Source organism: Ascaphus truei, chromosome 4, assembly GCF_040206685.1.
Source record: "Ascaphus truei isolate aAscTru1 chromosome 4, aAscTru1.hap1, whole genome shotgun sequence".
NCBI classification, from domain to species: Eukaryota; Metazoa; Chordata; class Amphibia; order Anura; family Ascaphidae; genus Ascaphus; species Ascaphus truei.
This window is the reverse complement of record NC_134486.1, coordinates 182,232,392-182,304,480: the sequence shown is the minus strand read 5'-3', so window position 1 is coordinate 182,304,480 and position 72,089 is coordinate 182,232,392.

Here is a 72,089-nt window from a genome sequence, read left to right as displayed (position 1 = left end):
CGCACGATCATTTTCAGAGCTCCTAGACCTTCCTATAAGAAGTTAGCCAAAAAGTAGCTTCGAAAAACGCTTAGGTTAAGTTTCAGAGTTGCTTCTAATGTACCAAAGCTGGACTGAGACATAATTTCACTCTCACAACATTATGGCTGGTTGGAGACAGTCCGAACCACAAGTACCGGGTCCATGGTTCTGGCCGTATACTGGGGGGACGGGGACGACTCCCATTAACCCCTGACTATACCGGGGATACGCTTATCACAATGCCTTTCTGGTCTGTGCTGAAGCAGGGCATTCTGGCAGCCAAGTGGCTTGACCTTTATTAGTGAGCCTGGTTACCCCCTCTCGGAACCACAGACTTAGAAATCGCCAGCTCAGATACAGTGCATAAAATATATTTATATATATACCCTTATACACCATTTTAATAAAAAATATCACAAAATTCTTCTAAGTCCCTCGGGAAGAGTGAAAGACGCGCACGTTCATTTTCAGAGCTCCTAGACCTTCCTATAAGAAATTAGCCAAAAAGTAGCTTCGAAAAACGCTTAGGTTAAGTTTCAGAGTTGCTTCTAATGTACCAAAGCTGGACTGAGACATAATTTCACTCTCACAACATTATGGCTGGTTGGAGACAGTCCGAACCTCAAGTACCGGGTCCATGGTTCTGGCCGTATACTGGGGGGACGTGGACGACTCCCATTAACCCCTGACTATACCGGGGATACGCTTATCACAATGCCTTTCTGGTCTGTGCTGAAGCAGGGCATTCTGGCAGCCAAGTGGCTTGACCTTTATTAGTGAGCCTGGTTACCCCCTCTCGGAACCACAGACTTAGAAATCGCCAGCTCAAACTGTATACAGTGCATAAAATATATTTATATATATACCCTTATACACCATTTTAATAAAAAAATATCACACAATTCTTCTAAGTCCCTCGGGAAGAGTGAAAGACGCGCACGTTCATTTTCAGAGCTCCTAGACCTTCCTATAAGAAGTTAGCCAAAAAGTAGCTTCGAAAAACGCTTAGGTTAAGTTTCAGAGTTGCTTCTAATGTACCAAAGCTGGACTTAGACATAATTTCACTCTCACACCATTATGGCTGGTTGGAGACAGTCCGAACAACAAGTACCGGGTCCATGGTTCTGGGCGTATACTGGGGGGACGGGGACGACTCCCATTAACCCCTGACTATACCGGGTATACGCTTATCACAATGACTTTCTGGTCTGTGCTGAAGCAGGGCATTCTGGCAACCAAGTGGCTTGAACTTTATTAGTGAGCCTGGTTACCCCCTCTCGGAACCACAGACTTAGAAATCGCCAGCTCATATACAGTGCATAAAATATATTTATATACTGTATATACCCTTATACACCATTTTAATAAAAAATATCACAAAATTCTTCTTAGTCCCTCGGGAAGAGTGAAAGACGCGCACGTTCATTTTTAGAGCTCCTAGACCTTCCTATAAGAAGTTAGCCAAAAAGTAGCTTCGAAAAACGCTTAGGTTAAGTTTCAGAGTTGCTTCTAATGTACCAAAGCTGGACTTAGACATAATTTTACTCTCACAACATTATGGCTGGTTGGAGACAGTCCGAACCACAAGTACAGGGTCCATGGTTCTGGCCGTATACTGGGGGGACGGGGACGACTCCCATTAACCCCTGACTATACCGGGGATACGCTTATCACAATGCCTTTCTGGTCTGTGCTGAAGCAGGGCATTCTGGCAGCCAAGTGGCTTGACCTTTATTAGTGAGCCTGGTTACCCCCTCTCGGAACCACAGACTTAGAAATCGCCAGCTCATACTGTATACAGTGCATAAAATATATTTATATATATACCCTTATACACCATTTTAATAAAAAATATCACAAAATTCTTCTAAGTCCCTCGGGAAGAGTGAAAGACGCGCACGTTCATTTTCAGAGCTCCTAGACCTTCCTACAGTATAAGAAGTTAGCCAAAAAGTAGCTTCGAAAAATGCTTAGGTTAAGTTTCAGAGTTGCTTCTAATGTACCAAAGCTGGACTTAGACATAATTTTACTCTCACAACATTATGGCTGGTTGGAGACAGTCCGAACCACAAGTACAGGGTCCATGGTTCTGGCCGTATACTGGGGGGACGGGGACGACTCCCATTAACCCCTGACTATACCGGGGATACGCTTATCACAATGCCTTTCTGGTCTGTGCTGAAGCAGGGCATTCTGGCAGCCAAGTGGCTTGACCTTTATTAGTGAGCCTGGTTACCCCCTCTCGGAACCACAGACTTAGAAATCGCCAGCTCATATACAGTGCATAAAATATATTTTTATATATACCCTTATACACCATTTTAATAAAAAATATCACAAAATTCTTCTAAGTCCCTCGGGAAGAGTGAAAGACGCGCACGATCATTTTCAGAGCTCCTAGACCTTCCTATAAGAAGTTAGCCAAAAAGTAGCTTCGAAAAACGCTTAGGTTAAGTTTCAGAGTTGCTTCTAATGTACCAAAGCTGGACTGAGACATAATTTCACTCTCACAACATTATGGCTGGTTGGAGACAGTCCGAACCACAAGTACCGGGTCCATGGTTCTGGCCGTATACTGGGGGGACGGGGACGACTCCCATTAACCCCTGACTATACCGGGGATACGCTTATCACAATGCCTTTCTGGTCTGTGCTGAAGCAGGGCATTCTGGCAGCCAAGTGACTTGACCTTTATTAGTGAGCCTGGTTACCCCCTCTCGGAACCACAGACTTAGAAATCGCCAGCTCATATACAGTGCATAAAATATATTTATATATATACCCTAATACACCATTTTAATAAAAAATATCACCAAATTCTTCTAAGTCCCTCGGGAAGAGTGAAAGACGCGCACGTTCATTTTTAGAGCTCCTAGACCTTCCTATAAGAAGTTAGCCAAAAAGTAGCTTCGAAAAACGCTTAGGTTAAGTTTCAGAGTTGCTTCTAATGTACCAAAGCTGGACTTAGACATAATTTCACTCTCACAACATTATGGCTGGTTGGAGACAGTCCGAACCACAAGTACCGGGTCCATGGTTCTGGGCGTATACTGGGGGGATGGGGACGACTCCCAATAACCCCTGACTATACCAGGGATACGCTTATCACAATGCCTTTCTGGTCTGTGCTGAAGCAGGGCATTCTGGCAGCCAAGTGGCTTGACCTTTATTAGTGAGCCTGGTTACCCCCTCTCGGAACCACAGACTTAGAAATCGCCAGCTCAGATACAGTGCATAAAATATATTTATATATATACCCTTATACACCATTTTAATAAAAAATATCACAAAATTCTTCTAAGTCCCTCGGGAAGAGTGAAAGAAGCGCACGTTCATTTTAAGAGCTCCTAGACCTTCCTATAAGAAGTTATCCAAAAAATAGCTTCGAAAAACGCTTAGGTTAAGTTTCAGAGTTGCTTCTAATGTACCAAAGCTGGACTGAGACATAATTTCACTCTCACAACATTATGGCTGGTTAGAGACAGTCCGAACCTCAAGTACCGGGTCCATGGTTCTGGCCGTATACTGGGGGGACGGGGACGACTCCCATTAACCCCTAACTATACCGGGGATACGCTTATCACAATGCCTTTCTGGTCTGTGCTGAAGCAGGGCATTCTGGCAGCCAAGTGGCTTGACCTTTATTAGTGAGCCTGGTTACCCCCTCTCGGAACCACAGACTTAGAAATCGCCAGCTCATACTGTATACAGTGCATAAAATATATTTATATATATACCCTTATACACCATTTTAATAAAAAATATCACAAAATTCTTCTAAGTCCCTCGGGAAGAGTGAAAGACGCGCACGTTCATTTTCAGAGCTCCTAGACCTTCCTACAGTATAAGAAGTTAGCCAAAAAGTAGCTTCGAAAAATGCTTAGGTTAAGTTTCAGAGTTGCTTCTAATGTACCAAAGCTGGACTTAGACATAATTTTACTCTCACAACATTATGGCTGGTTGGAGACAGTCCGAACCACAAGTACAGGGTCCATGGTTCTGGCCGTATACTGGGGGGACGGGGACGACTCCCATTAACCCCTGACTATACCGGGGATACGCTTATCACAATGCCTTTCTGGTCTGTGCTGAAGCAGGGCATTCTGGCAGCCAAGTGGCTTGACCTTTATTAGTGAGCCTGGTTACCCCCTCTCGGAACCACAGACTTAGAAATCGCCAGCTCATATACAGTGCATAAAATATATTTTTATATATACCCTTATACACCATTTTAATAAAAAATATCACAAAATTCTTCTAAGTCCCTCGGGAAGAGTGAAAGACGCGCACGATCATTTTCAGAGCTCCTAGACCTTCCTATAAGAAGTTAGCCAAAAAGTAGCTTCGAAAAACGCTTAGGTTAAGTTTCAGAGTTGCTTCTAATGTACCAAAGCTGGACTGAGACATAATTTCACTCACAACATTATGGCTGGTTGGAGACAGTCAGAACCACAAGTACCGGGTCCATGGTTCTGGCCGTATACTGGGGGGACGGGGACGACTCCCATTAACCCCTGACTATACCGGGGATACGCTTATCACAATGCCTTTCTGGTCTGTGCTGAAGCAGGGCATTCTGGCAGCCAAGTGGCTTGACCTTTATTAGTGAGCCTGGTTACCCCCTCTCGGAACAACAGACTTAGAAATCGCCAGCTCATATACAGTGCATAAAATATATTTATATATATACCCTAATACACCATTTTAATAAAAAATATCACCAAATTCTTCTAAGTCCCTCGGGAAGAGTGAAAGACGCGCACGTTCATTTTCAGAGCTCCTAGACCTTCCTATAAGAAGTTAGCCAAAAAGTAGCTTCGAAAAACGCTTAGGTTAAGTTTCAGAGTTGCTTCTAATGTACCAAAGCTGGACTGAGACATAATTTCACTCTCACAACATTATGGCTGGTTAGAGACAGTCCGAACCTCAAGTACCGGGTCCATGGTTCTGGCCGTATACTGGGGGGACGGGGACGACTCCCATTAACCCCTGACTATACCGGGGATACGCTTATCACAATGCCTTTCTGGTCTGTGCTGAAGCAGGGCATTCTGGCAGCCAAGTGGCTTGACCTTTATTAGTGAGCCTGGTTACCCCCTCTCGGAACCACAGACTTAGAAATCGCCAGCTCATACTGTATACAGTGCATAAAATATATTTATATATATACCCTTATACACCATTTTAATAAAAAATATCACAAAATTCTTCTAAGTCCCTCGGGAAGAGTGAAAGACGCGCACGTTCATTTTCAGAGCTCCTAGACCTTCCTACAGTATAAGAAGTTAGCCAAAAAGTAGCTTCGAAAAATGCTTAGGTTAAGTTTCAGAGTTGCTTCTAATGTACCAAAGCTGGACTTAGACATAATTTTACTCTCACAACATTATGGCTGGTTGGAGACAGTCCGAACCACAAGTACAGGGTCCATGGTTCTGGCCGTATACTGGGGGGACGGGGACGACTCCCATTAACCCCTGACTATACCGGGGATACGCTTATCACAATGCCTTTCTGGTCTGTGCTGAAGCAGGGCATTCTGGCAGCCAAGTGGCTTGACCTTTATTAGTGAGCCTGGTTACCCCCTCTCGGAACCACAGACTTAGAAATCGCCAGCTCATATACAGTGCATAAAATATATTTTTATATATACCCTTATACACCATTTTAATAAAAAATATCACAAAATTCTTCTAAGTCCCTCGGGAAGAGTGAAAGACGCGCACGATCATTTTCAGAGCTCCTAGACCTTCCTATAAGAAGTTAGCCAAAAAGTAGCTTCGAAAAACGCTTAGGTTAAGTTTCAGAGTTGTTTCTAATGTACCAAAGCTGGACTGAGACATAATTTCACTCTCACAACATTATGGCTGGTTGGAGACAGTCCGAACCACAAGTACCGGGTCCATGGTTCTGGCCGTATACTGGGGGGACGGGGACGACTCCCATTAACCCCTGACTATACCGGGGATACGCTTATCACAATGCCTTTCTGGTCTGTGCTGAAGCAGGGCATTCTGGCAGCCAAGTGGCTTGACCTTTATTAGTGAGCCTGGTTACCCCCTCTCGGAACCACAGACTTAGAAATCGCCAGCTCATATACAGTGCATAAAATATATTTATATATATACCCTAATACACCATTTTAATAAAAAATATCACCAAATTCTTCTAAGTCCCTCGGGAAGAGTGAAAGACGCGCACGTTCATTTTTAGAGCTCCTAGACCTTCCTATAAGAAGTTAGCCAAAAAGTAGCTTCGAAAAACGCTTAGGTTAAGTTTCAGAGTTGCTTCTAATGTACCAAAGCTGGACTTAGACAGAATTTCACTCTCACAACATTATGGCTGGTTGGAGACAGTCCGAACCACAAGTACCGGGTCCATGGTTCTGGGCGTATACTGGGGGGATGGGGACGACTCCCATTAACCCCTGACTATACCGGGGATACGCTTATCACAATGCCTTTCTGGTCTGTGCTGAAGCAGGGCATTCTGGCAGCCAAGTGGCTTGACCTTTATTAGTGAGCCTGGTTACCCCCTCTCGGAACCACAGACTTAGAAATCGCCAGCTCAGATACAGTGCATAAAATATATTTATATATATACCCTTATACACCATTTTAATAAAAAATATCACAAAATTCTTCTAAGTCCCTCGGGAAGAGTGAAAGACGCGCACGTTCATTTTCAGAGCTCCTAGACCTTCCTATAAGAAGTAAGCCAAAAAGTAGCTTCGAAAAACGCTTAGGTTAAGTTTCAGAGTTGCTTCTAATGTACCAAAGATGGACTTAGACATAATTTCACTCTCACAACATTATGGCTGGTTGGAGAGAGTCCGAACCACAAGTACCGGGTCCATGGTTCTGGGCGTATACTGGGGGGACGGGGACGACTCCCATTAACCCCTGACTATACCGGGGATACGCTTATCACAATGCCTTTCTGGTCTGTGCTGAAGCAGGGCATTCTGGCAGCCAAGTGGCTTGACCTTTATTAGTGAGCCTGGTTACCCCCTCTCGGAACCACAGACTTAGAAATCGCCAGCTCAGATACAGTGCATAAAATATATTTATATACTGTATATACCCTTATACACCATTTTAATAAAAAATATCACAAAATTCTTCTAAGTCCCTCGGGAAGAGTGAAAGAAGCGCACGTTCATTTTCAGAGCTCCTAGACCTTCCTATAAGAAGTTATCCAAAAAATAGCTTCGAAAAACGCTTAGGTTAAGTTTCAGAGTTGCTTCTAATGTACCAAAGCTGGACTGAGACATAATTTCACTCTCACAACATTATGGCTGGTTAGAGACAGTCCGAACCTCAAGTACCGGGTCCATGGTTCTGGCCGTATACTGGGGGGACGGGGACGACTCCCATTAACCCCTAACTATACCGGGGATACGCTTATCACAATGCCTTTCTGGTCTGTGCTGAAGCAGGGCATTCTGGCAGCCAAGTGGCTTGACCTTTATTAGTGAGCCTGGTTACCCCCTCTCGGAACCACAGACTTAGAAATCGCCAGCTCATACTGTATACAGTGCATAAAATATATTTATATATATACCCTTATACACCATTTTAATAAAAAATATCACAAAATTCTTCTAAGTCCCTCGGGAAGAGTGAAAGACGCGCACGTTCATTTTCAGAGCTCCTAGACCTTCCTACAGTATAAGAAGTTAGCCAAAAAGTAGCTTCGAAAAATGCTTAGGTTAAGTTTCAGAGTTGCTTCTAATGTACCAAAGCTGGACTTAGACATAATTTTACTCTCACAACATTATGGCTGGTTGGAGACAGTCCGAACCACAAGTACAGGGTCCATGGTTCTGGCCGTATACTGGGGGGACGGGGACGACTCCCATTAACCCCTGACTATACCGGGGATACGCTTATCACAATGCCTTTCTGGTCTGTGCTGAAGCAGGGCATTCTGGCAGCCAAGTGGCTTGACCTTTATTAGTGAGCCTGGTTACCCCCTCTCGGAACCACAGACTTAGAAATCGCCAGCTCATACTGTATACAGTGCATAAAATATATTTATATATATACCCTTATACACCATTTTAATAAAAAATATCACAAAATTCTTCTAAGTCCCTCGGGAAGAGTGAAAGACGCGCACGTTCATTTTCAGAGCTCCTAGACCTTCCTACAGTATAAGAAGTTAGCCAAAAAGTAGCTTCGAAAAATGCTTAGGTTAAGTTTCAGAGTTGCTTCTAATGTACCAAAGCTGGACTTAGACATAATTTTACTCTCACAACATTATGGCTGGTTGGAGACAGTCCGAACCACAAGTACAGGGTCCATGGTTCTGGCCGTATACTGGGGGGACGGGGACGACTCCCATTAACCCCTGACTATACCGGGGATACGCTTATCACAATGCCTTTCTGGTCTGTGCTGAAGCAGGGCATTCTGGCAGCCAAGTGGCTTGACCTTTATTAGTGAGCCTGGTTACCCCCTCTCGGAACCACAGACTTAGAAATCGCCAGCTCATATACAGTGCATAAAATATATTTTTATATATACCCTTATACACCATTTTAATAAAAAATATCACAAAATTCTTCTAAGTCCCTCGGGAAGAGTGAAAGACGCGCACGATCGTTTTCAGAGCTCCTAGACCTTCCTATAAGAAGTTAGCCAAAAAGTAGCTTCGAAAAACGCTTAGGTTAAGTTTCAGAGTTGCTTCTAATGTACCAAAGCTGGACTGAGACATAATTTCACTCTCACAACATTATGGCTGGTTGGAGACAGTCCGAACCACAAGTACCGGGTCCATGGTTCTGGCCGTATACTGGGGGGACGGGGACGACTCCCATTAACCCCTGACTATACCGGGGATACGCTTATCACAATGCCTTTCTGGTCTGTGCTGAAGCTGGGCATTCTGGCAGCCAAGTGGCTTGACCTTTATTAGTGAGCCTGGTTACCCCCTCTCGGAACCACAGACTTAGAAATCGCCAGCTCATATACAGTGCATAAAATATATTTATATATATACCCTAATACACCATTTTAATAAAAAATATCACCAAATTCTTCTAAGTCCCTCGGGAAGAGTGAAAGACGCGCACGTTCATTTTCAGAGCTCCTAGACCTTCCTATAAGAAGTTAGCCAAAAAGTAGCTTCGAAAAACGCTTAGGTTAAGTTTCAGAGTTGCTTCTAATGTACCAAAGCTGGACTGAGACATAATTTCACTCTCACAACATTATGGCTGGTTAGAGACAGTCCGAACCTCAAGTACCGGGTCCATGGTTCTGGCCGTATACTGGGGGGACGGGGACGACTCCCATTAACCCCTGACTATACCGGGGATACGCTTATCACAATGCCTTTCTGGTCTGTGCTGAAGCAGGGCATTCTGGCAGCCAAGTGGCTTGACCTTTATTAGTGAGCCTGGTTACCCCCTCTCGGAACCACAGACTTAGAAATCGCCAGCTCATACTGTATACAGTGCATAAAATATATTTATATATATACCCTTATACACCATTTTAATAAAAAATATCACAAAATTCTTCTAAGTCCCTCGGGAAGAGTGAAAGACGCGCACGTTCATTTTCAGAGCTCCTAGACCTTCCTACAGTATAAGAAGTTAGCCAAAAAGTAGCTTCGAAAAATGCTTAGGTTAAGTTTCAGAGTTGCTTCTAATGTACCAAAGCTGGACTTAGACATAATTTTACTCTCACAACATTATGGCTGGTTGGAGACAGTCCGAACCACAAGTACAGGGTCCATGGTTCTGGCCGTATACTGGGGGGACGGGGACGACTCCCATTAACCCCTGACTATACCGGGGATACGCTTATCACAATGCCTTTCTGGTCTGTGCTGAAGCAGGGCATTCTGGCAGCCAAGTGGCTTGACCTTTATTAGTGAGCCTGGTTACCCCCTCTCGGAACCACAGACTTAGAAATCGCCAGCTCATATACAGTGCATAAAATATATTTTTATATATACCCTTATACACCATTTTAATAAAAAATATCACAAAATTCTTCTAAGTCCCTCGGGAAGAGTGAAAGACGCGCACGATCATTTTCAGAGCTCCTAGACCTTTCTATAAGAAGTTAGCCAAAAAGTAGCTTCGAAAAACGCTTAGGTTAAGTTTCAGAGTTGCTTCTAATGTACCAAAGCTGGACTGAGACATAATTTCACTCTCACAACATTATGGCTGGTTGGAGACAGTCCGAACCACAAGTACCGGGTCCATGGTTCTGGCCGTATACTGGGGGGACGGGGACGACTCCCATTAACCCCTGACTATACCGGGGATACGCTTATCACAATGCCTTTCTGGTCTGTGCTGAAGCAGGGCATTCTGGCAGCCAAGTGGCTTGACCTTTATTAGTGAGCCTGGTTACCCCCTCTCGGAACCACAGACTTAGAAATCGCCAGCTCATATACAGTGCATAAAATATATTTATATATATACCCTAATACACCATTTTAATAAAAAATATCACCAAATTCTTCTAAGTCCCTCGGGAAGAGTGAAAGACGCGCACGTTCATTTTTAGAGCTCCTAGACCTTCCTATAAGAAGTTAGCCAAAAAGTAGCTTCGAAAAACGATTAGGTTAAGTTTCAGAGTTGCTTCTAATGTACCAAAGCTGGACTTAGACATAATTTCACTCTCACAACATTATGGCTGGTTGGAGACAGTCCGAACCACAAGTACCGGGTCCATGGTTCTGGGCGTATACTGGGGGGATGGGGACGACTCCCATTAACCCCTGACTATACCGGGGATACGCTTATCACAATGCCTTTCTGGTCTGTGCTGAAGCAGGGCATTCTGGCAGCCAAGTGGCTTGACCTTTATTAGTGAGCCTGGTTACCCCCTCTCGGAACCACAGACTTAGAAATCGCCAGCTCAGATACAGTGCATAAAATATATTTATATACTGTATATACCCTTATACACCATTTTAATAAAAAATATCACAAAATTCTTCTAAGTCCCTCGGGAAGAGTGAAAGAAGCGCACGTTCATTTTCAGAGCTCCTAGACCTTCCTATAAGAAGTTATCCAAAAAATAGCTTCGAAAAACGCTTAGGTTAAGTTTCAGAGTTGCTTCTAATGTACCAAAGCTGGACTGAGACATAATTTCACTCTCACAACATTATGGCTGGTTAGAGACAGTCCGAACCTCAAGTACCGGGTCCATGGTTCTGGCCGTATACTGGGGGGACGGGGACGACTCCCATTAACCCCTAACTATACCGGGGATACGCTTATCACAATGCCTTTCTGGTCTGTGCTGAAGCAGGGCATTCTGGCAGCCAAGTGGCTTGACCTTTATTAGTGAGCCTGGTTACCCCCTCTCGGAACCACAGACTTAGAAATCGCCAGCTCATACTGTATACAGTGCATAAAATATATTTATATATATACCCTTATACACCATTTTAATAAAAAATATCACAAAATTCTTCTAAGTCCCTCGGGAAGAGTGAAAGACGCGCACGTTCATTTTCAGAGCTCCTAGACCTTCCTACAGTATAAGAAGTTAGCCAAAAAGTAGCTTCGAAAAATGCTTAGGTTAAGTTTCAGAGTTGCTTCTAATGTACCAAAGCTGGACTTAGACATAATTTTACTCTCACAACATTATGGCTGGTTGGAGACAGTCCGAACCACAAGTACAGGGTCCATGGTTCTGGCCGTATACTGGGGGGACGGGGACGACTCCCATTAACCCCTGACTATACCGGGGATACGCTTATCACAATGCCTTTCTGGTCTGTGCTGAAGCAGGGCATTCTGGCAGCCAAGTGGCTTGACCTTTATTAGTGAGCCTGGTTACCCCCTCTCGGAACCACAGACTTAGAAATCGCCAGCTCATATACAGTGCATAAAATATATTTTTATATATACCCTTATACACCATTTTAATAAAAAATATCACAAAATTCTTCTAAGTCCCTCGGGAAGAGTGAAAGACGCGCACGATCATTTTCAGAGCTCCTAGACCTTCCTATAAGAAGTTAGCCAAAAAGTAGCTTCGAAAAACGCTTAGGTTAAGTTTCAGAGTTGCTTCTAATGTACCAAAGCTGGACTGAGACATAATTTCACTCTCACAACATTATGGCTGGTTGGAGACAGTCCGAACCACAAGTACCGGGTCCATGGTTCTGGCCGTATACTGGGGGGACGGGGACGACTCCCATTAACCCCTGACTATACCGGGGATACGCTTATCACAATGCCTTTCTGGTCTGTGCTGAAGCAGGGCATTCTAGCAGCCAAGTGGCTTGACCTTTATTAGTGAGCCTGGTTACCCCCTCTCGGAACCACAGACTTAGAAATCGCCAGCTCATATACAGTGCATAAAATATATTTATATATATACCCTAATACACCATTTTAATAAAAAATATCACCAAATTCTTCTAAGTCCCTCGGGAAGAGTGAAAGACGCGCACGATCATTTTCAGAGCTCCTAGACCTTCCTATAAGAAGTTAGCCAAAAAGTAGCTTCGAAAAACGCTTAGGTTAAGTTTCAGAGTTGCTTCTAATGTAACAAAGCTGGACTGAGACATAATTTCACTCTCACAACATTATGGCTGGTTGGAGACAGTCCGAACCACAAGTACAGGGTCCATGGTTCTGGCCGTATACTGGGGGGACGGGGACGACTCCCATTAACCCCTGACTATACCGGGGATACGCTTATCACAATGCCTTTCTGGTCTGTGCTGAAGAAGGGCATTCTGGCAGCCAAGTGGCTTGACCTTTATTAGTGAGCCTGGTTACCCCCTCTCGGAACCACAGACTTAGAAATCGCCAGCTCATATACAGTGCATAAAATATATTTATATATATACCCTTATACACCATTTTAATAAAAAATATCACAAAATTCTTCTAAGTCCCTCGGGAAGAGTGAAAGAAGCGCACGTTCATTTTCAGAGCTCCTAGACCTTCCTATAAGAAGTTATCCAAAAAATAGCTTCGAAAAACGCTTAGGTTAAGTTTCAGAGTTGCTTCTAATGTACCAAAGCTGGACTGAGACATAATTTCACTCTCACAACATTATGGCTGGTTAGAGACAGTCCGAACCTCAAGTACCGGGTCCATGGTTCTGGCCGTATACTGGGGGGACGGGGACGACTCCCATTAACCCCTAACTATACCGGGGATACGCTTATCACAATGCCTTTCTGGTCTGTGCTGAAGCAGGGCATTCTGGCAGCCAAGTGGCTTGACCTTTATTAGTGAGCCTGGTTACCCCCTCTCGGAACCACAGACTTAGAAATCGCCAGCTCATACTGTATACAGTGCATAAAATATATTTATATATATACCCTTATACACCATTTTAATAAAAAATATCACAAAATTCTTCTAAGTCCCTCGGGAAGAGTGAAAGACGCGCACGTTCATTTTCAGAGCTCCTAGACCTTCCTACAGTATAAGAAGTTAGCCAAAAAGTAGCTTCGAAAAATGCTTAGGTTAAGTTTCAGAGTTGCTTCTAATGTACCAAAGCTGGACTTAGACATAATTTTACTCTCACAACATTATGGCTGGTTGGAGACAGTCCGAACCACAAGTACAGGGTCCATGGTTCTGGCCGTATACTGGGGGGACGGGGACGACTCCCATTAACCCCTGACTATACCGGGGATACGCTTATCACAATGCCTTTCTGGTCTGTGCTGAAGCAGGGCATTCTGGCAGCCAAGTGGCTTGACCTTTATTAGTGAGCCTGGTTACCCCCTCTCGGAACCACAGACTTAGAAATCGCCAGCTCATATACAGTGCATAAAATATATTTTTATATATACCCTTATACACCATTTTAATAAAAAATATCACAAAATTCTTCTAAGTCCCTCGGGAAGAGTGAAAGACGCGCACGATCATTTTCAGAGCTCCTAGACCTTCCTATAAGAAGTTAGCCAAAAAGTAGCTTCGAAAAACGCTTAGGTTAAGTTTCAGAGTTGCTTCTAATGTACCAAAGCTGGACTGAGACATAATTTCACTCTCACAACATTATGGCTGGTTGGAGACAGTCCGAACCACAAGTACCGGGTCCATGGTTCTGGCCGTATACTGGGGGGACGGGGACGACTCCCATTAACCCCTGACTATACCGGGGATACGCTTATCACAATGCCTTTCTGGTCTGTGCTGAAGCAGGGCATTCTAGCAGCCAAGTGGCTTGACCTTTATTAGTGAGCCTGGTTACCCCCTCTCGGAACCACAGACTTAGAAATCGCCAGCTCATATACAGTGCATAAAATATATTTATATATATACCCTAATACACCATTTTAATAAAAAATATCACCAAATTCTTCTAAGTCCCTCGGGAAGAGTGAAAGACGCGCACGATCATTTTCAGAGCTCCTAGACCTTCCTATAAGAAGTTAGCCAAAAAGTAGCTTCGAAAAACGCTTAGGTTAAGTTTCAGAGTTGCTTCTAATGTAACAAAGCTGGACTGAGACATAATTTCACTCTCACAACATTATGGCTGGTTGGAGACAGTCCGAACCACAAGTACAGGGTCCATGGTTCTGGCCGTATACTGGGGGGACGGGGACGACTCCCATTAACCCCTGACTATACCGGGGATACGCTTATCACAATGCCTTTCTGGTCTGTGCTGAAGAAGGGCATTCTGGCAGCCAAGTGGCTTGACCTTTATTAGTGAGCCTGGTTACCCCCTCTCGGAACCACAGACTTAGAAATCGCCAGCTCAAACTGTATACAGTGCATAAAATATATTTATATATATACCCTTATACACCATTTTAATAAAAAAATATCACACAATTCTTCTAAGTCCCTCGGGAAGAGTGAAAGACGCGCACGTTCATTTTCAGAGCTCCTAGACCTTCCTATAAGAAGTTAGCCAAAAAGTAGCTTCGAAAAACGCTTAGGTTAAGTTTCAGAGTTGCTTCTAATGTACCAAAGCTGGACTTAGACATAATTTCACTCTCACAACATTATGGCTGGTTGGAGACAGTCCGAACCACAAGTACCGGGTCCATGGTTCTGGGCGTATACTGGGGGGACGGGGACGACTCCCATTAACCCCTGACTATACCGGGGATACGCTTATCACAATGACTTTCTGGTCTGTGCTGAAGCAGGGCATTCTGGCAACCAAGTGGCTTGAACTTTATTAGTGAGCCTGGTTACCCCCTCTCGGAACCACAGACTTAGAAATCGCCAGCTCATATACAGTGCATAAAATATATTTATATATATACCCTTATACACCATTTTAATAAAAAATATCACAAAATTCTTCTTAGTCCCTCGGGAAGAGTGAAAGACGCGCACGTTCATTTTCAGAGCTCCTAGACCTTCCTATAAGAAGTTAGCCAAAAAGTAGCTTCGAAAAACGCTTAGGTTACGTTTCAGAGTTGCTTCTAATGTACCAAAGCTGGACTGAGACATAATTTCACTCTCACAACATTATGGCTGGTTGGAGACAGTCTGAACCACTAGTACCGGGTCCATGGTTCTGGCCGTATACTGGGGGGACGGGGACGACTCCCATTAACCCCTGACTATACCGGGGATACGCTTATCACAATGCCTTTCTGGTCTGTGCTGAAGCAGGGCATTCTGGCAGCCAAGTGGCTTGACCTTTATTAGTGAGCCTGGTTACCCCCTCTCGGAACCACAGACTTAGAAATCGCCAGCTCAAACTGTATACAGTGCATAAAATATATTTATATATATACCCTTATACACCATTTTAATAAAAAAATATCACACAATTCTTCTAAGTCCCTCGGGAATAGTGAAAGACGCGCACGTTCATTTTCAGAGCTCCTAGACCTTCCTATAAGAAGTTAGCCAAAAAGTAGCTTCGAAAAACGCTTAGGTTAAGTTTCAGAGTTGCTTCTAATGTACCAAAGCTGGACTGAGACATAATTTCACTCTCACAACATTATGGCTGGTTAGAGACAGTCCGAACCTCAAGTACCGGGTCCATGGTTCTGGCCGTATACTGGGGGGACGGGGACGACTCCCATTAACCCCTGACTATACCGGGGATACGCTTATCACAATGCCTTTCTGGTCTGTGCTGAAGCAGGGCATTCTGGCAGCCAAGTGGCTTGACCTTTATTAGTGAGCCTGGTTACCCCCTCTCGGAACCACAGACTTAGAAATCGCAAGCTCATACTGTATACAGTGCATAAAATATATTTATATATATACCCTTATACACCATTTTAATAAAAAATATCACAAAATTCTTCTAAGTCCCTCGGGAAGAGTGAAAGACGCGCACGTTCATTTTCAGAGCTCCTAGACCTTCCTACAGTATAAGAAGTTAGCCAAAAAGTAGCTTCGAAAAATGCTTAGGTTAAGTTTCAGAGTTGCTTCTAATGTACCAAAGCTGGACTTAGACATAATTTTACTCTCACAACATTATGGCTGGTTGGAGACAGTCCGAACCACAAGTACAGGGTCCATGGTTCTGGCCGTATACTGGGGGGACGGGGACGACTCCCATTAACCCCTGACTATACCGGGGATACGCTTATCACAATGCCTTTCTGGTCTGTGCTGAAGCAGGGCATTCTGGCAGCCAAGTGGCTTGACCTTTATTAGTGAGCCTGGTTACCCCCTCTCGGAACCACAGACTTAGAAATCGCCAGCTCATATACAGTGCATAAAATATATTTTTATATATACCCTTATACACCATTTTAATAAAAAATATCACAAAATTCTTCTAAGTCCCTCGGGAAGAGTGAAAGACGCGCACGATCATTTTCAGAGCTCCTAGACCTTCCTATAAGAAGTTAGCCAAAAAGTAGCTTCGAAAAACGCTTAGGTTAAGTTTCAGAGTTGCTTCTAATGTACCAAAGCTGGACTGAGACATAATTTCACTCTCACAACATTATGGCTGGTTGGAGACAGTCCGAACCACAAGTACAGGGTCCATTGTTCTTTCCGTATACTGGGGGGACGGGGACGACTCCCATTAACCCCTGACTATACCGGGGATACGCTTATCACAATGCCTTTCTGGTCTGTGCTGAAGAAGGGCATTCTGGCAGCCAAGTGGCTTGACCTTTATTAGTGAGCCTGGTTACCCCCTCTCGGAACCACAGACTTAGAAATCGCCAGCTCAAACTGTATACAGTGCATAAAATATATTTATATATATACCCTTATACACCATTTTAATAAAAAAATATCACACAATTCTTCTTAGTCCCTCGGGAAGAGTGAAAGACGCGCACGTTCATTTTCAGAGCTCCTAGACCTTCCTATAAGAAGTTAGCCAAAAAGTAGCTTCGAAAAACGCTTAGGTTAAGTTTCAGAGTTGCTTCTAATGTACCAAAGCTGGACTGAGACATAATTTCACTCTCACAACATTATGGCTGGTTGGAGACAGTCCGAACCACAAGTACAGGGTCCATGGTTCTGGCCGTATACTGGGGGGACGGGGACGACTCCCATTAACCCCTGACTATACCGGGGATACGCTTATCACAATGCCTTTCTGGTCTGTGCTGAAGCAGGGCATTCTGGCAGCCAAGTGGCTTGACCTTTATTAGTGAGCCTGGTTACCCCCTCTCGGAACCACAGACTTAGAAATCGCCAGCTCATATACAGTGCATAAAATATATTTATATATATACCCTTATACACCATTTTAATAAAAAATATCACAACATTCTTCTAAGTCCCTCGGGAAGAGTGAAAGACGCGCACGATCATTTTCAGAGCTCCTAGACCTTCCTATAAGAAGTTAGCCAAAAAGTAGCTTCGAAAAACGCTTAGGTTAAGTTTCAGAGTTGCTTCTAATGTACCAAAGCTGGACTGAGACATAATTTCACTCTCACAACATTATGGCTGGTTGGAGACAGTCCGAACCACAAGTACCGGGTCCATGGTTCTGGCCGTATACTGGGGGGACGGGGACGACTCCCATTAACCCCTGACTATACCGGGGATACGCTTATCACAATGCCTTTCTGGTCTGTGCTGAAGCAGGGCATTCTGGCAGCCAAGTGGCTTGACCTTTATTAGTGAGCCTGGTTACCCCCTCTCGGAACCACAGACTTAGAAATCGCCAGCTCAAACTGTATACAGTGCATAAAATATATTTATATATATACCCTTATACACCATTTTAATAAAAAAATATCACACAATTCTTCTAAGTCCCTCGGGAAGAGTGAAAGACGCGCACGTTCATTTTCAGAGCTCCTAGACCTTCCTATAAGAAGTTAGCCAAAAAGTAGCTTCGAAAAACGCTTAGGTTAAGTTTCAGAGTTGCTTCTAATGTACCAAAGCTGGACTTAGACATAATTTCACTCTCACACCATTATGGCTGGTTGGAGACAGTCCGAACCACAAGTACCGGGTCCATGGTTCTGGGCGTATACTGGGGGGACGGGGACGACTCCCATTAACCCCTGACTATACCGGGGATACGCTTATCACAATGACTTTCTGGTCTGTGCTGAAGCAGGGCATTCTGGCAACCAAGTGGCTTGAACTTTATTAGTGAGCCTGGTTACCCCCTCTCGGAACCACAGACTTAGAAATCGCCAGCTCATATACAGTGCATAAAATATATTTATATATATACCCTTATACACCATTTTAATAAAAAATATCACAAAATTCTTCTTAGTCCCTCGGGAAGAGTGAAAGACGCGCACGTTCATTTTTAGAGCTCCTAGACCTTCCTATAAGAAGTTAGCCAAAAAGTAGCTTCGAAAAACGCTTAGGTTAAGTTTCAGAGTTTCTTCTAATGTACCAAAGCTGGACTTAGACATAATTTCACTCTCACAACATTATGGCTGGTTGGAGACAGTCCGAACCACAAGTACCGGGTCCATGGTTCTGGGCGTATACTGGGGGGACGGGGACGACTCCCATTAACCCCTGACTATACCGGGGATACGCTTATCACAATGCCTTTCTGGTCTGTGCTGAAGCAGGGCATTCTGGCAGCCAAGTGGCTTGACCTTTATTAGTGAGCCTGGTTACCCCCTCTCGGAACCACAGACTTAGAAATCGCCAGCTCAGATACAGTGCATAAAATATATTTATACTGTATATATACCCTTATACACCATTTTAATAAAAAATATCACAAAATTCTTCTAAGTCCCTCGGGAAGAGTGAAAGAAGCGCACGTTCATTTTCAGAGCTCCTAGACCTTCCTATAAGAAGTTAGCCAAAAAGTAGCTTCGAAAAACGCTTAGGTTAAGTTTCAGAGTTGCTTCTAATGTACCAAAGCTGGACTGAGACATAATTTCACTCTCACAACATTATGGCTGGTTAGAGACAGTCCGAACCTCAAGTACCGGGTCCATGGTTCTGGGCGTATACTGGGGGGATGGGGACGACTCCCATTAACCCCTGACTATACCGGGGATACGCTTATCACAATGCCTTTCTGGTCTGTGCTGAAGCAGGGCATTCTGGCAGCCAAGTGGCTTGACCTTTATTAGTGAGCCTGGTTACCCCCTCTCGGAACCACAGACTTAGAAATCGCCAGCTCATATACAGTGCATAAAATATATTTATATATATACCCTTATACACCATTTTAATAAAAAATATCACAAAATTCTTCTTATTCCCTCGGGAAGAGTGAAAGACGCGCACGTTCATTTTTAGAGCTCCTAGACCTTCCTATAAGAAGTTAGCCAAAAAGTAGCTTCGAAAAACGCTTAGGTTAAGTTTCAGAGTTGCTTCTAATGTACCAAAGCTGGACTTAGACATAATTTCCCTCTCACAACATTATGGCTGGTTGGAGACAGTCCGAACCACAAGTAACGGGTCCATGGTTCTGGCCGTATACTGGGGGGACGGGGACGACTCCCATTAACCCCTGACTATACCTGTGATACGCTTATCACAATGCCTTTCTGGTCTGTGCTGAAGCAGGGCATTCTGGCAGCCAAGTGGCTTGACCTTTATTAGTGAGCCTGGTTACCCCCTCTCGGAACCACAGACTTAGAAATCGCCAGCTCATATACAGTGCATAAAATATATTTATATATATACCCTTATACACCATTTTAATAAAAAAATATCACACAATTCTTCTAAGTCCCTCGGGTAGAGTGAAAGACGCGCACGTACATTTTCAGAGCTCCTAGACCTTCCTATAAGAAGTTAGCCAAAAAGTAGCTTCGAAAAATGCTTAGGTTAAGTTTCAGAGTTGCTTCTAATGTACCAAAGATGGACTTAGACATAATTTCACTCTCACAACATTATGGCTGGTTGGAGAGAGTCCGAACCACAAGTACCGGGTCCATGGTTCTGGGCGTATACTGGGGGGACGGGGACGACTCCCATTAACCCCTGACTATACCGGGGATACGCTCATCACAATGCCTTTCTGGTCTGTGCTGAAGCAGGGCATTCTGGCAGCCAAGTGGCTTGACCTTTATTAGTGAGCCTGGTTACCCCCTCTCGGATCCACAGACTTAGAAATCGCCAGCTCAGATACAGTGCATAAAATATATTTATATATATACCCTTATACACCATTTTAATAAAAAATATCACAAAATTCTTCTAAGTCCCTCGGGAAGAGTGAAAGACGCGCACGTTCATTTTCAGAGCTCCTAGACCTTCCTATAAGAAGTTAGCCAAAAAGTAGCTTCGAAAAACGCTTAGGTTAAGTTTCAGAGTTGCTTCTAATGTACCAAAGATGGACTTAGACATAATTTCACTCTCACAACATTATGGCTGGTTGGAGAGAGTCCGAACCACAAGTACCGGGTCCATGGTTCTGGGCGTATACTGGGGGGACGGGGATGACTCCCATTAACCCCTGACTATACCGGGGATACGCTTATCACAATGCCTTTCTGGTCTGCGCTGAAGCAGGGCATTCTGGCAGCCAAGTGGCTTGACCTTTATTAGTGAGCCTGGTTACCCCCTCTCGGAACCACAGACTTAGAAATCGCAAGCTCATATACAGTGCATAAAATATATTTATATATATACCCTTATACACCATTTTAATAAAAAAATATCACACAATTCTTCTACAGTAAGTCCCTCGGGAAGAGTGAAAGACGCGCACGTTCATTTTCAGAGCTCCTAGACCTTCCTATAAGAAGTTAGCCAAAAAGTAGCTTCGAAAAACGCTTAGGTTAAGTTTCAGAGTTGCTTCTAATGTACCAAAGCTGGACTGAGACATAATTTCACTCTCACAACATTATGGCTGGTTGGAGACAGTCCGAACCTCAAGTACCGGGTCCATGGTTCTGGGCGTATACTGGGGGGATGGGGACGACTCCCATTAACCCCTGACTATACCGGGGATACGCTTATCACAATGCCTTTCTGGTCTGTGCTGAAGCAGGGCATTCTGGCAGCCAAGTGGCTTGACCTTTATTAGTGAGCCTGGTTACCCCCTCTCGGAACCACAGACTTAGAAATCGCCAGCTCAGATACAGTGCATAAAATATATTTATATATATATACCCTTATACACCATTTTAATAAAAAATATCACAAAATTCTTCTAAGTCCCTCTGGAAGAGTGAAAGACGCGCACGTACATTTTCAGAGCTCCTAGACCTTCCTATAAGAAGTTAGCCAAAAAGTAGCTTCGAAAAATGCTTAGGTTAAGTTTCAGAGTTGCTTCTAATGTACCAAAGATGGACTTAGACATAATTTCACTCTCACAACATTATGGCTGGTTGGAGAGAGTCCGAACCACAAGTACCGGGTCCATGGTTCTGGGCGTATACTGGGGGGACGGGGACGACTCCCATTAACCCCTGACTATACCGGGGATACGCTTATCACAATGCCTTTCTGGTCTGTGCTGAAGCAGGGCATTCTGGCAGCCAAGTGGCTTGACCTTTATTAGTGAGCCTGGTTACCCCCTCTCGGATCCACAGACTTAGAAATCGCCAGCTCAGATACAGTGCATAAAATATATTTATATATATACCCTTATACACCATTTTAATAAAAAATATCACAAAATTCTTCTAAGTCCCTCGGGAAGAGTGAAAGACGCGCACGTTCATTTTCAGAGCTCCTAGACCTTCCTATAAGAAGTTAGCCAAAAAGTAGCTTCGAAAAACGCTTAGGTTAAGTTTCAGAGTTGCTTCTAATGTACCAAAGATGGACTTAGACATAATTTCACTCTCACAACATTATGGCTGGTTGGAGACAGTCCGAACCACAAGTACCGGGTCCATGGTTCTGGGCGTATACTGGGGGGACGGGGATGACTCCCATTAACCCCTGACTATACCGGGGATACGCTTATCACAATGCCTTTCTGGTCTGCGCTGAAGCAGGGCATTCTGGCAGCCAAGTGGCTTGACCTTTATTAGTGAGCCTGGTTACCCCCTCTCGGAACCACAGACTTAGAAATCGCAAGCTCATATACAGTGCATAAAATATATTTATATATATACCCTTATACACCATTTTAATAAAAAAATATCACACAATTCTTCTACAGTAAGTCCCTCGGGAAGAGTGAAAGACGCGCACGTTCATTTTCAGAGCTCCTAGACCTTCCTATAAGAAGTTAGCCAAAAAGTAGCTTCGAAAAACGCTTAGGTTAAGTTTCAGAGTTGCTTCTAATGTACCAAAGCTGGACTGAGACATAATTTCACTCTCACAACATTATGGCTGGTTGGAGACAGTCCGAACCTCAAGTACCGGGTCCATGGTTCTGGCCGTATACTGGGGGGACGGGGACGACTCCCATTAACCCCTGACTATACCGGGGATACGCTTATCACAATGCCTTTCTGGTCTGTGCTGAAGCAGGGCATTCTGGCAGCCAAGTGGCTTGACCTTTATTAGTGAGCCTGGTTACCCCCTCTCGGAACCACAGACTTAGAAATCGCCAGCTCATATACAGTGCATAAAATATATTTATATATATACCCTTATACACCATTTTAATAAAAAATATCACAACATTCTTCTAAGTCCCTCGGGAAGAGTGAAAGACGCGCACGATCATTTTCAGAGCTCCTAGACCTTCCTATAAGAAGTTAGCCAAAAAGTAGCTTCGAAAAACGCTTAGGTTAAATTTCAGAGTTGCTTCTAATGTACCAAAGCTGGACTGAGACATAATTTCACTCTCACAACATTATGGCTGGTTGGAGACAGTCCAAACCACAAGTACAGGGTCCATGGTTCTGGCCGTATACTGGGGGGACGGGGACGACTCCCATTAACCCCTGACTATACCGGGGATACGCTTATCACAATGCCTTTCTGGTCTGTGCTGAAGCAGGGCATTCTGGCAGCCAAGTGGCTTGACCTTTATTAGTGAGCCTGGTTACCCCCTCTCGGAACCACAGACTTAGAAATCGCCAGCTCATATACAGTGCATAAAATATATTTATATATATACCCTTATACACCATTTTAATAATAAATATCACAAAATTCTTCTTAGTCCCTCGGGAAGAGTGAAAGACGCGCACGTTCATTTTCAGAGCTCCTAGAACTTCCTATAAGAAGTTAGCCAAAAAGTAGCTTCGAAAAACGCTTAGTTTAAGTTTCAGAGTTGCTTCTAATGTACCAAAGCTGGACTTAGACATAATTTCACTCTCACAACATTATGGCTGGTTGGAGACAGTCCGAACCACAAGTACCGGGTCCATGGTTCTGGGCGTATACTGGGGGGACGGGGACGATTCCCATTAACCCCTGACTATACCGGGGATACGCTTATCACAATGCCTTTCTGGTCTGTGCTGAAGCAGGGCATTCTGGCAGCCAAGTGGCTTGACCTTTATTAGTGAGCCTGGTTACCCCCTCTCGGAACCACAGACTTAGAAATCGCCAGCTCATATACAGTGCATAAAATATATTTATCTATATACCCTTATACACTATTTTAATAAAAAATATCACAAAATTCTTCTAAGTCCCTCGGGAAGAGTGAAAGACGCGCACGTTCATTTTCAGAGCTCCTAGACCTTCCTATAAGAAGTTAGCCAAAAAGTAGGTTCGAAAAACGCTTAGGTTAAGTTTCAGAGTTGCTTCTAATGTACCAAAGCTGGACTTAGACATAATTTCACTCTCACAACATTATGGCTGGTTGGAGACAGTCCGAACCACAAGTACCGGGTCCATGGTTCTGGGCGTATACTGGGGGGACGGGGACGACTCCCATTAACCCCTGACTATACCGGGGATACGCTTATCACAATGCCTTTCTGGTCTGTGCTGAAGCAGGGCATTCTGGCAGCCAAGTGGCTTGACCTTTATTAGTGAGCCTGGTTACCCCCTCTCGGAACCACAGACTTAGAAATCGCCAGCTCATATACAGTGCATAAAATAAATTTATATATATACCCTTATACTGTACACCATTTTAATAAAAAATATCACAAAATTCTTCTAAGTCCCTCGGGAAGAGTGAAAGACGCGCACGTTCATTTTCAGAGCTCCTAGACCTTCCTATAAGAAGTTAGCCAAAAAGTAGCTTCGAAAAACGCTTAGGTTAAGTTTCAGAGTTGCTTCTAATGTACCAAAGCTGGACTTAGACATAATTTCACTCTCACAACATTATGGCTGGTTGGAGAGAGTCCGAACCACAAGTACCGGGTCCATGGTTCTGGGCGTATACTGGGGGGACGGGGACGACTCCCATTAACCCCTGACTATACCGGGGATACGCTTATCACAATGCCTTTCTGGTCTGTGCTGAAGCAGGGCATTCTGGCAGCCAAGTGGCTTGACCTTTATTAGTGAGCCTGGTTACCCCCTCTCGGAACCACAGACTTAGAAATCGCCAGCTCATATACAGTGCATAAAATATATTTATCTATATACCCTTATACACTATTTTAATAAAAAATATCACAAAATTATTCTAAGTCCCTCGGGAAGAGTGAAAGACGCGCACGTTCATTTTCAGAGCTCCTAGACCTTCCTATAAGAAGTTAGCCAAAAAGTAGCTTCGAAAAACGCTTAGGTTAAGTTTCAGAGTTGCTTCTAATGTACCAAAGCTGGACTTAGACATAATTTCACTCTCACAACATTATGGCTGGTTGGAGACAGTCCGAACCACAAGTACCGGGTCCATGGTTCTGGGCGTGTACTGGGGGGACGGGGACGACTCCCATTAACCCCTGACTATACCGGGGATACGCTTATCACAATGCCTTTCTGGTCTGTGCTGAAGCAGGGCATTCTGGCAGCCAAGTGGCTTGACCTTTATTAGTGAGCCTGGTTACCCCCTCTCGGAACCACAGACTTAGAAATCGCCAGCTCATATACAGTGCATAAAATAAATTTATATATATACCCTTATACTGTACACCATTTTAATAAAAAATATCACAAAATTCTTCTAAGTCCCTCGGGAAGAGTGAAAGACGCGCACGTTCATTTTCAGAGCTCCTAGACCTTCCTATAAGAAGTTAGCCAAAAAGTAGCTTCGAAAAACGCTTAGGTTAAGTTTCAGAGTTGCTTCCAATGTACCAAAGCTGGACTTAGACATAATTTCACTCTCACAACATTATGGCTGGTTGGAGACAGTCCGAACCACAAGTACCGGGTCCATGGTTCTGGGCGTATACTGGGGGGACGGGGACGACTCCCATTAACCCCTGACTATACCGGGGATACGCTTATCACAATGCCTTTCTGGTCTGTGCTGAAGCAGGGCATTCTGGTAGCCAAGTGGCTTGACCTTTATTAGTGAGCCTGGTTACCCCCTCTCGGAACCACAGACTTAGAAATCGCCAGCTCATATACAGTGCATAAAATATATTTATATATATACCCTTATACACCATTTTAATAAAAAATATCACAAAATTATTCTAAGTCCCTCGGGAAGAGTGAAAGACGCGCACGTTCATTTTCAGAGCTCCTAGACCTTCCTATAAGAAGTTAGCCAAAAAGTAGGTTCGAAAAACGCTTAGGTTAAGTTTCAGAGTTGCTTCTAATGTACCAAAGCTGGACTTAGACATAATTTCACTCTCACAACATTATGGCTGGTTGGAGACCGTCGAAACCACAAGTACCGGGTCCATGGTTCTGGGCGTATACTGGGGGGACGGGGAAGACTGCCATTAACCCCTGACTATACCGGGGATACGCTTATCACAATGCCTTTCTGGTCTGTGCTGAAGCAGGGCATTCTGGCAGCCAAGTGGCTTGACCTTTATTAGTGAGCCTGGTTACCCCCTCTCGGAACCACAGACTTAGAAATCGCCAGCTCATATACAGTGCATAAAATATATTTATCTATATACCCTTATACACTATTTTAATAAAAAATATCACAAAATTCTTCTAAGTCCCTCGGGAAGAGTGAAAGACGCGCACGTTCATTTTCAGAGCTCCTAGACCTTCCTATAAGAAGTTAGCCAAAAAGTAGCTTCGAAAAACGCTTAGGTTAAGTTTCAGAGTTGCTTCTAATGTACCAAAGCTGGACTTAGACATAATTTCACTCTCACAACATTATGGCTGGTTGGAGAGAGTCCGAACCACAAGTACCGGGTCCATGGTTCTGGGCGTATACTGGAGGGACGGGGACGACTCCCATTAACCCCTGACTATACCGGGGATACGCTTATCACAATGCCTTTCTGGTCTGTGCTGAAGCAGGGCATTCTGGCAGCCAAGTGGCTTGACCTTTATTAGTGAGCCTGGTTACCCCCTCTCGGAACCACAGACTTAGAAATCGCCAGCTCATATACAGTGCATAAAATATATTTATCTATATACCCTTATACATTATTTTAATAAAAAATATCACAAAATTATTCTAAGTCCCTCGGGAAGAGTGAAAGACGCGCACGTTCATTTTCAGAGCTCCTAGACCTTCCTATAAGAAGTTAGCCAAAAAGTAGCTTCGAAAAACGCTTAGGTTAAGTTTCAGAGTTGCTTCTAATGTACCAAAGCTGGACTTAGACATAATTTCACTCTCACAACATTATGGCTGGTTGGAGACAGTCCGAACCACAAGTACCGGGTCCATGGTTCTGGGCGTATACTGGGGGGACGGGGACGACTCCCATTAACCCCTGACTATACCGGGGATACGCTTATCACAATGCCTTTCTGGTCTGTGCTGAAGCAGGGCATTCTGGCAGCCAAGTGGCTTGACCTTTATTAGTGAGCCTGGTTACCCCCTCTCGGAACCACAGACTTAGAAATCGCCAGCTCATATACAGTGCATACAATAAATTTATATATATACCCTTATACTGTACACCATTTTAATAAAAAATATCACAAAATTCTTCTAAGTCCCTCGGGAAGAGTGAAAGACGCGCACGTTAATTTTCAGAGCTCCTAGACCTTCCTATAAGAAGTTAGCCAAAAAGTAGCTTCGAAAAACGCTTAGGTTAAGTTTCAGAGTTGCTTCTAATGTACCAAAGCTGGACTTAGACATAATTTCACTCTCACAACATTATGGCTGGTTGGAGAGAGTCCGAACCACAAGTACCGGGTCCATGGTTCTGGGCGTATACTGGGGGGACGGGGACGACTCCCATTAACCCCTGACTATACCGGGGATACGCTTATCACAATGCCTTTCTGGTCTGTGCTGAAGCAGGGCATTCTGGCAGCCAAGTGGCTTGACCTTTATTAGTGAGCCTGGTTACCCCCTCTCGGAACCACAGACTTAGAAATCGCCAGCTCATATACAGTGCATAAAATATATTTATCTATATACCCTTATACATTATTTTAATAAAAAATATCACAAAATTATTCTAAGTCCCTCGGGAAGAGTGAAAGACGCGCACGTTCATTTTCAGAGCTCCTAGACCTTCCTATAAGAAGTTAGCCAAAAAGTAGCTTCGAAAAACGCTTAGGTTAAGTTTCAGAGTTGCTTCTAATGTACCAAAGCTGGACTTAGACATAATTTCACTCTCACAACATTATGGCTGGTTGGAGACAGTCCGAACCACAAGTACCGGGTCCATGGTTCTGGGCGTATACTGGGGGGACGGGGACGACTGCCATTAACCCCTGACTATACCGGGGATACGCTTATCACAATGCCTTTCTGGTCTGTGCTGAAGCAGGGCATTCTGGCAGCCAAGTGGCTTGACCTTTATTAGTGAGCCTGGTTACCCCCTCTCGGAACCACAGACTTAGAAATCGCCAGCTCATATACAGTGCATAAAATATATTTATCTATATACCCTTATACACTATTTTAATAAAAAATATCACAAAATTCTTCTAAGTCCCTCGGGAAGAGTGAAAGACGCCCACGTTCATTTTCAGAGCTCCTAGACCTTCCTATAAGAAGTTAGCCAAAAAGTAGCTTCGAAAAACGCTTAGGTTAAGTTTCAGAGTTGCTTCTAATGTACCAAAGCTGGACTTAGACATAATTTCACTCTCACAACATTATGGCTGGTTGGAGAGAGTCCGAACCACAAGTACCGGGTCCATGGTTCTGGGCGTATACTGGGGGGACGGGGACGACTCCCATTAACCCCTGACTATACCGGGGATACGCTTATCACAATGCCTTTCTGGTCTGTGCTGAAGCAGGGCATTCTGGCAGCCAAGTGGCTTGACCTTTATTAGTGAGCCTGGTTACCCCCTCTCGGAACCACAGACTTAGAAATCGCCAGCTCATATACAGTGCATAAAATATATTTATCTATATACCCTTATACATTATTTTAATAAAAAATATCACAAAATTCTTCTAAGTCCCTCGGGAAGAGTGAAAGACGCGCACGTTCATTTTCAGAGCTCCTAGACCTTCCTATAAGAAGTTAGCCAAAAAGTAGCTTCGAAAAACGCTTAGGTTAAGTTTCAGAGTTGCTTCTAATGTACCAAAGCTGGACTTAGACATAATTTCACTCTCACAACATTATGGCTGGTTGGAGACAGTCCGAACCACAAGTACCGGGTCCATGGTTCTGGGCGTGTACTGGGGGGACGGGGACGACTCCCATTAACCCCTGACTATACCGGGGATACGCTTATCACAATGCCTTTCTGGTCTGTGCTGAAGCAGGGCATTCTGGCAGCCAAGTGGCTTGACCTTTATTAGTGAGCCTGGTTACCCCCTCTCGGAACCACAGACTTAGAAATCGCCAGCTCATATACAGTGCATACAATAAATTTATATATATACCCTTATACTGTACACCATTTTAATAAAAAATATCACAAAATTCTTCTAAGTCCCTCGGGAAGAGTGAAAGACGCGCACGTTCATTTTCAGAGATCCTAGACCTTCCTATAAGAAGTTAGCCAAAAAGTAGCTTCGAAAAACGCTTAGGTTAAGTTTCAGAGTTGCTTCTAATGTACCAAAGCTGGACTTAGACATAATTTCACTCTCACAACATTATGGCTGGTTGGAGAGAGTCCGAACCACAAGTACCGGGTCCATGGTTCTGGGCGTATACTGGGGGGACGGGGACGACTCCCATTAACCCCTGACTATACCGGGGATACGCTTATCACAATGCCTTTCTGGTCTGTGCTGAAGCAGGGCATTCTGGCAGCCAAGTGGCTTGACCTTTATTAGTGAGCCTGGTTACCCCCTCTCGGAACCACAGACTTAGAAATCGCCAGCTCATATACAGTGCATAAAATATATTTATCTATATACCCTTATACACTATTTTAATAAAAAATATCACAAAATTATTCTAAGTCCCTCGGGAAGAGTGAAAGACGCGCACGTTCATTTTCAGAGCTCCTAGACCTTCCTATAAGAAGTTAGCCAAAAAGTAGCTTCGAAAAACGCTTAGGTTAAGTTTCAGAGTTGCTTCTAATGTACCAAAGCTGGACTTAGACATAATTTCACTCTCACAACATTATGGCTGGTTGGAGAGAGTCCGAACCACAAGTACCGGGTCCATGGTTCTGGGCGTATACTGGGGGGACGGGGACGACTCCCATTAACCCCTGACTATACCGGGGATACGCTTATCACAATGCCTTTCTGCGTATCCCCGGTATAGTCAGGGGTTAATGGGAGTCGTCCCCGTCCCCCCAGTACACGCCCAGAACCATGGACCCGGTACTTGTGGTTCGGACTGTCTCCAACCAGCCATAATGTTGTGAGAGTGAAATTATGTCTAAGTCCAGCTTTGGTACATTAGAAGCAACTCTGAAACTTAACCTAAGCGTTTTTCGAAGCTACTTTTTGGCTAACTTCTTATAGGAAGGTCTAGGAGCTCTGAAAATGAACGTGCGCGTCTTTCACTCTTCCCGAGGGACTTAGAATAATTTTGTGATATTTTTTATTAAAATAATGTATAAGGGTATATAGATAAATATATTTTATGCACTGTATATGAGCTGGCGATTTCTAAGTCTGTGGTTCCGAGAGGGGGTAACCAGGCTGAAGCAGGGCATTCTGGCAGCCAAGTGGCTTGACCTTTATTAGTGAGCCTGGTTACCCCCTCTCGGAACCACAGACTTAGAAATCGCCAGCTCATATACAGTGCATAAAATATATTTATCTATATACCCTTATACATTATTTTAATAAAAAATATCACAAAATTCTTCTAAGTCCCTCGGGAAGAGTGAAAGACGCGCACGTTCATTTTCAGAGCTCCTAGACCTTCCTATAAGAAGTTAGCCAAAAAGTAGCTTCGAAAAACGCTTAGGTTAAGTTTCAGAGTTGCTTCTAATGTACCAAAGCTGGACTTAGACATAATTTCACTCTCACAACATTATGGCTGGTTGGAGACAGTCCGAACCACAAGTACCGGGTCCATGGTTCTGGGCGTGTACTGGGGGGACGGGGACGACTCCCATTAACCCCTGACTATACCGGGGATACGCTTATCACAATGCCTTTCTGGTCTGTGCTGAAGCAGGGCATTCTGGCAGCCAAGTGGCTTGACCTTTATTAGTGAGCCTGGTTACCCCCTCTCGGAACCACAGACTTAGAAATCGCCAGCTCATATACAGTGCATACAATAAATTTATATATATACCCTTATACTGTACACCATTTTAATAAAAAATATCACAAAATTCTTCTAAGTCCCTCGGGAAGAGTGAAAGACGCGCACGTTCATTTTCAGAGATCCTAGACCTTCCTATAAGAAGTTAGCCAAAAAGTAGCTTCGAAAAACGCTTAGGTTAAGTTTCAGAGTTGCTTCTAATGTACCAAAGCTGGACTTAGACATAATTTCACTCTCACAACATTATGGCTGGTTGGAGAGAGTCCGAACCACAAGTACCGGGTCCATGGTTCTGGGCGTATACTGGGGGGACGGGGACGACTCCCATTAACCCCTGACTATACCGGGGATACGCTTATCACAATGCCTTTCTGGTCTGTGCTGAAGCAGGGCATTCTGGCAGCCAAGTGGCTTGACCTTTATTAGTGAGCCTGGTTACCCCCTCTCGGAACCACAGACTTAGAAATCGCCAGCTCATATACAGTGCATAAAATATATTTATCTATATACCCTTATACATTATTTTAATAAAAAATATCACAAAATTATTCTAAGTCCCTCGGGAAGAGTGAAAGACGCGCACGTTCATTTTCAGAGCTCCTAGACCTTCCTATAAGAAGTTAGCCAAAAAGTAGCTTCGAAAAACGCTTAGGTTAAGTTTCAGAGTTGCTTCTAATGTACCAAAGCTGGACTTAGACATAATTTCACTCTCACAACATTATGGCTGGTTGGAGACAGTCCGAACCACAAGTACCGGGTCCATGGTTCTGGGCGTGTACTGGGGGGACGGGGACGACTCCCATTAACCCCTGACTATACCGGGGATACGCTTATCACAATGCCTTTCTGGTCTGTGCTGAAGCAGGGCATTCTGGCAGCCAAGTGGCTTGACCTTTATTAGTGAGCCTGGTTACCCCCTCTCGGAACCACAGACTTAGAAATCGCCAGCTCATATACAGTGCATAAAATAAATTTATATATATACCCTTATACTGTACACCATTTTAATAAAAAATATCACAAAATTCTTCTAAGTCCCTCGGGAAGAGTGAAAGACGCGCACGTTCATTTTCAGAGCTCCTAGACCTTCCTATAAGAAGTTAGCCAAAAAGTAGCTTCGAAAAACGCTTAGGTTAAGTTTCAGAGTTGCTTCCAATGTACCAAAGCTGGACTTAGACATAATTTCACTCTCACAACATTATGGCTGGTTGGAGACAGTCCGAACCACAAGTACCGGGTCCATGGTTCTGGGCGTATACTGGGGGGACGGGGACGACTCCCATTAACCCCTGACTATACCGGGGATACGCTTATCACAATGCCTTTCTGGTCTGTGCTGAAGCAGGGCATTCTGGTAGCCAAGTGGCTTGACCTTTATTAGTGAGCCTGGTTACCCCCTCTCGGAACCACAGACTTAGAAATCGCCAGCTCATATACAGTGCATAAAATATATTTATATATATACCCTTATACACCATTTTAATAAAAAATATCACAAAATTATTCTAAGTCCCTCGGGAAGAGTGAAAGACGCGCACGTTCATTTTCAGAGCTCCTAGACCTTCCTATAAGAAGTTAGCCAAAAAGTAGCTTCGAAAAACGCTTAGGTTAAGTTTCAGAGTTGCTTCTAATGTACCAAAGCTGGACTTAGACATAATTTCACTCTCACAACATTATGGCTGGTTGGAGACAGTCCGAACCACAAGTACCGGGTCCATGGTTCTGGGCGTATACTGGGGGGACGGGGACGACTGCCATTAACCCCTGACTATACCGGGGATACGCTTATCACAATGCCTTTCTGGTCTGTGCTGAAGCAGGGCATTCTGGCAGCCAAGTGGCTTGACCTTTATTAGTGAGCCTGGTTACCCCCTCTCGGAACCACAGACTTAGAAATCGCCAGCTCATATACAGTGCATAAAATATATTTATCTATATACCCTTATACACTATTTTAATAAAAAATATCACAAAATTCTTCTAAGTCCCTCGGGAAGAGTGAAAGACGCGCACGTTCATTTTCAGAGCTCCTAGACCTTCCTATAAGAAGTTAGCCAAAAAGTAGCTTCGAAAAACGCTTAGGTTAAGTTTCAGAGTTGCTTCTAATGTACCAAAGCTGGACTTAGACATAATTTCACTCTCACAACATTATGGCTGGTTGGAGAGAGTCCGAACCACAAGTACCGGGTCCATGGTTCTGGGCGTATACTGGGGGGACGGGGACGACTCCCATTAACCCCTGACTATACCGGGGATACGCTTATCACAATGCCTTTCTGGTCTGTGCTGAAGCAGGGCATTCTGGCAGCCAAGTGGCTTGACCTTTATTAGTGAGCCTGGTTACCCCCTCTCGGAACCACAGACTTAGAAATCGCCAGCTCATATACAGTGCATAAAATATATTTATCTATATACCCTTATACATTATTTTAATAAAAAATATCACAAAATTCTTCTAAGTCCCTCGGGAAGAGTGAAAGACGCGCACGTTCATTTTCAGAGCTCCTAGACCTTCCTATAAGAAGTTAGCCAAAAAGTAGCTTCGAAAAACGCTTAGGTTAAGTTTCAGAGTTGCTTCTAATGTACCAAAGCTGGACTTAGACATAATTTCACTCTCACAACATTATGGCTGGTTGGAGACAGTCCGAACCACAAGTACCGGGTCCATGGTTCTGGGCGTGTACTGGGGGGACGGGGACGACTCCCATTAACCCCTGACTATACCGGGGATACGCTTATCACAATGCCTTTCTGGTCTGTGCTGAAGCAGGGCATTCTGGCAGCCAAGTGGCTTGACCTTTATTAGTGAGCCTGGTTACCCCCTCTCGGAACCACAGACTTAGAAATCGCCAGCTCATATACAGTGCATACAATAAATTTATATATATACCCTTATACTGTACACCATTTTAATAAAAAATATCACAAAATTCTTCTAAGTCCCTCGGGAAGAGTGAAAGACGCGCACGTTCATTTTCAGAGATCCTAGACCTTCCTATAAGAAGTTAGCCAAAAAGTAGCTTCGAAAAACGCTTAGGTTAAGTTTCAGAGTTGCTTCTAATGTACCAAAGCTGGACTTAGACATAATTTCACTCTCACAACATTATGGCTGGTTGGAGAGAGTCCGAACCACAAGTACCGGGTCCATGGTTCTGGGCGTATACTGGGGGGACGGGGACGACTCCCATTAACCCCTGACTATACCGGGGATACGCTTATCACAATGCCTTTCTGGTCTGTGCTGAAGCAGGGCATTCTGGCAGCCAAGTGGCTTGACCTTTATTAGTGAGCCTGGTTACCCCCTCTCGGAACCACAGACTTAGAAATCGCCAGCTCATATACAGTGCATAAAATATATTTATCTATATACCCTTATACATTATTTTAATAAAAAATATCACAAAATTATTCTAAGTCCCTCGGGAAGAGTGAAAGACGCGCACGTTCATTTTCAGAGCTCCTAGACCTTCCTATAAGAAGTTAGCCAAAAAGTAGCTTCGAAAAACGCTTAGGTTAAGTTTCAGAGTTGCTTCTAATGTACCAAAGCTGGACTTAGACATAATTTCACTCTCACAACATTATGGCTGGTTGGAGACAGTCCGAACCACAAGTACCGGGTCCATGGTTCTGGGCGTGTACTGGGGGGACGGGGACGACTCCCATTAACCCCTGACTATACCGGGGATACGCTTATCACAATGCCTTTCTGGTCTGTGCTGAAGCAGGGCATTCTGGCAGCCAAGTGGCTTGACCTTTATTAGTGAGCCTGGTTACCCCCTCTCGGAACCACAGACTTAGAAATCGCCAGCTCATATACAGTGCATAAAATAAATTTATATATATACCCTTATACTGTACACCATTTTAATAAAAAATATCACAAAATTCTTCTAAGTCCCTCGGGAAGAGTGAAAGACGCGCACGTTCATTTTCAGAGCTCCTAGACCTTCCTATAAGAAGTTAGCCAAAAAGTAGCTTCGAAAAACGCTTAGGTTAAGTTTCAGAGTTGCTTCTAAAGTACCAAAGCTGGACTTAGACATAATTTCACTCTCACAACATTATGGCTGGTTGGAGACCGTCCGAACCACAAGTACCGGGTCCATGGTTCTGGGCGTATACTGGGGGGACGGGGACGACTGCCATTAACCCCTGACTATACCGGGGATACGCTTATCACAATGCCTTTCTGGTCTGTGCTGAAGCAGGGCATTCTGGCAGCCAAGTGGCTTGACCTTTATTAGTGAGCCTGGTTACCCCCTCTCGGAACCACAGACTTAGAAATCGCCAGCTCATATACAGTGCATAAAATATATTTATCTATATACCCTTATACACTATTTTAATAAAAAATATCACAAAATTCTTCTAAGTCCCTCGGGAAGAGTGAAAGACGCGCACGTTCATTTTCAGAGCTCCTAGACCTTCCTATAAGAAGTTAGCCAAAAAGTAGCTTCGAAAAACGCTTAGGTTAAGTTTCAGAGTTGCTTCTAATGTACCAAAGTTGGACTTAGACATAATTTCACTCTCACAACATTATGGCTGGTTGGAGACAGTCCGAACCACAAGTACCGGGTCCATGGTTCTGGGCGTATACTGGGGGGACGGGGACGACTCCCATTAACCCCTGACTATACCGGGGATACGCTTATCACAATGCCTTTCTGGTCTGTGCTGAAGCAGGGCATTCTGGCAGCCAAGTGGCTTGACCTTTATTAGTGAGCCTGGTTACCCCCTCTCGGAACCACAGACTTAGAAATCGCCAGCTCATATACAGTGCATAAAATATATTTATCTATATACCCTTATACATTATTTTAATAAAAAATATCACAAAATTATTCTAAGTCCCTCGGGAAGAGTGAAAGACGCGCACGTTCATTTTCAGAGCTCCTAGACCTTCCTATAAGAAGTTAGCCAAAAAGTAGCTTCGAAAAACGCTTAGGTTAAGTTTCAGAGTTGCTTCTAATGTACCAAAGCTGGACTTAGACATAATTTCACTCTCACAACATTATGGCTGGTTGGAGAGAGTCAGAACCACAAGTACCGGGTCCATGGTTCTGGGCGTATACTGGGGGGACGGGGACGACTCCCATTAACCCCTGACTATACGGGGATACGCTTATCACAATGCCTTTCTGGTCTGTGCTGAAGCAGGGCATTCTGGCAGCCAAGTGGCTTGACCTTTATTAGTGAGCCTGGTTACCCCCTCTCGGAACCACAGACTTAGAAATCGCCAGCTCATATACAGTGCATAAAATATATTTATCTATATACCCTTATACACTATTTTAATAAAAAATATCACAAAATTCTTCTAAGTCCCTCGGGAAGAGTGAAAGACGCGCACGTTCATTTTCAGAGCTCCTAGACCTTCCTATAAGAAGTTAGCCAAAAAGTAGCTTCGAAAAACGCTTAGGTTAAGTTTCAGAGTTGCTTCTAATGTACCAAAGCTGGACTTAGACATAATTTCACTCTCACAACATTATGGCTGGTTGGAGACAGTCCGAACCACAAGTACCGGGTCCATGGTTCTGGGCGTGTACTGGGGGGACGGGGACGACTCCCATTAACCCCTGACTATACCGGGGATACGCTTATCACAATGCCTTTCTGGTCTGTGCTGAAGCAGGGCATTCTGGCAGCCAAGTGGCTTGACCTTTATTAGTGAGCCTGGTTACCCCCTCTCGGAACCACAGACTTAGAAATCGCCAGCTCATATACAGTGCATAAAATAAATTTATATATATACCCTTATACTGTACACCATTTTAATAAAAAATATCACAAAATTCTTCTAAGTCCCTCGGGAAGAGTGAAAGACGCGCACGTTCATTTTCAGAGCTCCTAGACCTTCCTATAAGAAGTTAGCCAAAAAGTAGCTTCGAAAAACGCTTAGGTTAAGTTTCAGAGTTGCTTCTAAAGTACCAAAGCTGGACATAGACATAATTTCACTCTCACAACATTATGGCTGGTTGGAGACCGTCCGAACCACAAGTACCGGGTCCATGGTTCTGGGCGTATACTGGGGGGACGGGGACGACTGCCATTAACCCCTGACTATACCGGGGATACGCTTATCACAATGCCTTTCTGGTCTGTGCTGAAGCACGGCATTCTGGCAGCCAAGTGGCTTGACCTTTATTAGTGAGCCTGGTTACCCCCTCTCGGAACCACAGACTTAGAAATCGCCAGCTCATATACAGTGCATAAAATATATTTATCTATATACCCTTATACACTATTTTAATAAAAAATATCACAAAATTCTTCTAAGTCCCTCGGGAAGAGTGAAAGACGCGCACGTTCATTTTCAGAGCTCCTAGACCTTCCTATAAGAAGTTAGCCAAAAAGTAGCTTCGAAAAACGCTTAGGTTAAGTTTCAGAGTTGCTTTTAATGTACCAAAGCTGGACTTAGACATAATTTCACTCTCACAACATTATGGCTGGTTGGAGAGAGTCCGAACCACAAGTACCGGGTCCATGGTTCTGGGCGTATACTGGGGGGACGGGGACGACTCCCATTAACCCCTGACTATACCGGGGATACGCTTATCACAATGCCTTTCTGGTCTGTGCTGAAGCAGGGCATTCTGGCAGCCAAGTGGCTTGACCTTTATTAGTGAGCCTGGTTACCCCCTCTCGGAACCACAGACTTAGAAATCGCCAGCTCATATACAGTGCATAAAATATATTTATCTATATACCCTTATACATTATTTTAATAAAAAATATCACAAAATTCTTCTAAGTCCCTCGGGAAGAGTGAAAGACGCGCACGTTCATTTTCAGAGCTCCTAGACCTTCCTATAAGAAGTTAGCCAAAAAGTAGCTTCGAAAAACGCTTAGGTTAAGTTTCAGAGTTGCTTCTAATGTACCAAAGCTGGACTTAGACATAATTTCACTCTCACAACATTATGGCTGGTTGGAGACAGTCCGAACCACAAGTACCGGGTCCATGGTTCTGGGCGTGTACTGGGGGGACGGGGACGACTCCCATTAACCCCTGACTATACCGGGGATACGCTTATCACAATGCCTTTCTGGTCTGTGCTGAAGCAGGGCATTCTGGCAGCCAAGTGGCTTGACCTTTATTAGTGAGCCTGGTTACCCCCTCTCGGAACCACAGACTTAGAAATCGCCAGCTCATATACAGTGCATAAAATAAATTTATATATATACCCTTATACTGTACACCATTTTAATAAAAAATATCACAAAATTCTTCTAAGTCCCTCGGGAAGAGTGAAAGACGCGCACGTTCATTTTCAGAGCTCCTAGACCTTCCTATAAGAAGTTAGCCAAAAAGTAGCTTCGAAAAACGCTTAGGTTAAGTTTCAGAGTTGCTTCTAAAGTACCAAAGCTGGACTTAGACATAATTTCACTCTCACAACATTATGGCTGGTTGGAGACCGTCCGAACCACAAGTACCGGGTCCATGGTTCTGGGCGTATACTGGGGGGACGGGGACGACTGCCATTAACCCCTGACTATACCGGGGATACGCTTATCACAATGCCTTTCTGGTCTGTGCTGAAGCAGGGCATTCTGGCAGCCAAGTGGCTTGACCTTTATTAGTGAGCCTGGTTACCCCCTCTCGGAACCACAGACTTAGAAATCGCCAGCTCATATACAGTGCATACAATAAATTTATATATATACCCTTATACTGTACACCATTTTAATAAAAAATATCACAAAATTATTCTAAGTCCCTCGGGAAGAGTGAAAGACGCGCACGTTCATTTTCAGAGCTCCTAGACCTTCCTATAAGAAGTTAGCCAAAAAGTAGCTTCGAAAAACGCTTAGGTTAAGTTTCAGAGTTGCTTCTAATGTACCAAAGCTGGACTTAGACATAATTTCACTCTCACAACATTATGGCTGGTTGGAGAGAGTCCGAACCACAAGTACCGGGTCCATGGTTCTGGGCGTATACTGGGGGAACGGGGACGACTCCCATTAACCCCTGACTATACCGGGGATACGCTTATCACAATGCCTTTCTGGTCTGTGCTGAAGCAGGGCATTCTGGCAGCCAAGTGGCTTGACCTTTATTAGTGAGCCTGGTTACCCCCTCTCGGAACCACAGACTTAGAAATCGCCAGCTCATATACAGTGCATAAAATATATTTATCTATATACCCTTATATATTATTTTAATAAAAAATATCACAAAATTATTCTAAGTCCCTCGGGAAGAGTGAAAGACGCGCACGTTCATTTTCAGAGCTCCTAGACCTTCCTATAAGAAGTTAGCCAAAAAGTAGCTTCGAAAAACGCTTAGGTTAAGTTTCAGAGTTGCTTCTAATGTACCAAAGCTGGACTTAGACATAATTTCACTCTCACAACATTATGGCTGGTTGGAGACAGTCCGAACCACAAGTACCGGGTCCATGGTTCTGGGCGTGTACTGGGGGGACGGGGACGACTCCCATTAACCCCTGACTATACCGGGGATACGCTTATCACAATGCCTTTCTGGTCTGTGCTGAAGCAGGGCATTCTGGCAGCCAAGTGGCTTGACCTTTATTAGTGAGCCTGGTTACCCCCTCTCGGAACCACAGACTTAGAAATCGCCAGCTCATATACAGTGCATAAAATAAATTTATATATATACCCTTATACTGTACACCATTTTAATAAAAAATATCACAAAATTCTTCTAAGTCCCTCGGGAAGAGTGAAAGACGCGCACGTTCATTTTCAGAGCTCCTAGACCTTCCTATAAGAAGTTAGCCAAAAAGTAGCTTCGAAAAACGCTTAGGTTAAGTTTCAGAGTTGCTTCTAAAGTACCAAAGCTGGACTTAGACATAATTTCACTCTCACAACATTATGGCTGGTTGGAGACCGTCCGAACCACAAGTACCGGTTCCATGGTTCTGGGCGTATACTGGGGGGACGGGGACGACTCCCATTAACCCCTGACTATACCGGCGATACGCTTATCACAATGCCTTTCTGGTCTGTGCTGAAGCAGGGCATTCTGGCAGCCAAGTGGCTTGACCTTTATTAGTGAGCCTGGTTACCCCCTCTCGGAACCACAGACTTAGAAATCGCCAGCTCATATACAGTGCATAAAATATATTTATCTATATACCCTTATACACTATTTTAATAAAAAATATCACAAAATTCTTCTAAGTCCCTCGGGAAGAGTGAAAGACGCGCACGTTCATTTTCAGAGCTCCTAGACCTTCCTATAAGAAGTTAGCCAAAAAGTAGCTTCGAAAAACGCTTAGGTTAAGTTTCAGAGTTGCTTCTAATGTACCAAAGCTGGACTTAGACATAATTTCACTCTCACAACATTATGGCTGGTTGGAGACAGTCCGAACCACAAGTACCGGGTCCATGGTTCTGGGCGTATACTGGGGGGACGGGGACGACTCCCATTAACCCCTGACTATACCGGGGATACGCTTATCACAATGCCTTTCTGGTCTGTGCTGAAGCAGGGCATTCTGGCAGCCAAGTGGCTTGACCTTTATTAGTGAGCCTGGTTACCCCCTCTCGGAACCACAGACTTAGAAATCGCCAGCTCATATACAGTGCATAAAATATATTTATCTATATACCCTTATACACTATTTTAATAAAAAATATCACAAAATTATTCTAAGTCCCTCGGGAAGAGTGAAAGACGCGCACGTTCATTTTCAGAGCTCCTAGACATTCCTATAAGAAGTTAGCCAAAAAGTAGCTTCGAAAAACGCTTAGGTTAAGTTTCAGAGTTGCTTCTAATGTACCAAAGCTGGACTTAGACATAATTTCACTCTCACAACATTATGGCTGGTTGGAGACAGTCCGAACCACAAGTACCGGGTCCATGGTTCTGGGCGTGTACTGGGGGGACGGGGACGACTCCCATTAACCCCTGACTATACCGGGGATACGCTTATCACAATGCCTTTCTGGTCTGTGCTGAAGCAGGGCATTCTGGCAGCCAAGTGGCTTGACCTTTATTAGTGAGCCTGGTTACCCCCTCTCGGAACCACAGACTTAGAAATCGCCAGCTCATATACAGTGCATACAATAAATTTATATATATACCCTTATACTGTACACCATTTTAATAAAAAATATCACAAAATTCTTCTAAGTCCCTCGGGAAGAGTGAAAGACGCGCACGTTCATTTTCAGAGCTCCTAGACCTTCCTATAAGAAGTTAGCCAAAAAGTAGCTTCGAAAAACGCTTAGGTTAAGTTTCAGAGTTGCTTCTAATGTACCAAAGCTGGACTTAGACATAATTTCACTCTCACAACATTATGGCTGGTTGGAGAGAGTCCGAACCACAAGTACCGGGTCCATGGTTCTGGGCGTATACTGGGGGGACGGGGACGACTCCCATTAACCCCTGACTATACGGGGATACGCTTATCACAATGCCTTTCTGGTCTGTGCTGAAGCAGGGCATGCTGGCAGCCAAGTGGCTTGACCTTTATTAGTGAGCCTGGTTACCCCCTCTCGGAACCACAGACTTAGAAATCGCCAGCTCATATACAGTGCATAAAATATATTTATCTATATACCCTTATACACTATTTTAATAAAAAATATCACAAAATTCTTCTAAGTCCCTCGGGAAGAGTGAAAGACGCGCACGTTCATTTTCAGAGCTCCTAGACCTTCCTATAAGAAGTTAGCCAAAAAGTAGCTTCGAAAAACGCTTAGGTTAAGTTTCAGAGTTGCTTCTAATGTACCAAAGCTGGACTTAGACATAATTTCACTCTCACAACATTATGGCTGGTTGGAGACAGTCCGAACCACAAGTACCGGGTCCATGGTTCTGGGCGTATACTGGGGGGACGGGGACGACTCCCATTAACCCCTGACTATACCGGGGATACGCTTATCACAATGCCTTTCTGGTCTGTGCTGAAGCAGGGCATTCTGGCAGCCAAGTGGCTTGACCTTTATTAGTGAGCCTGGTTACCCCCTCTCGGAACCACAGACTTAGAAATCGCCAGCTCATATACAGTGCATACAATAAATTTATATATATACCCTTATACTGTACACCATTTTAATAAAAAATATCACAAAATTCTTCTAAGTCCCTCGGGAAGAGTGAAAGACGCGCACGTTAATTTTCAGAGCTCCTAGACCTTCCTATAAGAAGTTAGCCAAAAAGTAGCTTCGAAAAACGCTAAGGTTAAGTTTCAGAGTTGCTTCTAATGTACCAAAGCTGGACTTAGACATAATTTCACTCTCACAACATTATGGCTGATTGGAGACAGTCCGAACCACAAGTACCGGGTCCATGGTTCTGGGCGTATACTGGGGGGACGGGGACGACTGCCATTAACCCCTGACTATACCGGGGATACGCTTATCACAATGCCTTTCTGGTCTGTGCTGAAGCAGGGCATTCTGGCAGCCAAGTGGCTTGACCTTTATTAGTGAACCTGGTTACCCCCTCTCGGAACCACAGACTTAGAAATCGCCAGCTCATATACAGTGCATAAAATATATTTATCTATATACCCTTATACACTATTTTAATAAAAAATATCACAAAATTCTTCTAAGTCCCTCGGGAAGAGTGAAAGACGCGCACGTTCATTTTCAGAGCTCCTAGACCTTCCTATAAGAAGTTAGCCAAAAAGTAGCTTCGAAAAACGCTTAGGTTAAGTTTCAGAGTTGCTTCTAATGTACCAAAGCTGGACTTAGACATAATTTCACTCTCACAACATTATGGCTGGTTGGAGACAGTCCGAACCACAAGTACCGGGTCCATGGTTCTGGGCGTATACTGGGGGGACGGGGACGACTGCCATTAACCCCTTACTATACCGGGGATACGCTTATCACAATGCCTTTCTGGTCTGTGCTGAAGCAGGGCATTCTGGCAGCCAAGTGGCTTGACCTTTATTAGTGAGCCTGGTTACCCCCTCTCGGAACCACAGACTTAGAAATCGCCAGCTCATATACAGTGCATAAAATATATTTATCTATATACCCTTATACACTATTTTAATAAAAAATATCACAAAATTCTTCTAAGTCCCTCGGGAAGAGTGAAAGACGCGCACATTCATTTTCAGAGCTCCTAGACCTTCCTATAAGAAGTTAGCCAAAAAGTAGCTTCGAAAAACGCTTAGGTTAAGTTTCAGAGTTGCTTCTAATGTACCAAAGCTGGACTTAGACATAATTTCACTCTCACAACATTATGGCTGGTTGGAGACAGTCCGAACCACAAGTACCGGGTCCATGGTTCTGGGCGTATACTGGGGGGACGGTGACGACTGCCATTAACCCCTGACTATACCGGGGATACGCTTATCACAATGCCTTTCTGGTCTGTGCTGAAGCAGGGCATTCTGGCAGCCAAGTGGCTTGACCTTTATTAGTGAGCCTGGTTACCCCCTCTCGGAACCACAGACTTAGAAATCGCCAGCTCATATACAGTGCATAAAATATATTTATCTATATACCCTTATACACTATTTTAATAAAAAATATCACAAAATTCTTCTAAGTCCCTCGGGAAGAGTGAAAGACGCGCACGTTCATTTTCAGAGCTCCTAGACCTTCCTATAAGAAGTTAGCCAAAAAGTAGCTTCGAAAAACGCTTAGGTTAAGTTTCAGAGTTGCTTCTAATGTACCAAAGCTGGACTTAGACATAATTTCACTCTCACAACATTATGGCTGGTTGGAGACAGTCCGAACCACAAGTACCGGGTCCATGGTTCTGGGCGTATACTGGGGGGACGGGGGGGACTCCCATTAACCCCTGACTATACCGGGGATACGCTTATCACAATGCCTTTCTGGTCTGTGCTGAAGCAGGGCATTCTGGCAGCCAAGTGGCTTGACCTTTATTAGTGAGCCTGGTTACCCCCTCTCGGAACCACAGACTTAGAAATCGCCAGCTCATATACAGTGCATAAAATATATTTATCTATATACCCTTATACACTATTTTAATAAAAAATATCACAAAATTCTTCTAAGTCCCTCGGGAAGAGTGAAAGACGCGCACGTTCATTTTCAAAGCTCCTAGACCTTCCTATAAGAAGTTAGCCAAAAAGTAGCTTCGAAAAACGCTTAGGTTAAGTTTCAGAGTTGCTTCTAATGTACCAAAGCTGGACTTAGACATAATTTCACTCTCACAACATTATGGCTGGTTGGAGACAGTCCGAACCACAAGTACCGGGTCCATGGTTCTGGTCGTATACTGGGGGGACGGGGACGACTGCCATTAACCCCTGACTATACCGGGGATACGCTTATCACAATGCCTTTCTGGTCTGTGCTGAAGCAGGGCATTCTGGCAGCCAAGTGGCTTGACCTTTATTAGTGAGCCTGGTTACCCCCTCTCGGAACCACAGACTTAGAAATCGCCAGCTCATATACAGTGCATAAAATATATTTATCTATATACCCTTATACACTATTTTAATAAAAAATATCACAAAATTCTTCTAAGTCCCTCGGGAAGAGTGAAAGACGCGCACGTTCATTTTCAGAGCTCCTAGACCTTCCTATAAGAAGTTAGCCAAAAAGTAGCTTCGAAAAACGCTTAGGTTAAGTTTCAGAGTTGCTTCTAATGTACCAAAGCTGGACTTAGACATAATTTCACTCTCACAACATTATGGCTGGTTGGAGACAGTCCGAACCACAAGTACCGGGTCCATGGTTCTGGGCGTATACTGGGGGGACGGGGACGACTCCCATTAACCCCTGACTATACCGGGGATACGCTTATCACAATGCCTTTCTGGTCTGTGCTGAAGCAGGGCATTCTGGCAGCCAAGTGGCTTGACCTTTATTAGTGAGCCTGGTTACCCCCTCTCGGAACCACAGACTTAGAAATCGCCAGCTCATATACAGTGCATACAATAAATTTATATATATACCCTTATACTGTACACCATTTTAATAAAAAATATCACAAAATTCTTCTAAGTCCCTCGGGAAGAGTGAAAGACGCGCACGTTCATTTTCAGAGTACCTAGACCTTCCTATAAGAAGTTAGCCAAAAAGTAGCTTCGAAAAACGCTTAGGTTAAGTTTCAGAGTTGCTTCTAATGTACCAAAGCTGGACTTAGACATAATTTCACTCTCACAACATTATGGCTGGTTGGAGAGAGTCCGAACCACAAGTACCGGGTCCATGGTTCTGGGCGTATACTGGGGGGACGGGGACGACTCCCATTAACCCCTGACTATACGGGGATACGCTTATCACAATGCCTTTCTGGTCTGTGCTGAAGCAGGGCATGCTGGCAGCCAAGTGGCTTGACCTTTATTAGTGAGCCTGGTTACCCCCTCTCGGAACCACAGACTTAGAAATCGCCAGCTCATATACAGTGCATAAAATATATTTATCTATATACCCTTATACACTATTTTAATAAAAAATATCACAAAATTCTTCTAAGTCCCTCGGGAAGAGTGAAAGACGCGCACGTTCATTTTCAGAGCTCCTAGACCTTCCTATAAGAAGTTAGCCAAAAAGTAGCTTCGAAAAACGCTTAGGTTAAGTTTCAGAGTTGCTTCTAATGTACCAAAGCTGGACTTAGACATAATTTCACTCTCACAACATTATGGCTGGTTGGAGACAGTCCGAACCACAAGTACCGGGTCCATGGTTCTGGGCGTATACTGGGGGGACGGGGACGACTGCCATTAACCCCTGACTATACCGGGGATACGCTTATCACAATGCCTTTCTGGTCTGTGCTGAAGCAGGGCATTCTGGCAGCCAAGTGGCTTGACCTTTATTAGTGAGCCTGGTTACCCCCTCTCGGAACCACAGACTTAGAAATCGCCAGCTCATATACAGTGCATAAAATATATTTATCTATATACCCTTATACACTATTTTAATAAAAAATATCACAAAATTCTTCTAAGTCCCTCGGGAAGAGTGAAAGACGCGCACGTTCATTTTCAGAGCTCCTAGACCTTCCTATAAGAAGTTAGCCAAAAAGTAGCTTCGAAAAACGCTTAGGTTAAGTTTCAGAGTTGCTTCTAATGTACCAAAGCTGGACTTAGACATAATTTCACTCTCACAACATTATGGCTGGTTGGAGAGAGTCCGAACCACAAGTACCGGGTCCATGGTTCTGGGCGTATACTGGGGGGACGGGGACGACTCCCATTAACCCCTGACTATACAGGGATACGCTTATCACAATGCCTTTCTGGTCTGTGCTGAAGCAGGGCATGCTGGCAGCCAAGTGGCTTGACCTTTATTAGTGAGCCTGGTTACCCCCTCTCGGAACCACAGACATAGAAATCGCCAGCTCATATACAGTGCATAAAATATATTTATCTATATACCCTTATACACTATTTTAATAAAAAATATCACAAAATTCTTCTAAGTCCCTCGGGAAGAGTGAAAGACGCGCACGTTTATTTTCAGAGCTCCTAGACCTTCCTATAAGAAGTTAGCCAAAAAGTAGCTTCGAAAAACGCTTAGGTTAAGTTTCAGAGTTGCTTCTAATGTACCAAAGCTGGACTTAGACATAATTTCACTCTCACAACATTATGGCTGGTTGGAGACAGTCCGAACCACAAGTACCGGGTCCATGGTTCTGGGCGTATACTGGGGGGACGGGGACGACTGCCATTAACCCCTGACTATACCGGGGATACGCTTATCACAATGCCTTTCTGGTCTGTGCTGAAGCAGGGCATTCTGGCAGCCAAGTGGCTTGACCTTTATTAGTGAGCCTGGTTACCCCCTCTCGGAACCACAGACTTAGAAATCGCCAGCTCATATACAGTGCATAAAATATATTTATCTATATACCCTTATACACTATTTTAATAAAAAATATCACAAAATTCTTCTAAGTCCCTCGGGAAGAGTGAAAGACGCGCACGTTCATTTTCAGAGCTCCTAGACCTTCCTATAAGAAGTTAGCCAAAAAGTAGCTTCGAAAAACGCTTAGGTTAAGTTTCAGAGTTGCTTCTAATGTACCAAAGCTGGACTTAGACATAATTTCACTCTCACAACATTATGGCTGGTTGGAGACAGTCCGAACCACAAGTACCGGGTCCATGGTTCTGGGCGTATACTGGGGGGACGGGGACGACTCCCATTAACCCCTGACTATACCGGGGATACGCTTATCACAATGCCTTTCTGGTCTGTGCTGAAGCAGGGCATTCTGGCAGCCAAGTGGCTTGACCTTTATTAGTGAGCCTGGTTACCCCCTCTCGGAACCACAGACTTAGAAATCGCCAGCTCATATACAGTGCATACAATAAATTTATATATATACCCTTATACTGTACACCATTTTAATAAAAAATATCACAAAATTCTTCTAAGTCCCTCGGGAAGAGTGAAAGACGCGCACGTTCATTTTCAGAGCTCTTAGACCTTCCTATAAGAAGTTAGCCAAAAAGTAGCTTCGAAAAACGCTTAGGTTAAGTTTCAGAGTTGCTTCTAATGTACCAAAGCTGGACTTAGACATAATTTCACTCTCACAACATTATGGCTGGTTGGAGAGAGTCCGAACCACAAGTACCGGGTCCATGGTTCTGGGCGTATACTGGGGGGACGGGGACGACTCCCATTAACCCCTGACTATACGGGGATACGCTTATCACAATGCCTTTCTGGTCTGTGCTGAAGCAGGGCATGCTGGCAGCCAAGTGGCTTGACCTTTATTAGTGAGCCTGGTTACCCCCTCTCGGAACCACAGACTTAGAAATCGCCAGCTCATATACAGTGCATAAAATATATTTATCTATATACCCTTATACACTATTTTAATAAAAAATATCACAAAATTCTTCTAAGTCCCTCGGGAAGAGTGAAAGACGCGCACGTTCATTTTCAGAGCTCCTAGACCTTCCTATAAGAAGTTAGCCAAAAAGTAGCTTCGAAAAACGCTTAGGTTAAGTTTCAGAGTTGCTTCTAATGTACCAAAGCTGGACTTAGACTTAATTTCACTCTCACAACATTATGGCTGGTTGGAGACAGTCCGAACCACAAGTACCGGGTCCATGGTTCTGGGCGTATACTGGGGGGACGGGGACGACTCCCATTAACCCCTGACTATACCGGGGATACGCTTATCACAATGCCTTTCTGGTCTGTGCTGAAGCAGGGCATTCTGGCAGCCAAGTGGCTTGACCTTTATTAGTGAGCCTGGTTACCCCCTCTCGGAACCACAGACTTAGAAATCGCCAGCTCATATACAGTGCATACAATAAATTTATATATATACCCTTATACTGTACACCATTTTAATAAAAAATATCACAAAATTCTTCTAAGTCCCTCGGGAAGAGTGAAAGACGCGCACGTTAATTTTCAGAGCTCCTAGACCTTCCTATAAGAAGTTAGCCAAAAAGTAGCTTCGAAAAACGCTAAGGTTAAGTTTCAGAGTTGCTTCTAATGTACCAAAGCTGGACTTAGACATAATTTCACTCTCACAACATTATGGCTGATTGGAGACAGTCCGAACCACAAGTACCGGGTCCATGGTTCTGGGCGTATACTGGGGGGACGGGGACGACTGCCATTAACCCCTGACTATACCGGGGATACGCTTATCACAATGCCTTTCTGGTCTGTGCTGAAGCAGGGCATTCTGGCAGCCAAGTGGCTTGACCTTTATTAGTGAGCCTGGTTACCCCCTCTCGGAACCACAGACTTAGAAATCGCCAGCTCATATACAGTGCATAAAATATATTTATCTATATACCCTTATACACTATTTTAATAAAAAATATCACAAAATTCTTCTAAGTCCCTCGGGAAGAGTGAAAGACGCGCACGTTCATTTTCAGAGCTCCTAGACCTTCCTATAAGAAGTTAGCCAAAAAGTAGCTTCGAAAAACGCTTAGGTTAAGTTTCAGAGTTGCTTCTAATGTACCAAAGCTGGACTTAGACATAATTTCACTCTCACAACATTATGGCTGGTTGGAGACAGTCCGAACCACAAGTACCGGGTCCATGGTTCTGGGCGTATACTGGGGGGACGGGGACGACTCCCATTAACCCCTGACTATACCGGGGATACGCTTATCACAATGCCTTTCTGGTCTGTGCTGAAGCAGGGCATTCTGGCAGCCAAGTGGCTTGACCTTTATTAGTGAGCCTGGTTACCCCCTCTCGGAACCACAGACTTAGAAATCGCCAGCTCATATACAGTGCATACAATAAATTTATATATATACCCTTATACTGTACACCATTTTAATAAAAAATATCACAAAATTCTTCTAAGTCCCTCGGGAAGAGTGAAAGACGCGCACGTTCATTTTCAGAGCTCCTAGACCTTCCTATAAGAAGTTAGCCAAAAAGTAGCTTCGAAAAACGCTTAGGTTAAGTTTCAGAGTTGCTTCTAATGTACCAAAGCTGGACTTAGACATAATTTCACTCTCACAACATTATGGCTGGTTGGAGAGAGTCCGAACCACAAGTACCGGGTCCATGGTTCTGGGCGTATACTGGGGGGACGGGGACGACTCCCATTAACCCCTGACTATACGGGGATACGCTTATCACAATGCCTTTCTGGTCTGTGCTGAAGCAGGGCATGCTGGCAGCCAAGTGGCTTGACCTTTATTAGTGAGCCTGGTTACCCCCTCTCGGAACCACAGACTTAGAAATCGCCAGCTCATATACAGTGCATAAAATATATTTATCTATATACCCTTATACACTATTTTAATAAAAAATATCACAAAATTCTTCTAAGTCCCTCGGGAAGAGTGAAAGACGCGCACGTTTATTTTCAGAGCTCCTAGACCTTCCTATAAGAAGTTAGCCAAAAAGTAGCTTCGAAAAACGCTTAGGTTAAGTTTCAGAGTTGCTTCTAATGTACCAAAGCTGGACTTAGACATAATTTCACTCTCACAACATTATGGCTGGTTGGAGACAGTCCGAACCACAAGTACCGGGTCCATGGTTCTGGGCGTATACTGGGGGGACGGGGACGACTGCCATTAACCCCTGACTATACCGGGGATACGCTTATCACAATGCCTTTCTGGTCTGTGCTGAAGCAGGGCATTCTGGCAGCCAAGTGGCTTGACCTTTATTAGTGAGCCTGGTTACCCCCTCTCGGAACCACAGACTTAGAAATCGCCAGCTCATATACAGTGCATACAATAAATTTATATATATACCCTTATACTGTACACCATTTTAATAAAAAATATCACAAAATTCTTCTAAGTCCCTCGGGAAGAGTGAAAGACGCGCACGTTCATTTTCAGAGCTCCTAGACCTTCCTATAAGAAGTTAGCCAAAAAGTAGCTTCGAAAAACGCTTAGGTTAAGTTTCAGAGTTGCTTCTAATGTACCAAAGCTGGACTTAGACATAATTTCACTCTCACAACATTATGGCTGGTTGGAGAGAGTCCGAACCACAAGTACCGGGTCCATGGTTCTGGGCGTATACTGGGGGGACGGGGACGACTCCCATTAACCCCTGACTATACGGGGATACGCTTATCACAATGCCTTTCTGGTCTGTGCTGAAGCAGGGCATGCTGGCAGCCAAGTGGCTTGACCTTTATTAGTGAGCCTGGTTACCCCCTCTCGGAACCACAGACTTAGAAATCGCCAGCTCATATACAGTGCATAAAATATATTTATCTATATACCCTTATACACTATTTTAATAAAAAATATCACAAAATTCTTCTAAGTCCCTCGGGAAGAGTGAAAGACGCGCACGTTTATTTTCAGAGCTCCTAGACCTTCCTATAAGAAGTTAGCCAAAAAGTAGCTTCGAAAAACGCTTAGGTTAAGTTTCAGAGTTGCTTCTAATGTACCAAAGCTGGACTTAGACATAATTTCACTCTCACAACATTATGGCTGGTTGGAGACAGTCCGAACCACAAGTACCGGGTCCATGGTTCTGGGCGTATACTGGGGGGACGGGGACGACTGCCATTAACCCCTGACTATACCGGGGATACGCTTATCACAATGCCTTTCTGGTCTGTGCTGAAGCAGGGCATTCTGGCAGCCAAGTGGCTTGACCTTTATTAGTGAGCCTGGTTACCCCCTCTCGGAACCACAGACTTAGAAATCGCCAGCTCATATACAGTGCATAAAATATATTTATCTATATACCCTTATACACTATTTTAATAAAAAATATCACAAAATTCTTCTAAGTCCCTCGGGAAGAGTGAAAGACGCGCACGTTCATTTTCAGAGCTCCTAGACCTTCCTATAAGAAGTTAGCCAAAAAGTAGCTTCGAAAAACGCTTAGGTTAAGTTTCAGAGTTGCTTCTAATGTACCAAAGCTGGACTTAGACATAATTTCACTCTCACAACATTATGGCTGGTTGGAGACAGTCCGAACCACAAGTACCGGGTCCATGGTTCTGGGCGTATACTGGGGGGACGGGGACGACTCCCATTAACCCCTGACTATACCGGGGATACGCTTATCACAATGCCTTTCTGGTCTGTGCTGAAGCAGGGCATTCTGGCAGCCAAGTGGCTTGACCTTTATTAGTGAGCCTGGTTACCCCCTCTCGGAACCACAGACTTAGAAATCGCCAGCTCATATACAGTGCATACAATAAATTTATATATATACCCTTATACTGTACACCATTTTAATAAAAAATATCACAAAATTCTTCTAAGTCCCTCGGGAAGAGTGAAAGACGCGCACGTTAATTTTCAGAGCTCCTAGACCTTCCTATAAGAAGTTAGCCAAAAAGTAGCTTCGAAAAACGCTAAGGTTAAGTTTCAGAGTTGCTTCTAATGTACCAAAGCTGGACTTAGACATAATTTCACTCTCACAACATTATGGCTGATTGGAGACAGTCCGAACCACAAGTACCGGGTCCATGGTTCTGGGCGTATACTGGGGGGACGGGGACGACTGCCATTAACCCCTGACTATACCGGGGATACGCTTATCACAATGCCTTTCTGGTCTGTGCTGAAGCAGGGCATTCTGGCAGCCAAGTGGCTTGACCTTTATTAGTGAGCCTGGTTACCCCCTCTCGGAACCACAGACTTAGAAATCGCCAGCTCATATACAGTGCATACAATAAATTTATATATATACCCTTATACTGTACACCATTTTAATAAAAAATATCACAAAATTCTTCTAAGTCCCTCGGGAAGAGTGAAAGACGCGCACGTTCATTTTCAGAGCTCCTAGACCTTCCTATAAGAAGTTAGCCAAAAAGTAGCTTCGAAAAACGCTTAGGTTAAGTTTCAGAGTTGCTTCTAATGTACCAAAGCTGGACTTAGACATAATTTCACTCTCACAACATTATGGCTGGTTGGAGAGAGTCCGAACCACAAGTACCGGGTCCATGGTTCTGGGCGTATACTGGGGGGACGGGGACGACTCCCATTAACCCCTGACTATACGGGGATACGCTTATCACAATGCCTTTCTGGTCTGTGCTGAAGCAGGGCATGCTGGCAGCCAAGTGGCTTGACCTTTATTAGTGAGCCTGGTTACCCCCTCTCGGAACCACAGACTTAGAAATCGCCAGCTCATATACAGTGCATAAAATATATTTATCTATATACCCTTATACACTATTTTAATAAAAAATATCACAAAATTCTTCTAAGTCCCTCGGGAAGAGTGAAAGACGCGCACGTTTATTTTCAGAGCTCCTAGACCTTCCTATAAGAAGTTAGCCAAAAAGTAGCTTCGAAAAACGCTTAGGTTAAGTTTCAGAGTTGCTTCTAATGTACCAAAGCTGGACTTAGACATAATTTCACTCTCACAACATTATGGCTGGTTGGAGACAGTCCGAACCACAAGTACCGGGTCCATGGTTCTGGGCGTATACTGGGGGGACGGGGACGACTGCCATTAACCCCTGACTATACCGGGGATACGCTTATCACAATGCCTTTCTGGTCTGTGCTGAAGCAGGGCATTCTGGCAGCCAAGTGGCTTGACCTTTATTAGTGAGCCTGGTTACCCCCTCTCGGAACCACAGACTTAGAAATCGCCAGCTCATATACAGTGCATAAAATATATTTATCTATATACCCTTATACACTATTTTAATAAAAAATATCACAAAATTCTTCTAAGTCCCTCGGGAAGAGTGAAAGACGCGCACGTTCATTTTCAGAGCTCCTAGACCTTCCTATAAGAAGTTAGCCAAAAAGTAGCTTCGAAAAACGCTTAGGTTAAGTTTCAGAGTTGCTTCTAATGTACCAAAGCTGGACTTAGACATAATTTCACTCTCACAACATTATGGCTGGTTGGAGACAGTCCGAACCACAAGTACCGGGTCCATGGTTCTGGGCGTATACTGGGGGGACGGGGACGACTCCCATTAACCCCTGACTATACCGGGGATACGCTTATCACAATGCCTTTCTGGTCTGTGCTGAAGCAGGGCATTCTGGCAGCCAAGTGGCTTGACCTTTATTAGTGAGCCTGGTTACCCCCTCTCGGAACCACAGACTTAGAAATCGCCAGCTCATATACAGTGCATACAATAAATTTATATATATACCCTTATACTGTACACCATTTTAATAAAAAATATCACAAAATTCTTCTAAGTCCCTCGGGAAGAGTGAAAGACGCGCACGTTCATTTTCAGAGCTCTTAGACCTTCCTATAAGAAGTTAGCCAAAAAGTAGCTTCGAAAAACGCTTAGGTTAAGTTTCAGAGTTGCTTCTAATGTACCAAAGCTGGACTTAGACATAATTTCACTCTCACAACATTATGGCTGGTTGGAGAGAGTCCGAACCACAAGTACCGGGTCCATGGTTCTGGGCGTATACTGGGGGGACGGGGACGACTCCCATTAACCCCTGACTATACGGGGATACGCTTATCACAATGCCTTTCTGGTCTGTGCTGAAGCAGGGCATGCTGGCAGCCAAGTGGCTTGACCTTTATTAGTGAGCCTGGTTACCCCCTCTCGGAACCACAGACTTAGAAATCGCCAGCTCATATACAGTGCATAAAATATATTTATCTATATACCCTTATACACTATTTTAATAAAAAATATCACAAAATTCTTCTAAGTCCCTCGGGAAGAGTGAAAGACGCGCACGTTTATTTTCAGAGCTCCTAGACCTTCCTATAAGAAGTTAGCCAAAAAGTAGCTTCGAAAAACGCTTAGGTTAAGTTTCAGAGTTGCTTCTAATGTACCAAAGCTGGACTTAGACATAATTTCACTCTCACAACATTATGGCTGGTTGGAGACAGTCCGAACCACAAGTACCGGGTCCATGGTTCTGGGCGTATACTGGGGGGACGGGGACGACTGCCATTAACCCCTGACTATACCGGGGATACGCTTATCACAATGCCTTTCTGGTCTGTGCTGAAGCAGGGCATTCTGGCAGCCAAGTGGCTTGACCTTTATTAGTGAGCCTGGTTACCCCCTCTCGGAACCACAGACTTAGAAATCGCCAGCTCATATACAGTGCATAAAATATATTTATCTATATACCCTTATACACTATTTTAATAAAAAATATCACAAAATTCTTCTAAGTCCCTCGGGAAGAGTGAAAGACGCGCACGTTCATTTTCAGAGCTCCTAGACCTTCCTATAAGAAGTTAGCCAAAAAGTAGCTTCGAAAAACGCTTAGGTTAAGTTTCAGAGTTGCTTCTAATGTACCAAAGCTGGACTTAGACATAATTTCACTCTCACAACATTATGGCTGGTTGGAGACAGTCCGAACCACAAGTACCGGGTCCATGGTTCTGGGCGTATACTGGGGGGACGGGGACGACTCCCATTAACCCCTGACTATACCGGGGATACGCTTATCACAATGCCTTTCTGGTCTGTGCTGAAGCAGGGCATTCTGGCAGCCAAGTGGCTTGACCTTTATTAGTGAGCCTGGTTACCCCCTCTCGGAACCACAGACTTAGAAATCGCCAGCTCATATACAGTGCATACAATAAATTTATATATATACCCTTATACTGTACACCATTTTAATAAAAAATATCACAAAATTCTTCTAAGTCCCTCGGGAAGAGTGAAAGACGCGCACGTTCATTTTCAGAGCTCTTAGACCTTCCTATAAGAAGTTAGCCAAAAAGTAGCTTCGAAAAACGCTTAGGTTAAGTTTCAGAGTTGCTTCTAATGTACCAAAGCTGGACTTAGACATAATTTCACTCTCACAACATTATGGCTGGTTGGAGAGAGTCCGAACCACAAGTACCGGGTCCATGGTTCTGGGCGTATACTGGGGGGACGGGGACGACTCCCATTAACCCCTGACTATACGGGGATACGCTTATCACAATGCCTTTCTGGTCTGTGCTGAAGCAGGGCATGCTGGCAGCCAAGTGGCTTGACCTTTATTAGTGAGCCTGGTTACCCCCTCTCGGAACCACAGACTTAGAAATCGCCAGCTCATATACAGTGCATAAAATATATTTATCTATATACCCTTATACACTATTTTAATAAAAAATATCACAAAATTCTTCTAAGTCCCTCGGGAAGAGTGAAAGACGCGCACGTTCATTTTCAGAGCTCCTAGACCTTCCTATAAGAAGTTAGCCAAAAAGTAGCTTCGAAAAACGCTTAGGTTAAGTTTCAGAGTTGCTTCTAATGTACCAAAGCTGGACTTAGACTTAATTTCACTCTCACAACATTATGGCTGGTTGGAGACAGTCCGAACCACAAGTACCGGGTCCATGGTTCTGGGCGTATACTGGGGGGACGGGGACGACTCCCATTAACCCCTGACTATACCGGGGATACGCTTATCACAATGCCTTTCTGGTCTGTGCTGAAGCAGGGCATTCTGGCAGCCAAGTGGCTTGACCTTTATTAGTGAGCCTGGTTACCCCCTCTCGGAACCACAGACTTAGAAATCGCCAGCTCATATACAGTGCATACAATAAATTTATATATATACCCTTATACTGTACACCATTTTAATAAAAAATATCACAAAATTCTTCTAAGTCCCTCGGGAAGAGTGAAAGACGCGCACGTTAATTTTCAGAGCTCCTAGACCTTCCTATAAGAAGTTAGCCAAAAAGTAGCTTCGAAAATCGCTAAGGTTAAGTTTCAGAGTTGCTTCTAATGTACCAAAGCTGGACTTAGACATAATTTCACTCTCACAACATTATGGCTGATTGGAGACAGTCCGAACCACAAGTACCGGGTCCATGGTTCTGGGCGTATACTGGGGGGACGGGGACGACTGCCATTAACCCCTGACTATACCGGGGATACGCTTATCACAATGCCTTTCTGGTCTGTGCTGAAGCAGGGCATTCTGGCAGCCAAGTGGCTTGACCTTTATTAGTGAGCCTGGTTACCCCCTCTCGGAACCACAGACTTAGAAATCGCCAGCTCATATACAGTGCATAAAATATATTTATCTATATACCCTTATACACTATTTTAATAAAAAATATCACAAAATTCTTCTAAGTCCCTCGGGAAGAGTGAAAGACGCGCACGTTCATTTTCAGAGCTCCTAGACCTTCCTATAAGAAGTTAGCCAAAAAGTAGCTTCGAAAAACGCTTAGGTTAAGTTTCAGAGTTGCTTCTAATGTACCAAAGCTGGACTTAGACATAATTTCACTCTCACAACATTATGGCTGGTTGGAGACAGTCCGAACCACAAGTACCGGGTCCATGGTTCTGGGCGTATACTGGGGGGACGGGGACGACTGCCATTAACCCCTGACTATACCGGGGATACGCTTATCACAATGCCTTTCTGGTCTGTGCTGAAGCAGGGCATTCTGGCAGCCAAGTGGCTTGACCTTTATTAGTGAGCCTGGTTACCCCCTCTCGGAACCACAGACTTAGAAATCGCCAGCTCATATACAGTGCATAAAATAAATTTATATATATACCCTTATACTGTACACCATTTTAATAAAAAATATCACAAAATTCTTCTAAGTCCCTCGGGAAGAGTGAAAGACGCGCACGTTCATTTTCAGAGCTCCTAGACCTTCCTATAAGAAGTTAGCCAAAAAGTAGCTTCGAAAAACGCTTAGGTTAAGTTTCAGAGTTGCTTCTAATGTACCAAAGCTGGACTTAGACATAATTTCACTCTCACAACATTATGGCTGGTTGGAGAGAGTCCGAACCACAAGTACCGGGTCCATGGTTCTGGGCGTATACTGGGGGGACGGGGACGACTGCCATTAACCCCTGACTATACCGGGGATACGCTTATCACAATGCCTTTCTGGTCTGTGCTGAAGCAGGGCATTCTGGCAGCCAAGTGGCTTGACCTTTATTAGTGAGCCTGGTTACCCCCTCTCGGAACCACAGACTTAGAAATCGCCAGCTCATATACAGTGCATAAAATATATTTATCTATATACCCTTATACACTATTTTAATAAAAAATATCACAAAATTCTTCTAAGTCCCTCGGGAAGAGTGAAAGACGCGCACGTTCATTTTCAGAGCTCCTAGACCTTCCTATAAGAAGTTAGCCAAAAAGTAGCTTCGAAAAACGCTTAGGTTAAGTTTCAGAGTTGCTTCTAATGTACCAAAGCTGGACTTAGACATAATTTCACTCTCACAACATTATGGCTGGTTGGAGACAGTCCGAACCACAAGTACGGGGTCCATGGTTCTGGGCGTATACTGGGGGGACGGGGACGACTCCCATTAACCCCTGACTATACCGGGGATACGCTTATCACAATGCCTTTCTGGTCTGTGCTGAAGCAGGGCATTCTGGCAGCCAAGTGGCTTGACCTTTATTAGTGAGCCTGGTTACCCCCTCTCGGAACCACAGACTTAGAAATCGCCAGCTCATATACAGTGCATAAAATAAATTTATATATATATACCCTTATACTGTACACCATTTTAATAAAAAATATCACAAAATTCTTCTAAGTCCCTCGGGAAGAGTGAAAGACGCGCACGTTCATTTTCAGAGCTCCTAGACCTTCCTATAAGAAGTTAGCCAAAAAGTAGCTTCGAAAAACGCTTAGGTTAAGTTTCAGAGTTGCTTCTAATGTACCAAAGCTGGACTTAGACATAATTTCACTCTCACAACATTATGGCTGGTTGGAGACAGTCCGAACCACAAGTACCGGGTCCATGGTTCTGGGCGTATACTGGGGGGACGGGGACGACTGCCATTAACCCCTGACTATACCGGGGATACGCTTATCACAATGCCTTTCTGGTCTGTGCTGAAGCAGGGCATTCTGGCAGCCAAGTGGCTTGACCTTTATTAGTGAGCCTGGTTACCCCCTCTCGGAACCACAGACTTAGAAATCGCCAGCTCATATACAGTGCATAAAATATATTTATCTATATACCCTTATACACTATTTTAATAAAAAATATCACAAAATTCTACTAAGTCCCTCGGGAAGAGTGAAAGACGCGCACGTTCATTTTCAGAGCTCCTAGACCTTCCTATAAGAAGTTAGCCAAAAAGTAGCTTCGAAAAACGCTTAGGTTAAGTTTCAGAGTTGCTTCTAATGTACCAAAGCTGGACTTAGACATAATTTCACTCTCACAACATTATGGCTGGTTGGAGACAGTCCGAACCACAAGTACGGGGTCCATGGTTCTGGGCGTATACTGGGGGGACGGGGACGACTCCCATTAACCCCTGACTATACCGGGGATACGCTTATCACAATGCCTTTCTGGTCTGTGCTGAAGCAGGGCATTCTGGCAGCCAAGTGGCTTGACCTTTATTAGTGAGCCTGGTTACCCCCTCTCGGAACCACAGACTTAGAAATCGCCAGCTCATATACAGTGCATAAAATATATTTATCTATATACCCTTATACACTATTTTAATAAAAAATATCACAAAATTATTCTAAGTCCCTCGGGAAGAGTGAAAGACGCGCACGTTCATTTTCAGAGCTCCTAGACCTTCCTATAAGAAGTTAGCCAAAAAGTAGCTTCGAAAAACGCTTAGGTTAAGTTTCAGAGTTGCTTCTAATGTACCAAAGCTGGACTTAGACATAATTTCACTCTCACAACATTATGGCTGGTTGGAGACAGTCCGAACCACAAGTACCGGGTCCATGGTTCTGGGCGTGTACTGGGGGGACGGGGACGACTCCCATTAACCCCTGACTATACCGGGGATACACTTATCACAATGCCTTTCTGGTCTGTGCTGAAGCAGGGCATTCTGGCAGCCAAGTGGCTTGACCTTTATTAGTGAGCCTGGTTACCCCCTCTCGGAACCACAGACTTAGAAATCGCCAGCTCATATACAGTGCATACAATAAATTTATATATATACCCTTATACTGTACACCATTTTAATAAAAAATATCACAAAATTCTTCTAAGTCCCTCGGGAAGAGTGAAAGACGCGCACGTTCATTTTCAGAGCTCCTAGACCTTCCTATAAGAAGTTAGCCAAAAAGTAGCTTCGAAAAACGCTTAGGTTAAGTTTCAGAGTTGCTTCTAATGTACCAAAGCTGGACTTAGACATAATTTCACTCTCACAACATTATGGCTGGTTGGAGAGAGTCCGAACCACAAGTACCGGGTCCATGGTTCTGGGCGTATACTGGGGGGACGGGGACGACTCCCATTAACCCCTGACTATACCGGCGATACGCTTATCACAATGCCTTTCTGGTCTGTGCTGAAGCAGGGCATTCTGGCAGCCAAGAGGCTTGACCTTTATTAGTGAGCCTGGTTACCCCCTCTCGGAACCACAGACTTAGAAATCGCCAGCTCATATACAGTGCATAAAATATATTTATCTATATACCCTTATACACTATTTTAATAAAAAATATCACAAAATTCTTCTAAGTACCTCGGGAAGAGTGAAAGACGCGCACGTTCATTTTCAGAGCTCCTAGACCTTCCTATAAGAAGTTAGCCAAAAATTAGCTTCGAAAAACGCTTAGGTTAAGTTTCAGAGTTGCTTCTAATGTACCAAAGCTGGACTTAGACATAATTTCACTCTCACAACATTATGGCTGGTTGGAGACAGTCCGAACCACAAGTACCGGGTCCATGGTTCTGGGCGTATACTGGGGGGACGGGGACGACTCCCATTAACCCCTGACTATACCGGGGATACGCTTATCACAATGCCTTTCTGGTCTGTGCTGAAGCAGGGCATTCTGGCAGCCAAGTGGCTTGACCTTTAATAGTGAGCCTGGTTACCCCCTCTCGGAACCACAGACTTAGAAATCGCCAGCTCATATACAGTGCATAAAATAAATTTATATATATACCCTTATACTGTACACCATTTTAATAAAAAATATCACAAAATTCTTCTAAGTCCCTCGGGAAGAGTGAAAGACGCGCACGTTCATTTTCAGAGCTCCTAGACCTTCCTATAAGAAGTTAGCCAAAAAGTAGCTTCGAAAAACGCTTACAGTAGGTTAAGTTTCAGAGTTGCTTCTAATGTACCAAAGCTGGACTTAGACATAATTTCACTCTCACAACATTATGGCTGGTTGGAGAGAGTCCGAACCACAAGTACCGGGTCCATGGTTCTGGGCGTATACTGGGGGGACGGGGACGACTCCCATTAACCCCTGACTATACCGGGGATACGCTTATCACAATGCCTTTCTGGTCTGTGCTGAAGCAGGGCATTCTGGCAGCCAAGTGGCTTGACCTTTATTAGTGAGCCTGGTTACCCCCTCTCGGAACCACAGACTTAGAAATCGCCAGCTCATATACAGTGCATAAAATAAATTTATATATATACCCTTATACTGTACACCATTTTAATAAAAAATATCACAAAATTCTTCTAAGTCCCTCGGGAAGAGTGAAAGACGCGCACGTTCATTTTCAGAGCTCCTAGACCTTCCTATAAGAAGTTAGCCAAAAAGTAGCTTCGAAAAACGCTTAGGTTAAGTTTCAGAGTTGCTTCTAATGTACCAAAGCTGGACTTAGACATAATTTCACTCTCACAACATTATGGCTGGTTGGAGAGAGTCCGAACCACAAGTACCGGGTCCATGGTTCTGGGCGTATACTGGGGGGACGGGGACGACTGCCATTAACCCCTGACTATACCGGGGATACGCTTATCACAATGCCTTTCTGGTCTGTGCTGAAGCAGGGCATTCTGGCAGCCAAGTGGCTTGACCTTTATTAGTGAGCCTGGTTACCCCCTCTCGGAACCACAGACTTAGAAATCGCCAGCTCATATACAGTGCATAAAATATATTTATCTATATACCCTTATACATTATTTTAATAAAAAATATCACAAAATTCTTCTAAGTCCCTCGGGAAGAGTGAAAGACGCGCACGTTCATTTTTAGAGCTCCTAGACCTTCCTATAAGAAGTTAGCCAAAAAGTAGCTTCGAAAAACGCTTAGGTTAAGTTTCAGAGTTGCTTCTAATGTACCAAAGCTGGACTTAGACATAATTTCACTCTCACAACATTATGGCTGGTTGGAGACAGTCCGAACCACAAGTACGGGGTCCATGGTTCTGGGCGTATACTGGGGGGACGGGGACGACTCCCATTAACCCCTGACTATACCGGGGATACGCTTATCACAATGCCTTTCTGGTCTGTGCTGAAGCAGGGCATTCTGGCAGCCAAGTGGCTTGACCTTTATTAGTGAGCCTGGTTACCCCCTCTCGGAACCACAGACTTAGAAATCGCCAGCTCATATACAGTGCATAAAATAAATTTATATATATACCCTTATACTGTACACCATTTTAATAAAAAATATCACAAAATTCTTCTAAGTCCCTCGGGAAGAGTGAAAGACGCGCACGTTCATTTTCAGAGCTCCTAGACCTTCCTATAAGAAGTTAGCCAAAAAGTAGCTTCGAAAAACGCTTAGGTTAAGTTTCAGAGTTGCTTCTAATGTACCAAAGCTGGACTTAGACATAATTTCACTCTCACAACATTATGGCTGGTTGGAGAGAGTCCGAACCACAAGTACCGGGTCCATGGTTCTGGGCGTATACTGGGGGGACGGGGACGACTCCCATTAACCCCTGACTATACCGGGGATACGCTTATCACAATGCCTTTCTGGTCTGTGCTGAAGCAGGGCATTCTGGCAGCCAAGTGGCTTGACCTTTATTAGTGAGCCTGGTTACCCCCTCTCGGAACCACAGACTTAGAAATCGCCAGCTCATATACAGTGCATAAAATATATTTATCTATATACCCTTATACACTATTTTAATAAAAAATATCACAAAATTCTTCTAAGTCCCTCGGGAAGAGTGAAAGACGCGCACGTTCATTTTCAGAGCTCCTAGACCTTCCTATAAGAAGTTAGCCAAAAAGTAGCTTCGAAAAACGCTTAGGTTAAGTTTCAGAGTTGCTTCTAATGTACCAAAGCTGGACTTAGACATAATTTCACTCTCACAACATTATGGCTGGTTGGAGACAGTCCGAACCACAAGTACCGGGTCCATGGTTCTGGGCGTATACTGGGGGGACGGGGACGACTGCCATTAACCCCTGACTATACCGGGGATACGCTTATCACAATGCCTTTCTGGTCTGTGCTGAAGCAGGGCATTCTGGCAGCCAAGTGGCTTGACCTTTATTAGTGAGCCTGGTTACCCCCTCTCGGAACCACAGACTTAGAAATCGCCAGCTCATATACAGTGCATAAAATATATTTATCTATATACCCTTATACACTATTTTAATAAAAAATATCACAAAATTCTTCTAAGTCCCTCGGGAAGAGTGAAAGACGCGCACGTTCATTTTCAGAGCTCCTAGACCTTCCTATAAGGAGTTAGCCAAAAAGTAGCTTCGAAAAACGCTTAGGTTAAGTTTCAGAGTTGCTTCTAATGTACCAAAGCTGGACTTAGACATAATTTCACTCTCACAACATTATGGCTGGTTGGAGAGAGTCCGAACCACAAGTACCGGGTCCATGGTTCTGGGCATTTACTGGGGGGACGGGGACGACTCCCATTAACCCCTGACTATACGGGGATACGCTTATCACAATGCCTTTCTGGTCTGTGCTGAAGCAGGGCATGCTGGCAGCCAAGTGGCTTGACCTTTATTAGTGAGCCTGGTTACCCCCTCTCGGAACCACAGACTTAGAAATCGCCAGCTCATATACAGTGCATAAAATATATTTATCTATATACCCTTATACACTATTTTAATAAAAAATATCACAAAATTCTTCTAAGTCCCTCGGGAAGAGTGAAAGACGCGCACGTTCATTTTCAGAGCTCCTAGACCTTCCTATAAGAAGTTAGCCAAAAAGTAGCTTCGAAAAACGCTTAGGTTAAGTTTCAGAGTTGCTTCTAATGTACCAAAGCTGGGCTTAGACATAATTTCACTCTCACACCATTATGGCTGGTTGGAGACAGTCCGAACCACAAGTACCGGGTCCATGGTTCTGGGCGTATACTGGGGGGACGGGGACGACTCCCATTAACCCCTGACTATACCGGGGATACGCTTATCACAATGCCTTTCTGGTCTGTGCTGAAGCAGGGCATTCTGGCAGCCAAGTGGCTTGACCTTTATTAGTGAGCCTGGTTACCCCCTCTAGGAACCACAGACTTAGAAATCGCCAGCTCATATACAGTGCATACAATACATTTATATATATACCCTTATACTGTACACCATTTTAATAAAAAATATCACAAAATTCTTCTAAGTCCCTCGGGAAGAGTGAAAGACGCGCACGTTCATTTTCAGAGCTCCTAGACCTTCCTATAAGAAGTTAGCCAAAAAGTAGCTTCGAAAAACGCTTAGGTTAAGTTTCAGAGTTGCTTCTAATGTACCAAAGCTGGACTTAGACATAATTTCACTCTCACAACATTATGGCTGGTTGGAGAGAGTCCGAACCACAAGTACCGGGTCCATGGTTCTGGGCGTATACTGGGGGGACGGGGACGACTCCCATTAACCCCTGACTATACGGGGAAACGCTTATCACAATGCCTTTCTGGTCTGTGCTGAAGCAGGGCATGCTGGCAGCCAAGTGGCTTGACCTTTATTAGTGAGCCTGGTTACCCCCTCTCGGAACCACAGACTTAGAAATCGCCAGCTCATATACAGTGCATAAAATATATTTATCTATATACCCTTATACACTATTTTAATAAAAAATATCACAAAATTCTTCTAAGTCCCTCGGGAAGAGTGAAAGACGAGCACGTTCATTTTCAGAGCTCATAGACCTTCCTATAAGAAGTTAGCCAAAAAGTAGCTTCGAAAAACGCTTAGGTTAAGTTTCAGAGATGCTTCTAATGTAGCAAAGCTGGACTTAGACATAATTTCACTCTCACAACATTATGGCTGGTTGGAGACAGTCCGAACCACAAGTACCGGGTCCATGGTTCTGGGCGTATACTGGGGGGACGGGGACGACTCCCATTAACCCCTGACTATACTGGGGATACGCTTATCACAATGCCTTTCTGGTCTGTGCTGAAGCAGGGCATTCTGGCAGCCAAGTGGCTTGACCTTTATTAGTGAGCCTGGTTACCCCCTCTCGGAACCACAGACTTAGAAATCGCCAGCTCATATACAGTGCATAAAATATATTTATATATATACCCTTATACACCATTTTAATAAAAAATATCACAAAATTCTTCTAAGTCCCTCGGGAAGAGTGAAAGACGCGCACGTTCATTTTCAGAGCTCCTAGACCTTCCTATAAGAAGTTAGCCAAAAAGTAGCTTCGAAAAACGCTTAGGTTAAGTTTCAGAGTTGCTTCTAATGTACCAAAGCTGGACTTAGACATAATTTCACTCTCACGACATTATGGCTGGTTGGAGAAAGTCCGAACCACAAGTACCGGGTCCATGGTTCTGGCCGTATACTGGGGGGACGGGGACGACTCCCATTAACCCCTGACTATACCGGGGATACGCTTATCACAATGCCTTTCTGCTCTGTGCTGAAGCAGGGCATTCTGGCAGCCAAGTGGCTTGACCTTTATTAGTGAGCCTGGTTACCCCCTCTCGGAACCACAGACTTAGAAATCGCCAGCTCATATACAGTGCATAAAATAAATTTATATATATACCCTTATACACCATTTTAATAAAAAATATCACAAAATTCTTCTAAGTCCCTCGGGAAGAGTGAAAAACGCGCACGTTCATTTTCAGAGCTCCTAGACCTTCCTATAAGAAGTTAGCCAAAAAGTAGCTTCGAAAAACGCTTAGGTTAAGTTTCAGAGTTGCTTCTAATGTACCAAAGCTGGACTTAGACATAATTTCACTCTCACAACATTATGGCTGGTTGGAGACAGTCCGAACCACAAGTACCGGGTCCATGGTTCTGGGCGTATACTGGGGGGACGGGGACGACTCCCATTAACCCCTGACTATACCGGGGATACGCTTATCACAATGCCTTTCTGGTCTGTGCTGAAGCAGGGCATTCTGGCAGCCAAGTGGCTTGACCTTTATTAGTGAGTCTGGTTACCCCCTCTCGGAACCACAGACTTAGAAATCGCCAGCTCAGATACAGTGCATAAAATATATTTATATATATACCCTTATACACCATTTTAATAAAAAATATCACAAAATTCTTCTAAGTCCCTCGGGAAGAGTGAAAGACGCGCACGTTCATTTTCAGAGCTCATAGACCTTCCTATAAGAAGTTAGCCAATAAGTAGCTTCGAAAAACGCTTAGGTTAAGTTTCAGAGATGCTTCTATTGTACCAAAGATGGACTTAGACATAATTTCACTCTCACAACATTATGGCTGGTTGGAGAGAGTCCGAACCACAAGTACCGGGTCCATGGTTCTGGGCGTATACTGGGGGGACGGGGACGACTCCCATTAACCCCTGACTATACCTGGGATACGCTTATCACAATGCCTTTCTGGTCTGTGCTGAAGCAGGGCATTCTGGCAGCCAAGTGGCTTGACCTTTATTAGTGAGCCTGGTTACCCCCTCTCGGAACCACAGACTTAGAAATCGCCAGCTCATATACAGTGCATAAAATATATTTATATATATACCCTTATACACCATTTTAATAAAAAATATCACAAAATTCTTCTAAGTCCCTCGGGAAGAGTGAAAGACGCGCACGTTCATTTTCAGAGCTCCTAGACCTTCCTATAATAAGTTAGCCAAAAAGTAGCTTCGAAAAACGCTTAGGTTAAGTTTCAGAGTTGCTTCTAATGTACCAAAGCTGGACTTAGACATAATTTCACTCTCACAACATTATGGCTGGTTGGAGACAGTCCGAACCACAAGTACCGGGTCCATGGTTCTGGGCGTATACTGGGGGGACGGGGACGACTCCCATTAACCCCTGACTATACCGGGGATACGCTTATCACAATGCCTTTCTGGTCTGTGCTGAAGCAGGGCATTCTGGCAGCCAAGTGGCTTGACCTTTATTAGTGAGTCTGGTTACCCCCTCTCGGAACCACAGACTTAGAAATCGCCAGCTCAGATACAGTGCATAAAATATATTTATATATATACCCTTATACACCATTTTAATAAAAAATATCACAAAATTCTTCTAAGTCCCTCGGGAAGAGTGAAAGACGCGCACGTTCATTTTCAGAGCTCATAGACCTTCCTATAAGAAGTTAGCCAAAAAGTAGCTTCGAAAAACGCTTAGGTTAAGTTTCAGAGATGCTTCTATTGTACCAAAGATGGACTTAGACATAATTTCACTCTCACAACATTATGGCTGGTTGGAGAGAGTCCGAACCACAAGTACCGGGTCCATGGTTCTGGGCGTATACTGGGGGGACGGGGACGACTCCCATTAACCCCTGACTATACCTGGGATACGCTTATCACAATGCCTTTCTGGTCTGTGCTGAAGCAAGGCATTCTGGTAGCCAAGTGGCTTGACCTTTATTAGTGAGCCTGGTTACCCCCTCTCGGAACCACAGACTTAGAAATCGCCAGCTCATATACAGTGCATAAAATATATTTATATATATACACTTATACACCATTTTAATAAAAAATATCACAAAATTCTTCTAAGTCCCTCGGGAAGAGTGAAAGACGCGCACGTTCATTTTCAGAGCTCCTAGACCTTCCTATAAGAAGTTAGCCAAAAAGTAGCTTCGAAAAACGCTTAGGTTAAGTTTCAGAGTTGCTTCTAATGTACCAAAGCTGGACTTAGACATAATTTCACTCTCACAACATTATGGCTGGTTGGAGACAGTCCGAACCACAAGTACCGGGTCCATGGTTCTGGGCGTATACTGGGGGGACGGGGACGACTCCCATTAACCCCTGACTATACCTGGGATACGCTTATCACAATGCCTTTTTGGTCTGTGCTGAAGCAGGGCATTCTGGCAGCCAAGTGGCTTGACCTTTATTAGTGAGCCTGGTTACCCCCTCTCGGAACCACAGACTTAGAAATCGCCAGCTCATATACAGTGCATAAAATATATTTATATATATACCCTTATACACCATTTTAATAAAAAATATCACAAAATTCTTCTAAGTCCCTCGGGAAGAGTGAAAGACGCGCACGTTCATTTTCAGAGCTCCTAGACCTTCCTATAAGAAGTTAGCCAAAAAGTAGCTTCGAAAAACGCTTAGGTTAAGTTTCAGAGTTGCTTCTAATGTACCAAAGCTGGACTTAGACATAATTTCACTCTCACAACATTATGGCTGGTTGGAGACAGTCCGAACCACAAGTACCGGGTCCATGGTTCTGGGCGTATACTGGGGGGACGGGGACGACTCCCATTAACCCCTGACTATACCGGGGATACGCTTATCACAATGCCTTTCTGGTCTGTGCTGAAGCAGGGCATTCTGGCAGCCAAGTGGCTTGACCTTTATTAGTGAGTCTGGTTACCCCCTCTCGGAACCACAGACTTAGAAATCGCCAGCTCAGATACAGTGCATAAAATATATTTATATATATACCCTTATACACCATTTTAATAAAAAATATCACAAAATTCTTCTAAGTCCCTCGGGAAGAGTGAAAGACGCGCACGTTCATTTTCAGAGCTCATAGACCTTCCTATAAGAAGTTAGCCAAAAAGTAGCTTCGAAAAACGCTTAGGTTAAGTTTCAGAGATGCTTCTATTGTACCAAAGATGGACTTAGACATAATTTCACTCTCACAACATTATGGCTGGTTGGAGAGAGTCCGAACCACAAGTACCGGGTCCATGGTTCTGGGCGTATACTGGGGGGACGGGGACGACTCCCATTAACCCCTGACTATACCTGGGATACGCTTATCACAATGCCTTTCTGGTCTGTGCTGAAGCAGGGCATTCTGGTAGCCAAGTGGCTTGACCTTTATTAGTGAGCCTGGTTACCCCCTCTCGGAACCACAGACTTAGAAATCGCCAGCTCATATACAGTGCATAAAATATATTTATATATATACCCTTATACACCATTTTAATAAAAAATATCACAAAATTCTTCTAAGTCCCTCGGGAAGAGTGAAAGACGCGCACGTTCATTTTCAGAGCTCCTAGACCTTCCTATAAGAAGTTAGCCAAAAAGTAGCTTCGAAAAACGCTTAGGTTAAGTTTCAGAGTTGCTTCTAATGTACCAAAGCTGGACTTAGACATAATTTCACTCTCACAACATTATGGCTGGTTGGAGACAGTCCGAACCACAAGTACCGGGTCCATGGTTCTGGGCGTATACTGGGGGGACGGGGACGACTCCCATTAACCCCTGACTATACCTGGGATACGCTTATCACAATGCCTTTTTGGTCTGTGCTGAAGCAGGGCATTCTGGCAGCCAAGTGGCTTGACCTTTATTAGTGAGCCTGGTTACCCCCTCTCGGAACCACAGACTTAGAAATCGCCAGCTCATATACAGTGCATAAAATATATTTATATATATACCCTTATACACCATTTTAATAAAAAATATCACAAAATTCTTCTAAGTCCCTCGGGAAGAGTGAAAGACGCGCACGTTCATTTTCAGAGCTCCTAGACCTTCCTATAAGAAGTTAGCCAAAAAGTAGCTTCGAAAAACGCTTAGGTTAAGTTTCAGAGTTGCTTCTAATGTACCAAAGCTGGACTTAGACATAATTTCACTCTCACAACATTATGGCTGGTTGGAGACAGTCCGAACCACAAGTACCGGGTCCATGGTTCTGGGCGTATACTGGGGGGACGGGGACGACTCCCATTAACCCCTGACTATACCGGGGATACGCTTATCACAATGCCTTTCTGGTCTGTGCTGAAGCAGGGCATTCTGGCAGCCAAGTGGCTTGACATTTATTAGTGAGCCTGGTTACCCCCTCTCGGATCCACAGACTTAGAAATCGCCAGCTCATATACAGTGCATAAAATATATTTATATATATACCCTTATACACCATTTTAATAAAAAATATCACAAAATTCTTCTAAGTCCCTCGGGAAGAGTGAAAGACGCGCACGTTCATTTTCAGAGCTCCTAGACCTTCCTATAAGAAGTTAGCCAAAAAGTAGCTTCGAAAAACGCTTAGGTTAAGTTTCAGAGTTGCTTCTAATGTACCAAAGCTGGACTTAGACATAATTTCACTCTCACAACATTATGGCTGGTTGGAGAAAGTCCGAACCACAAGTACCGGGTCCATGGTTCTGGCCGTATACTGGGGGGACGGGGACGACTCCCATTAACCCCTGACTATACCGGGGATACGCTTATCACAATGCCTTTCTGGTCTGTGCTGAAGCAGGGCATTCTGGCAGCCAAGTGGCTTGACCTTTATTAGTGAGCCTGGTTACCCCCTCTCGGAACCACAGACTTAGAAATCGCCAGCTCATATACAGTGCATAAAATATATTTATATATATACCCTTATACACCATTTTAATAAAAAATATCACAAAATTCTTCTAAGTCCCTCGGGAAGAATGAAAGACGCGCACGTTCATTTTCAGAGCTCCTAGACCTTCCTATAATAAGTTAGCCAAAAAGTAGCTTCGAAAAACGCTTAGGTTAAGTTTCAGAGTTGCTTCTAATGTACCAAAGCTGGACTTAGACATAATTTCACTCTCACAACATTATGGCTGGTTGGAGACAGTCCGAACCACAAGTACCGGGTCCATGGTTCTGGGCGTATACTGGGGGGACGGGGACGACTCCCATTAAACCCTGACTATACCGGGGATACGCTTATCACAATGCCTTTCTGGTCTGTGCTGAAGCAGGGCATTCTGGCAGCCAAGTGGCTTGACCTTTATTAGTGAGTCTGGTTACCCCCTCTCGGAACCACAGACTTAGAAATCGCCAGCTCAGATACAGTGCATAAAATATATTTATATATATACCCTTATACACCATTTTAATAAAAAATATCACAAAATTCTTCTAAGTCCCTCGGGAAGAGTGAAAGACGCGCACGTTCATTTTCAGAGCTCCTAGACCTTCCTATAAGAAGTTAGCCAAAAAGTAGCTTCGAAAAACGCTTAGGTTAAGTTTCAGAGTTGCTTCTAATGTACCAAAGCTGGACTTAGACATAATTTCACTCTCACAACATTATGGCTGGTTGGAGACAGTCCGAACCACAAGTACCGGGTCCATGGTTCTGGGCGTATACTGGGGGGACGGGGACGACTCCCATTAACCCCTGACTATACCTGGGATACGCTTATCACAATGCCTTTTTGGTCTGTGCTGAAGCAGGGCATTCTGGCAGCCAAGTGGCTTGACCTTTATTAGTGAGCCTGGTTACCCCCTCTCGGAACCACAGACTTAGAAATCGCCAGCTCATATACAGTGCATAAAATAAATTTATATATATACCCTTATACTGTACACCATTTTAATAAAAAATATCACAAAATTCTTCTAAGTCCCTCGGGAAGAGTGAAAGACGCGCACGTTCATTTTCAGAGCTCCTAGACCTTCCTATAAGAAGTTAGCCAAAAAGTAGCTTCGAAAAACGCTTAGGTTAAGTTTCAGAGTTGCTTCTAATGTACCAAAGCTGGACTTAGACATAATTTCACTCTCACAACATTATGACTGGTTGGAGAGAGTCCGAACCACAAGTACCGGGTCCATGGTTCTGGGCGTATACTGGGGGGACGGGGACGACTGCCATTAACCCCTGACTATACCGGGGATACGCTTATCACAATGCCTTTCTGGTCTGTGCTGAAGCAGGGCATTCTGGCAGCCAAGTGGCTTGACCTTTATTAGTGAGCCTGGTTACCCCCTCTCGGAACCACAGACTTAGAAATCGCCAGCTCATATACAGTGCATAAAATATATTTATCTATATACCCTTATACACTATTTTAATAAAAAATATCACAAAATTCTTCTAAGTCCCTCGGGAAGAGTGAAAGACGCGCACGTTCATTTTCAGAGCTCCTAGACCTTCCTATAAGAAGTTAGCCAAAAAGTAGCTTCGAAAAACGCTTAGGTTAAGTTTCAGAGTTGCTTCTAATGTACCAAAGCTGGACTTAGACATAATTTCACTCTCACAACATTATGGCTGGTTGGAGACAGTCCGAACCACAAGTACGGGGTCCATGGTTCTGGGCGTATACTGGGGGGACGGGGACGACTCCCATTAACCCCTGACTATACCGGGGATACGCTTATCACAATGCCTTTCTGGTCTGTGCTGAAGCAGGGCATTCTGGCAGCCAAGTGGCTTGACCTTTATTAGTGAGCCTGGTTACCCCCTCTCGGAACCACAGACTTAGAAATCGCCAGCTCATATACAGTGCATAAAATAAATTTATATATATATACCCTTATACTGTACACCATTTTAATAAAAAATATCACAAAATTCTTCTAAGTCCCTCGGGAAGAGTGAAAGACGCGCACGTTCATTTTCAGAGCTCCTAGACCTTCCTATAAGAAGTTAGCCAAAAAGTAGCTTCGAAAAACGCTTAGGTTAAGTTTCAGAGTTGCTTCTAATGTACCAAAGCTGGACTTAGACATAATTTCACTCTCACAACATTATGGCTGGTTGGAGACAGTCCGAACCACAAGTACCGGGTCCATGGTTCTGGGCGTATACTGGGGGGACGGGGACGACTGCCATTAACCCCTGACTATACCGGGGATACGCTTATCACAATGCCTTTCTGGTCTGTGCTGAAGCAGGGCATTCTGGCAGCCAAGTGGCTTGACCTTTATTAGTGAGCCTGGTTACCCCCTCTCGGAACCACAGACTTAGAAATCGCCAGCTCATATACAGTGCATAAAATATATTTATCTATATACCCTTATACACTATTTTAATAAAAAATATCACAAAATTCTACTAAGTCCCTCGGGAAGAGTGAAAGACGCGCACGTTCATTTTCAGAGCTCCTAGACCTTCCTATAAGAAGTTAGCCAAAAAGTAGCTTCGAAAAACGCTTAGGTTAAGTTTCAGAGTTGCTTCTAATGTACCAAAGCTGGACTTAGACATAATTTCACTC